General features: G+C 36.9%; 1 protein-coding gene across 1 annotated transcript; it reads left to right on the top strand.

The window, feature by feature from the left end:
• Positions 1-48,843: 48,843 nt before the first annotated feature.
• LOC127095643 (uncharacterized) lies at positions 48,844-50,769 on the top strand. Its single transcript, XM_051034306.1, has one exon. It carries the CDS (start codon positions 48,844-48,846, stop codon positions 50,767-50,769), a length of 1,926 nt encoding a protein of 641 aa, XP_050890263.1.
• Positions 50,770-72,089: the final 21,320 nt, after the last annotated feature.

Below are 72,089 nucleotides of genomic sequence, written 5' to 3'. Positions count from 1 at the left end.
GAACGAAACAGAAACAGTATCTCATATATACCGTACTTTGCATTAGGATTACTTATATCATATATAAGTTGATCGGTCTCAATTGCGTAACCTATGGACGATCGATGTATCGCTGCTTCACTATACTAATGTCGGTTCCGAAGCATAGTCAACATCAATCATCCAACTCGTACACTCATGATGCCAAATTTAATTACCCGTTTAATTAATTGATTCATTCTGTCTTTTAATCATATTAATACAGAAAATAAACAGCTATCTGATTCATGGTTTCGTAAGTGGCTCTGATACCACTGAAGGAGAATTGTGATCCAAAACGCAACGGAAATTAAGATTTTCTCCTTTAGAGATCCTTACGAATGGTCATGATCAGTGATAGAATATTTACCTCTTGTGACGATTGAAACCTTTGGTGTAGATCTCTTGTGACGATCAAAACCTTTGATGCAGATCCACGGAGCGATCACGAACATTGAACGATGACAACGTCTCTACTCATTCCACACGAACGGATTCCTTCAATCTTAGTGCTAGCTGGTATGAATGAAGGATTTGAGTGAGAGAGAGAGAGAAAGAAAACGAAAATAATGCAACCGCAATGAATGCTTCTGCACAAGGGTTCTATTTATAGAACCACTTGTGTGGGCTTCAAGCTAAAAGCCCACTTAAGTGTATTTGGTCCATATCTTATAATATGCCCAAAATCACTTAAGCCCATGGTACCTTACCATATTTCGTATTCTACTGAAGTACACCGTACCTTACGATGTTCTACAATTCACTTAAGTGCACCGTACCTTACGGTGTTCCTTAGTTACTCTATCTCTCATCAATCCGTCCTTTGTGTGTGACATTGTAGGTTTTCGCGACGTTGGCAATTATATTAAATCACTTATTTAAGATAATAAACAGTGAGCGGTATCTAGCAACACATCTCTGCTACCCAAGACACGAAAATGTCATGCGATCTGACAAAACCTTCTGTGATAATACTTATGTGCATAATTACCCTTTTGCCCTTATGTCTCTATTGAACACAAGCATAGACCGTGTCATCCTTGTCCAATTCAATATTGGGCCCATAGACATTTATCCTATTACGCAGGATGGGCAAATTCCATCTAGGTCACTCATGTCCCTCAGCATGCTTCGTGGAGTACCCATCAACTGTCTTTATGGTTATCCAGTTACGGACAATGTTTGATCAGCAATAAAGCACTTGACTCCACATCTAGGGTCCATAGTGGTTTCAGGTCGAAGGGCGGTATACACCATTATCACCATGAGAATAACTTATGACACTTTGCATAACTTTCTATATAGTATTCTCATAGCGGGTCAATCCAGTATAAATATTACTCTTAATATTCATACATATGTTTAAGACTTGATAACTCCTTATCCATGATCCATGAGATGTGATCATCAATCTATATACGTAATAGTCTTAATGCTTTAGTGTTATCCCACTTCACAATAAAGCTCGACTGCGGATACTTTAAGAATATTGTCCTTATGTTTAATGTGATCTCATGATTAAGTCATACTTGATACATTAAACGGACTAGCTATTCTAGGGACTTTATTAAACAAACATAATAAAGAAAAAGCTTTTTATTATTAATAAATTATTCGATACAAGTACCAAAAAGTATTGGCCTCTAGGGCTTACACCAACAACTCTTGTAAGAGAAAATGATAACAGGAAGAATCAGGTATATTCTGTATCCAAAGCCCTAGCTAGAGTGGAGACTCGATATTTAAAGATTGAGAAAGCGGCCCTAGCCATGGTGATGGCATCTCGAAAGCTGATAAATTATTTCTTTGCGCATCCTATAATAATTCAGACATATTTACCATTAAGGCAATTACTTTACCGATCGGACTTGGCATGAAGATTAACAATATGGAAGGTGGAGCTATCCTTATTCAAAATTTCTTTCAAAGCTAGGAAGCTCTAAAAGATCAACTATTTCCTGACTTCCTAACAGAAATGACCACGACACCAGCGACCTCAGAACACATTTAGGTGGTTTTCATAGATGGATCATCTAACTGTCATGGAAGTAGGGCATAGTCCATTCTAGAAAATAAATATGGGCTCATGATAAAGGTCTCGCCGAGATTCAAATTTATAACGCTTTAATAATCAAGTCGAGTATGACGCAGTTATTACGTGAATATTATTGGCCAAAGAAATTGGAGCAAAATGCCTTAAGTTGATGACGAATTCCCAATTGGTCGTCTCTCAAATATGTGGGGAAGCGCAAGCTAAAGACCCGTTGTTATAAAGATATCTCAAGTTGAAGACTATAATTTTATTTTGACTTATCTATATGTAATTACTCAATAGTTCTAGTAGTAAAAGTTTCAAGTAAAATGATATGAACTTGATTTGTAACTTTTTGGTACTTTTGATTTGCAAAAAAAAAGCAACTCGGCCTCAAGTGCACCTTGACACACTATGGAGCCAATGAATGAAACTTAGATCCAGGATGACCAAGAGAATCAATGTATGAAGTAACTTAGATCAAATGAGACCAGTTGCAATATGCAACTAAATATGAATGTAAGCATGCCTCTAGGCCAATCACAAGTCACCAAGGACTAGGGTTTAGCTAGGTCAAAACCCTAAGTCAAACAAAAACCAAAGCCTCAAAGCAATGGAGTAATCAACACAAGCAAATTATTAGTGTCATGAGCCAAGCTAGGGTTTCCACTTCCTCAAAGGAAACCACAAGATTCACAAACCTCAAAATCAAGAATTAGGGTTTATCATGGACTGAACACCAAGATCCAAGCTCTAAGCTTCAAGGCCTCAAGCATTTAGTAACTAGAATTTTACATCTTTGATCACCATGATGGGCTCTCCATAATAATTGTAGCATCACAACTCCTAGGGTTTGATCCTAAATCAAAACCATGGCTCCTTACTAAGTATAATCCACCCCAAACCTTTGAATATGTGATGAGATTAGTTCACTAGATGACATTGACGTTCATAAATGCAAATGAATCTTAAATCAAAAGGTTAGATCAAAGGGGAGGGAAAATTTTGGGGTATGACAACAAGTAGTTTTTAGACGATAGGCCTAGATCTAGAGAGGGGGTGAATAGATCCCAAGTTAAAAACTTATTATAAAATTTTACTTAGAAACTTTTATGGCGCGAAATCAAGTTTCAAATATTTCCCCAGATCAAAAATCATATAATCGAACCTACTATTGAAAGTACGGATATGCGTAAGAGTGTCAATGGTATGATTATAATCCATAAGTTGATTAACAAAAATTCAAACACTAAATTGAATAATCTACTATAGTAAAGGTCTATCTCCAATGATAATAACACATCAAAACTAGTTGAAACAATTTGTCAAACACTTTGTGTGCAATCAACAAAGTTTAGATATTAGTATATTGTCTGTAGTTCTTAGAAATCCAATCACTACCAAATGGCATGTGATTACTACAACAACACAAATTAACAAATAATTCAAAAGCTATTATCCAAACAATGTTGATCAAGAGATTAAAGTAATCAATAAATTGTGAACCAAAAAATAAGAGAGAGAGAGAGAGAGAGAGAGAGAGAGAGAGTATGCAAGGATTTGTTTAGGCAGTTCCCTAATTGACCTTGCTATGGATACGTCTTCCCTAAATTTGAATTTGAATTGAGATATTAATAGAATAAATCTTACTTTGCAAATGTATCTATACAAGAGATGAGAAATAAAATCCGACAAACCCTAAGTTTGTTCTTGACTCTAGCACCTCCAAAAACCTTGATCAAAGTTTAATCAAGTCGCCGACAATGCCACTTCAACTCCCCTGTTATTGCTACTTCCTTGCACGACCTCCCTGTCTCAAGGCTTTCACCTGACCCAATTAATCCAAAGCACACACTTGTTGAACCCAAGATTTGTCGACACGATCCACCGTTTCACGCTACTCCATTGACGACACACCTAGTCTCAAGGATTTCACTTGATCGAATCCGAATTGTACAATCTTGTCAAAAACATTCCAACCCTAAAGATCTTGAAGGAAAAACCCAACTCAGTTTTCTTATTTGAATCTCTCAAAGATCGCAACTCAATATTCTCGGTACAACAAACCTAATTGGATGTTATCAATCCTAATCTAGATGACACCCAATCAAAAATGTGTAGTTTGATTGTGTGTGTGCATATATTGAATTGAAGATGATGAGATACTTTGGAATCCTGGATTCATGTAGCTTTCAATCACTCTAGAAACCTTACTAGAGAATGACGCATGTATGAAGCATATATATGCATGTGAGAACAAGAGCAAAAAGGAATGCAATTAAATTTTAGAAAATATGAAAATATGCACACACAAAAATCATTGTATATGTCGACATGTACGATGCATAGGTCGACATGTTGAAGGTCACATGTCGACCTATCAATGTCATGTGTCGACCTATGAAGTCAGCACATAAAAACAGTACCTACATGCTTTAATACTGTAGTATACGTGCCGACCTGTAGCACGGATGTGTAGACCTATAGCATGGAAAATTTTACTATAGGCCAACCTGTTTATGTATGTGTCAACCTATCATATGCATGTGTCGACCTGACCAACAAAGTTTCATAAAACCTGATTTTTCATGGATGTTTAATGCATGAGACCTTTTCAAAGATGTTTCCATCGACTTGTATTCTTCCTAATGCTAAGATGTACATAAATAATAAGAGGATAACGTTCAATGTACATAAACGCTAAAGAATCCTAATTTTGACATCATACAAAACACTCATAACAGAACTTAATCGGAAGATGCACTCACATACTCCCCCTTTTTTATGATGGCAAAACTTGAGACGACGCGTTAGTAATGAATAACTCCCCCTGAATATATGCATCCTCAAGCTTTATCTTGCTTCTCCCCCTTTGACAACATCAAAAAGAAATTAAGCAACTTATGCGAAGTATCATAAAACACGCATAAACGAATATAAACCACATAGAGGCGAAATACAAAGATAAGAGAAACAATACGATAACACTCACAGAGAATGATAGTCATATTGAATAAGAATGTCTAACTTAAATAAAATCAAATAAAGAAAGAATAGAATATAATTGCTATACCAAGTGCTTAAAAAAATAAACAAAACACAAGCATGAACAATGAGGGATACAAAGTGAACACAATCATGTGACATATGCCTTTGGTACTTCCGAAATGTTGCACACGCATGTGCTCTAGAAAGGTGATAAAGATATATCACCACACAGACCAAAAACAAAGATGCTATCATAACAATGACACACAATAAGAATTTACAAACATTATAGCATGTTCGATCAAGTTTCATGCAAGAATAGATAACAAAGCAATGCACCAAGAGTATATTTCAAGCATATATAGAGAGAGAAAAACAAAGTTACTATAAGTATATAATTGACATATATTAATAGACATATTTGGAAGTAAACATTTATGAACTAATTCAAACATCAAGAATATCAACCATTTGGAACACAAGTAACATGTAAAGATAAAAGCTTACTTACAAAAATGGAAAATTAAAAAAGGAACGATAATATATTTCTTATGAAATGATTAAGGATGCATTCTATATTTCTTGACATCTACATCCTTACCATTTTCATTCTTTTCAAGTTTCAATTTGTGGCTATAGAAGTGTCAATAAATTTTGCATCTTCCATACCAAATATCTTTAGCAAGTCGTTGCAATATTTGGTTTAACACACAAATGAACCTTCATTGAGTTGTTTGATTTGAATACAAAGAAAGTAATTCAACTCCCCCATAAGGGTCATCTCAAACTCACCATTCATAAGCTTAGAAAACTCCTCTACAAGTTGCATGTCAGTGGATCCAAAAATAATATCATAGACATAAACTTGAAATCTTCAAAGCAAGCATAAGTTAGAGACAATATAACATACATGTGAAGATATTTAGATAAGGTCACTATAATCATTTTAAATGAACCACACATTGGTTATCACTTGAAATTTTCAGAAGTGCACACTCATAACATATATCATACATAAAGTAAATCATATACCTTTGAAAAATAAATAGGCAAAACAAAGAACTTCCTTAAGAAACTCTCGAACGAAAGTTGGAATAAATGCAAAACATGCCATACAACCTTTAGACAACAACAATCTTACCACTTTTCTCTTTAAAAAAGTACTTCAAAGTATGATTAATAATGTATCTAAGAAGATTATTGATTTGATGATCATTAAAGGTTCTCCAAGTTAAGGATAAATCATCCACTGCAGCTGGACTTTCAACCTTCTTCTTTTCACAATCGTTATCTTCTTCCTTCTCACGTTCCACCGCTTTAGGCTGATTAATTCCTTTTTTGGTTTCATTGAAAATGTCTTTTGAAGATATACCTATATCATGAAAAGAAACACATATCTCGACATTTCTCGGATAAAACATTAATAGTAATCAACACACTTTTAGCAATTAAATAACACTAGAAGTTGATTCCTTTTGGTCACACAACCCTTCTCCCTTGCACAAAGTCAACAAAATAGGGAGATGTAACACGTCAAATGTCTTGAGTATCCACAAACAAGATCACATACTCTCTTAATAGATCCAAGAAATTTATCATGTAAAATCAACAACTGCTAGGTACCCAATCTTCATTGGGTTCTTGTGGGTGAGTGAAAACAAGGTGCACTTGGACAACCATTATAAGGCTGATTTAGGAACTAAAAGTTTCCTAAATTTGCATTTTTCAATAGTATGACCTTTCTTGCAGCAATAGAGACAAGATAAGTTATGATGATATGTGCTTTTACCATTTGAATCCTTTTTGAAATATTTATGCTTTTTGTATGAATGTTTCAAAGACCTTTCATACTTAAAAGGATCAATAGCAAATGCACTCTTAGGTTGTAAAGCTTTTCCTAATTTGACTTGAATAACATTTATCTCCTTTTGCCAATTATGACAAGATTCACAAGCAAACTTAGAAGGTTCTTCACTTTCATTATTGTCACTTTGAATATTTATCATAGATCTTTTAATAGCTTCTAATTGCAAAAACATATTTTCATGTGAAACTATTTTCTTAAAAGCATTTAATGTTTCTCTATGAAGATTATCAAAAGCATCTTGTAATTGAGAATAAGATAAATCACTAGTAAGATCAATTTTAGAAGGACTTACTTGTTTCTTCTTCCTTCCATTAGCCATAAGACAAATCCGGGCCGATTCTACACTAGAAGTGTAACTTTCATCGCTTGAGGAATCACTTGCACTCTCATAAGCTACATAAGATCTTCTAGATTTACTAGGCTTATTGTGATGCCCTCTTTCTTTGTATTTCTTAATCATGGAACATTCCGGTCTATAGTGACCAATTTCACCATAATTATAACAAGAGCTTCTAAATTTACCTTTCCTATTCTCACCATCTTTTGAAGACTTGGACTCCATTCTAAATTTGGATAAGTTTCCTTCGAAGTGCTTGACCTTGTTCTTCCGAATATACCTTTGGTATCTCTTGAGAAATAGCCCAACATATTCATCATCGGAGATATTGTCATCCCTTTCTTCATACCCACTAGGCTCATTCTTTGAGGACTTGAAACTAGAAGTATTTAGAGCAATTGACTTCTTCTCTTCCACCTTGGTTTTACCTTTCTACTTATTTATCATCTTTTCATTTTTTTTTATGTTTTTCCAAGCAAGTGAGTTCTTGCTCATGTTCTTCCAATTTAACAAACAAAGTAGTAAGATCAAGTGCTTTAAGATCATTTTCCTCTTTGATAGTAGTGACCTTGAGTTGCCATTCCCTATTAAGACATCTTAAAACCTTGTTAGTAGAAATAACATTGGAGATAGGATTACCTAGAGCATTAAATCTATTAATAAGATGTGTGAATCTCTTTTGCATGTCGACAATGGTTTCACCAAGCTTCATATGAAAGAGTTAAAAAATTGGTTTAATGCGTTGATCCTAGCTTGTTTAACCTTATTAGTTCCCTTATGAGTAACTTCTAATGCGTCCCAGATAGCTTTGGAAGTTTCACAATGAGAGACACGATAATACTCATCAATACCTAATGCGGATATGAGGATATTTTATGCTTTCCAATCATGAGACCACGACTTTCTATCATTATCATTCCATTGATTTTCCGGTTTTGGTACGATGACGCCTTCACCATTGGTCATTGTAATTTCAATAGGACCATTAACGATGATGGCCCATACACCCTTATCAATGGAGTCGACATGGATACAGATACAAGCTTTCCAATAGCCATAATTTTCGTCGGTGAAAATAGATGCTCTATTATACGCCCCTTTAGGTTCAGTAGCCATTATCTAATAAGTAAATCTTAAAGGTCTATCTCCAGTGATAATTGTCATACCCCAAAATTCACCCTACCCTTCACAATGATCATCTAGGTCACTAACCCCTAAGCATTTGCATATCCTGATAAGCATTCATCTCATCTACATATCCATAATATCGCAGTACATTCCACTTGCATTAGAAAGCTCAAGATCATGGATTCAAGGGCCTCGATCATAGAAGACATGGAAGGAAGGTCGAGTCTCCATGCTAGGGTTCATATGATGGCCATGGTTATATTGGAGCTTTTCATCTTGTAGGTATTCATCAGGGAGCATAGTGGAAACCCTAATCTAGGGATATCGGGTGTGAGCATTATCAAGATCAATTCAAGCCCCTGAAACCCTAATTTTTGACTATGGCATCATCATATGTGGTACATACATTCAAGACTGAGGATTCATCTGGTCCATTATGGATGGTTCATTTGCTCCAAAACTATCTTCCATCAAACTAACCTAAATTTCCAACTCTAACAATTCTCCTAATTGAACAAAAAAAAAACTCTCTCAAACCAACTTCTTGAAAGGGAAACTTCCTCAATCAAATCTCCTCCCCATAACTAATTTCAACAGATATTCCCTGAACCACTCCCTCAACAGAACTCCCTCAAACCCTCCATATTTTTCTCCTACAACTAACTCCCATCATAAAAGCTCTTCAATAGGAACAACCCTGGAAATATAACTTCAGAACTGACCATAATAGAACTGAATTCCACCACTCTTTCTAACTGAATTTCAACCTTCTTAACAACTGCATAACCGAATTTGAACTTCCATAACAAACCCTTAACCAACTCTGCAACCTCCTAGTGAACCTTCAACCTTCCAACTGATAACTGAATTTCAACCTCCATTGAGAACCACTTGGAAAACCTTCTAACTGAATCTAAGCCCACACAAAACTAAGGGTGATAACAAATTTTTTAGGTAGCTTCATTCTTCAGCCAAGCCACAACAGGAACACCCTTAACTTCACCCTTAACCTTTTAACACCCTGCTTTTACCCTTCAAAGAACCCTACAATCTCCCTCTATTCGAACCTCACGGAACCAATTCCCTAAATTAAAAACAACCTCTCAACAAAATTGGGGAGATGGGCTTTTCAAAAACAGAAGTAGAAGGAACTCTATCAGAACAAAAAAAAAGAGCATAAATCAAGAAAAGCGTGGAATTTTACCTTCGTCAAGAATTCACCACCTCCATTCAATTTTCATAATCGCAGTCCAATCCAGAAATCAATGATTCACCATCTTCGCCATCAATTCAGTAACAACACACTCTTCGTCTCAGGACAACAACCTCACGAAGCAGAAAACAAACAGAAGTAGAACGAAACATAAGCGCGGTATGGAGGGGAATGATCACGAAGATCCAATTTAACACCCTTCATCACATACAATAACAACACGCACATATTGAGAAAGAAAGGATCGAAAGAGGAATACCAGAGCCACCATGTTAGACTGGTAGGTTCTTTCTCTATTCGTCTTTTCCATTTCATACGCAGGCGAGCAAGTGAATTCGACTTCGGTCTCGATTGCATTTTGTCACTGAATTTCCACGCGGTTCTTCCGTTTCGTTGGTTCTTCGATTTAGGAAAATCCTTCTTGAATCGTTTAGTTCGATTATGTGTGGTTGGCGTGGGTAGAAGACGAATTCAAAATTTTGTATCTTGTGAAACTTTCCTTGCGCGGCCATAGGAGCATTGTGGAATCACCGTCTGAACATGAGGTCGCGTTGAGTTTTGGTGTGAATCTGGATGAAGGCTGAGTTGGGCTTATTGTCTAAGAAGTCTTCAACCCAAGTAAGTCTCTCTCGCCCCAATTCACACCCCACATAATCCCATGTCCCCATGTTCATTGTTCATCTTAATCCTCCTCTGAATCCATTTCATTTTATCCTAATCTATATTAATCTTAGTTAATTTTTTTAGGATTAAATTTTCTTCTGTTTTAATCTTGTTAGAATTAGGGTAGATTTTTAATTCTTTATTTTTTGTAATTAGGGATTAATATAGTTTTTTTTATAATTATATTTATTTAGAATAGTTAGGTATAATTAGGTTTAATCACATTTAGATTAGATTAGTTTTCTTAATTTTCCAGAATTAATTCATGATTGATTGACCGTGTTGTGAGTAGTATTTTAGTCATTAGGTTTGAATATTTCTTTTATGGATTTTGTTTTGATTAATATGGTTAGTTGTAGATTTTTACCATGATTTTTCCATTAGGTTAATTTTCACTCAATTTGACTTTTGTATGATGATTTCCATATCCATGTAGATTAGAACTCAATGCATGATTACTAATTTCGCATTTGATTGATTTTGACCCTAATTCATGTTTAGGTAGATTTTAATCCTTATAATTAATGTTCACTTTAATTTCCCATTTAATTGATTCATTTGGTTTGTGATAATTTATAATAAGTTGAAAATCCCATTTCAATTTAGGTGATGAATACCTTGTATGCCTAATTTCATTTGCCATGATCACATGATTAGTATTTGATTTTTTTATCAATGATTAATCCATTGTCATTTGAATTGATTTAAACCATTGAATATGCTTACATTTGTTGCATCATTCCCATTCATTTGACTTGATCTCATACTAACCCCATTTGTTGTCTTGTTTCCACATGTGACTTGGAGATCCAGTCACACTTCTAACTAGCCATGCCTCTAGCTCATTCAATTAGCTTGTATTTTTTGAAGTATCATGCCACTTGCATGGTTTAGGCATGACACATGGTTTTTAATTTGTATAATTCTTTCCATTTCCATTTATGTTGTCTTGTGTGGATCCATCCCCCCATTGTGGGTTAAATGTCCCCAGCCCCATGAATATGTAATAGTTTAGGTTTATGCTTTAATTAATTCATCATGCATGCTAATTAAAAAGATAAAAACAAAATGATAAATAAAGCATTTCAAAAGAAACAAAAGGTACTTGATCCAACGTCAAGTTGTTTTCCAAAAAAAAGTCACACCATTGCAACACGAGTACTTGATCCAACGTCAAGTATCTCTCATCTATTCCATGATCCATGATCCATATCTCTTCTCTATTAACTTCTCAATCTCAATCTATCTCTCACCTCCATTCTCCACACACTTTTTCATAATAAACTCAAACACTTGATCCAATGTCAAGTCCCTTTTTCGAAACCTTTTCATAACAAACTGGAATGCAAAAATGGGGTATACGTGCTTGTACACAACATTCAAGTACTTAGGTTGTCGGTCGTACCTAGCTTGAAGACCTGACACCTGACTTCCCCCTTAAAACATCTAATGATTCAAACAATTTAAATCTAGGTGCCATGAGGGAGAAAAAGGGTAGTTGGGACTCCATTGTCCTCTCTACTCCCAAGTATTTTGATTGTTGGCCGTACCTAGTCAAGGGTCAGATACTTGTATCTAGCCAAGGGTCTGATGCTTGTCTCCGTACATAAAATCAACCCTAACAAATCAAATCATCTTTTTCCTCAGTGCACTCTCTTCAAAACCTTTCAAAAAGGACGTGTTACTTTCGTTCTACCGTGAACAACGCTTAAGCCTCCATGTGTGAGCAAGTAATGTTTAACTGCTATAGTGTGATCCAAGCGTATCCATTTTACCGCAAACAAGAAAATACTCCCCACTCCCACGACAGAGTATACAAGCAAGTGAACAGTAGCACACGAACGTCAATATTGTTCAGTAAAAACAACCAAACAAATGTTCCATTTGTGAGCCGAACTATAGAGCTTTGATTTCCTTATTGCACGTATGAGGTTACGTAGGCACTAGGGCCCAAATCATTAGCGAGCACACTAATTTAAAACTTATTTTCTCTCCCCATCTCATTCCCAATAGCAAGCAACATACAAATAAACAACATCCATACGCATTGATACACGCAAGTGGTTCCCATGAAGTACCATGGATGTGAGGGGTACTAATACCTCCCCCTAGCATAATCGACTTCCGAATCTGCTCTTGGTTGCGAGACCATTTCTTTCATTTGGGGTTTTATCTCTTTTTTCCCTTTCCTTTGGAATGAATAAAATCCGGTGACGACTCTGTATTTTTCGCGGCGCGACAATAGTAACACACAAAAACTAGTTAAAACAATTTGTCAAACATTTTGCGAGCAATCAACAAAGTTTGGATTTTAGTATAATGTTTGTAGTTCTTAGAAATCCAATCACTACCAAATGGTATGTGATTACTACAACAACACAAATTAACAAAGAATTAAAAAACTATTATCCAAAGAATGTTGATCAAGAGATCAAAGTAATAAAAAATTTGTGAACCGAAAAATAAAAGAGAGAGAAAGAGAGAGAGAGAGAGAGAGAGAGAGAGAGAGAGAGAGAGAGAGAGAGAGAGAGAGAGAGGGTACGCAAGGATTTGTTTAGGCAGTTCCCCAATCGACCTCGATATGGGTACACTTGCTCTTAATTCGAATTCGAATTGAGAAATTAATATAATAAATCTTAATTTGCAAATGTATGTATACAAGAGATGAGAAATCAAATTCCACAAACCCAAAGTGTGTTCTTGACTCTAGCATCTCCAAAAACCTTGATCAGAGTTTGATCAAGTCACCAACAATGTCGCTTTAATTCACCTGTTGTTGCTACTTCCTTGCACGACCTCCTTGTCTCAAGGCTTTCACCCGACTAAATTAATCCCAACCGCACACTTGTTAAACCCAAGATTTGTCAACAGGATCCACCGTTTCACACTACTCCCTTGTCGACACACCTAATCTCAAGGCCTTCACTCGCTAGATTCAAATTGCACAATCTTGTCAAAAACCTTCAAACTCTAAAAATATTGAAGGAAAACCCCAACTCAATTTTCTTATTTGAATCCTTCAAAGATCGCAACCCAATATTCTTGGTACAATAAACATAATTGGATGTTATCAATCCTAATCTAGATGGAACCCACTCAAAAAGTGATTATGTATAGTTTGATTGTGTGTATGCATAAATTGGATTTATGATTATGAGATGCTTTGAAATCCTGGATTCATATAGGTTTGACTCATTCTAGAAACCTTACTAGAGAATGATGAATGTATGAAGTATATATATGCATATATGAATGAGAGCACAAAGGAATGCAATTAACTTTGAGAAAATATGAAAATTTGCACACAAAAAAAATCATCTTATAGGTCGACCTGTACGATGCATAGGTCGACCTATTGAAGATCATGTGTCGACCTATTAATGTCATGTGCCTCCTGTAAGACCCCAATTTTGACCCTAAGATCCCTCATGCAATTTCATCATATGCATCAAAATTGGGATCACACCTTGGCATTCTCCTTACCCCTCTTTCATTGGGTTTGTTTTGGGAGAGATCACCAAGCATCATGTGATTGTATCATACTTGTATATTATCATTTTACTAACCAAAATACCAAAAATATGTCTTTGCATTTGCCTAACTCGTTTGTAGGTAGGGCATGATCATCATTGATCTATGAAGTTCATATCTAGGGTTTGGGACCCTCATGGCTAAAAGCACAATCAAAGATTGATCCATAATGTCTCAAAGCATCATATATGAGTCCCAATGATCTCTACATATTATATTGATCAAGCATTCTTCAAGAGTTTGGAAGTGATTTGCCTTGGAAGCCCTAGTTTGACTGGGAATCTTAAGTAACTTCTCCAACAAGCTATCTCATCAATTGATCAATTTTCTCAAGGGACACTTCAAAATTAATCATCTTATACATATATGATCTACCATGAGCCTAAAAAGTCAATAGAATTGAAGGTTAGCAAGTTGGTTGATGGTGGTTGGCCAGATGAATTCATCTGATCAAAACCGGGTCTCCCTAGACCTTATCTCCTACAATTTTCACCATATGAAAATTATTCCAAAAGAAAAGTTACTCTAAATGACATTCCGAACAACTTTCATGTTTAGACCTAGAGCTAGTTTTGCTTGGAAAATCATTTTCTATGTTGAAACATTATAGGTCATTTTGTCTAAACCCTAATTTGAAAGTCAACTTCCCAAGACCATAACTTGCTCAATTTTTATGAGATTAAATATTTCCAAGTTGCACAATCAAATTCAAGATGTCTAATTGAACTTTGATGTTTGGAGTGATAGCCAATTCAACGTTTATGAGCATGTGATATGAGGATACATTATAGATCATTTTTTACCCATACCATTGAACAAGTGATTTTTCCAAACTTCAAAAATGCATAACTCTATTATTCTAAATCCAAATGACATGAAATTGGTGACCATTTTGAACCTATTTGAAATAGATACAACGTTTCTGAAGACACTTTTCTCATTTGAAGCTCACATAAAAAGTTAATTAAGGTGGAATATAGAGATATATGGCTTGCAACTTAGAAAATTTTTCAACATGTTGAAATTTCCAAACTTCCACCTCCAAATTCACCATTCCCAAGTTCCAAATGAAAAAGTGTTCAACATCAAACTTGTTCCTCTTGATCTAAGCTTTCCAAAGAACACAATTTCATGCATTTTGGACAAAGTTTGCTAGGTCTGCGCATGGCTTTAACAGAGCTGCATGATTGGAAGAAATCAAATGCCAAAATCATATTTCACATTGCCTTGACATCCAAGCCTCATTTGAACTTCAGAATGATTGCAAGTGGACCAAATTGGATTGCTTCATGGGCCTGTACACGCCCATGCAAGCTTGTGCATGAAATGTCCAGATTTAGCAATTTTTTAAGTGTGCAAATATCAGTCCCAATTGCTATAAATACAGGCCCTTGGAGCTCAATTCAAACACACCTTGCGCGCCAGCTTTGCCATCCAATTGAAACCCTCACAATTCAAAGGAAAACCTGAGAATTTTCAACTTGAAAATTGAGTTTGAATCTCACTGTTTGGAGATTCAGAAACTCCAGGATCCAAAGCTTTGTACCATTGCCAAACCTCTCCTGCAAGCTTCTCAAGTGTGATCAGATCAAGGTTGAAGCAAGCAAGATCCATTTCTGCACATCATTGAAGGAAATTTTTAGAAAACTTCTTCTCTTAGATTCTCACTCAATTCTTATCAATTCTCTTGGATCTTTGGTTGTCTGAAGTCCTACTAATGTAGGCAAGAAGATTGAGTTGCTTTGAGGTCAAATCGAAGCAACTCATGTGTCACACCTCAAAATTCAACTCCTCATATCTTTTTATATATTTGGAGTTAATTGAAATTGAGGTCAGATTCGTGCTTTACGCCATTTTTTCTTTTAGATCATGTCCTCTTTTTTTATTTTGGTGATGGTTGAGGGTGGACCAGTTCAGTGAGGTCCAGCATAGAAGAAGACCGGAGCTCTGGCTCCGGCGGTGTGTTTGCACGTCTCCCAACCACAAGATCCATTCAAATTGTTTTAATCTTTGGCGTTGGTTTTGATTACCACGCGTGTGGCGCGCTGACTAGGTTTCATCATGGAACGTGCGTTTGTGTCCACTTGATCTGCCACCTCAATTAATGAGGGAGATCAAGTGGCTCACGTTTTTTTGATTTTTTGATTTTTGTTTTAATTCATTTGATTTTCATTAATTCATATTAATTTTAAAATTGATCCCAAAAATATGAGAGTTTCACCAAAAAAATTTAAATAAATTCCTCTTTCATATTTTGAATTAAAATTATTTTTTTGATCATTATTAATATTTTTAATGATTTAGTTGATTTTGTGATTATTTTTAATTGTTTAAAAATACTTTTAAGTCTTTAAAAATTCTGAATTTTTTTCTCCAAGGTCATTTGACCTTGTTTGACTTATGATAAATCTCATGGCCATTTCTTTGGTGTTTTGATGAGGTTTTAGGAATTTGACAAACCATGTTTAATTTAAATGCATTATTTTAGTATTTTTAAATTGAATAAATGCCAAATAATTGTGTTGACCTCTTGTGATGGTTTATGTAAGTTTGACTTGTGTTGTTGGGCCCTGGTCAAGGTTGATTTGACTTTGCTAGGTTAATATCATTGGATCTAGGGGATTGATGGAATGTACATTCCATCTCCCAAAATGAATGAATGATATTAATTTGGTAAAAGTCCTCCTTTGACCAATTTGAGTTATGATCCATTCCCCTCCCTTTTCATCTAATTCCTAATTCCTCCTCTATGCATCCATTTCATTTGGCTTATGATATCTCTAAATCCTAAGGCTAGTTGATTGCAAAATTGACATAAGTATGGATGAGATTAGGCCACCTCTTTTGCATATTCTTTTTGTGTGTGGTATATTTCATGAGCATAGTCCATTATACTATGCCTCTAACATGCATTAACACCAAAATTCTATTGCCCGACCTCTAATAGTTGTGACTTCTACATAAGTCCAATTACGATTGCTTAACATATCGCTAAATTTTTGACACCAAAAGGCATAGCATTCTAGTTAGTGAGATTGTAAGTCTCCCCTCTTTCATGGTATTGTGTGGAAACTTGGCTTTTTTTCCTTCCTTTGGAAGATGTCTTGGCTCAAGGATCCATGTTTGTGATAAGTGGGTTGAGTGTTCTCCAAAGAATGACTTAAAACAAAAAAGCAAAACAATACTAACTTCTAACTTATTAACAACTAACATTTAATTTTAAGTCTTTTATTCTAATGCACTTTAATTTTTAAGCTCTATTCATTTGTCATTATTCATACCATTCTAATTGTTTATGTTAAATGTCATTTTCACTTTGTCCATTTGGATCATATTGCGTGATATATCTTGCTTGTGTATATTTTGTTCGTTTGTGTGGGCTTGGGCCATTAATGTACATAATAAAAAAAAACCTAAAAAACTTTTGTGTGGACTGTTGACTTGATCTTGAACAATTGGACTTAGAATTTAGGCAACATTCCTAAGCTAAATGACTTGGCCAATGCCAACTTTCATGTAACCAAGTGCTTGCAATTTGGAATTTCATCTAATACATCATTGAAGATCCCTTTGAGTTCATCTGCAATATGATCATTATGAAGCTGTTATTTTGAACCTGTGACTTGCGGAATTCATCTGCTACATGGGCTAATTTGAAGGAGATCATGGAGTGGCCAAGATGGATGAGGTTATCTTTATTTGATTCCTTGCTCTTCAAGATAATATTGTATGCATTGTTTATGGCTTGATTCTAATATCCAAGGGAATTTGGGGTTTCTATAAGACATTCTTGTCTATTGGATTGCTACCCATTGGTCAGATCTTTTCAACTCTTAACTTTTAATTTTGTGCATAGGACTAGTCTCTTCATCTCCTCCCCATTTCTTTAATTTTAAAATCTCTCCCACTTTTTGAAAATTCTTCTTTGCTTGAACTAGTTTTGTTCTAAACTTTGACCACTTTGCAAACTAGAAACTTTGGCCTTATGCCATTGCATTTTCAAACTTCTTTTCTTAACCAAACTTGTAAATAGACTTAATTATGCTTGACCTAAACTTTCAAAAAGCCAAAAAGAACTAACTCATTCAAACCATTTTCTAGGCCTTTGTGCCTTTCAAACTTAATTTTTGATTTAAAGCAATGTATCCACTTTGAAATTTATATCACGAACTACGAGGTTTTGATCCCTCATTTTTATGTTGGTACGTAGGCACAAGTCCGAAGGTCTTGTCAAACACAAAAATATAATTAATGAATTCTTTTCTCATCCACCCATTCTATTTGTTTGTAAACATCACTTTGTACAAAATACATATGCACACAAGAAAGGGCTCCCTAGGAGTACCTAGAACACTTTGGGTGCTAACACCTTCCCTCTGTGTAACCAACTCCCTTACTTGTAATCTCTGACATTTTATTAGTTTAGATTTGAAAACTTCTTACTTTTGGGTTTTGTTAGTACTTTTATCTTTTCCCTTGGAAACAATAAAAGCGCGGTGACAACTCTTGTTATTTGATGTCTTGCTTATCCATAACTTAATGATCATGAATTTATCACTGCACCTCCTTTGTGTTGACCTGTGAAGTCAGCATATGAAAGCAATAGCTACAAGGTTTAATATTGCAGTATATGTGCCGACCTGTAGCACGGATGTATCGACCTATAGCCTGGAAAATTTTACTATAGGTCGGCCTATTTACGTATGTGTTGACCTATGATATGTATGTGTCGACCTGATTAGCAAATTAAAATAAAACTTGATTTTTTATGCATGAGACCTTTTCAAAGATGATCCCAATAACTTGTATACTTCCTAATGCTAAGATGCACATAGAGAATAAGAGAATATCATTTAATGTACATAAACGCTAAAGAATCCTAGTTTTGACATCATACAAAACACTCCAATAGAACTTAATTGGAAGATGCACTACATTAGTTAATTACAACTATTAAATAATGAGACTTTTTAGTTAATCTGTTGGTTAGTTAGCTGTAATTTATTTTGTTCGTTGGAAGTTTGCAGATTCAATACGACCTACTTTTTATAGGAAGATTTTAGTATTTATTTATTTGGGGGAAGGGGAAACTAATCAATAGGAGGATTGAACTTTATACCTCTTTCTTAGTAATTCTTTATATTCTCGGCATATAAATAGAGCACCATTGTTCTATTTTGATGATATGATTTTGATTTTGGAATTTCCTATCTCTACGGCTATGTTTCTCTTCCCTTCTTTCTCCCTATTTTGATTCATAATACTTCCACGAAATTGCACCACCGACTAGTGTAAATATCCACTCAAATGCAGATTTTTGATATTCAACACTTGATATCCAACTCACATCGGTATATCCTTCTAATATGACATGAAATCAAGCATAATGGAGACCAAGATTTTTGGTTTTCATAAGATAGTCGAAAATCCTAATGATGGCCTTCCAGTGCTCACCATTTAGATTTCTAGTAAAATCTACTCATTTTACTAATTGCAAATGCTATGTCGGGTCTAGTACATTACATGGACTTGCATATTCCGATTGAACCACAACTCTTCCATCATTATTTTGATGTTTTACACTAGGATCAAATGGAGTACTCATTTTATTGAAATAAAAGTGTTTGAACTTGTCAAGTATTTTTTCAATATAATGTGTTTGACTAAGTCCATAACCCCCACTATTTCTATTTACTTTGATCCTTAAAAGTGTGTAAACTAGTCTAAGATCATTCATCTTGAATGCTTAAGTTAGAAATCTCTTTGTTGCTAAAATTCTATTAATCTCATTGCTAATGATCAATATGTAATTAACATAGAGAAAAAAATATCACAATATTGTCACACAACTTTCTGTACAACACTTGTCACAAAAACTAGATGAAGAAGATTTTTAGATAATCATGCATGATGATGCCATAATGTTTTTAGATGAGGTGAGAGATGAAACTTAGAGAAATTTAAAGTAAAATAGTATAATTGCAATGACTACCTTAGTTATGTTATCTTGTCTCAAATGTCCATTTTGATTTCTATGTTCAACCTTCTTGATCAACTTCGTCATTGATGTGCATGGCGTTTTTAATCCCTTTCTTCTTTGATAATATTTGTTTTCATCAAAATTGAACTAAATATAAGATGCATTCTTCATAATATCCCCCTTTTGATGATGACAAGATCTTGTGTGTCTCATCTTAATTGGTGAATCTTACAATGACAGAGTCAAACTTTTGATGTCATTGTTTCGGTGCTTGTTTAAATCCATACAAGTATTTGACAAGTTTTCACACTTTTGTTCATTACCAACATGTACACAACCTTTCGGTTGCTCCATGTAAATCTCCTCATCGAGATATTTATTTAGGAATATTGTTTTAACATCCATTTGTTGAACTATAATGTAATGCAAGGAAGCTAATGCAAACGAAACTTTAATTTCGATGTGCTTGTTACTAGTGCATATGTGTCAAAATAATCAGCAATTCATGGAAAATCTTCCTCACGAGGTTTTTAATTTGTGGGAATTTTGAATTCCTTATCCTCCGTGATAAGGCTATCAAAAGTCCACATCTAGGATTCAATAATTATATTAGACTCCAAATTCAAAAGTCTATATGCTTTAATGTTAGGTGTATAGCCTATAAAAACATATTTGATCTCACGTCGTGATCTAACTTGTTCCTCTTAGTGTCTATGTTCTTATAATAAGTTACACACTCCACACTCTAAAATAACTGATATTTTACGCTCTGCCTTTCCATACCTCATAGGGAGAAAGATCATATTTTTTTCAAAATAATTCTATTCATTATATGACATAAGGACTTTGTGACACAACAAATTTTATGTCATTCTTCCATTGTTAATAAAATATTTAATAATAATAATTTTACTTTGAAGTTACATCCATATAAGTATTTATATGAATCAACAACCATGATTATAATGAATTATATTTCTTAACTTCATGTTTACCAATGTTCTATGTTATATCCATATAAGAATCACATTATAAAATAAACAATGAAGTAGAATCATTAATATTTTCTATAACTTTTTTCATAAATATTTGCCAACTTTCAGTAATAAAGAAAATGTACAAATTACTTTTAATATCAAGATCTTACTTTTAAAATCAAGATGAACAAGAAATATATTTTTCATATTAGCATGCACATAAAGTATGAAATAAGTAATTTAAAATTTATAAGTTATTGCACAAACAATAATACAATTGAAACATGTCCTTCAAATTATTATCATTAGTATTTTTATACCATTTTATGTTTCCAATACATGAACCATAACTTCACATTGATATAATTTAAAAAAAAAATATTTTATCCATAAATAAATGCATTATTCATCTTATAACATTTTAAGTATTAATTATAAGTCAATATAATTTTCTTATAGAAGGCGACACAAACAAATGTCAAAATAACAATCAAAGTCAAATGGTTAATTTATTTTAATGGTACATGAATATTTCTTTCTAATGAATATATGATCCATTTATCATCCACTTGTCTTTATTCATTTTTTAATGCATTAAACATATTGAAAACATCTCAATTTATTAAATGTCAATATCAACTTGGATAGAAAATAACTAATAACCAACAATAATTATTTACATGAAAGTGTAGTCTAATATCACATGTTAAATATGTACCTTTTATTATAATTATGAATAAACAAACACGAATATTTATTTCTCCATAAAAATTGCATCCACAAGTTAATCACAAAAAAAACATAAATCAAAATTTTATAAATTTTAAAATATTATATGAATTAATTGTGTACCTTTCACTATCATAGAGAATTGTCATAAAAATTTAAATTAGCATCCTTTAATATTAATCACAAATAAAAGATCTTCATGGTAATTAGGAGGAAGAAGATCTTGTCTTGGTTCATCACTTTGATGCTTGAACGTAATCCTTAGTTTCCGTTATATGAACTACTTATAAGATTGTTAAGAAAATTGATTGTAAATCAAATGGATCGAGGCTAGAATCGTGAATGAAATCACTTTTCTTATAAATATTTCTAGCATTCTCAAATGTTTTAGAGTTGGAATGTAGGAATACTCAGCATAATTCAATTTATATTCGAGTTTGGACAAAATCGATGAAAACTGAAATATAGGGAAGATGAAATATGAAATTTTGTGTAAAGAGGATAAACTTTTGTGTACATTTTTTCGGAATCCGGAATGTTTAATTTATAAGCCAAAATAGTGTTGTTTCATATGGTTGCGACCCTCGTTGAAACACACACTTTCAACACCACTTTTGTCAAATGTTGCATTGTTTCGTCTACAACAACACTTTAACCATATTGAAATATTAAACTTGATTTGGGTCTAATCTTATTATTTGATTTTTGGGCTTTGTTACTTGGGCTTAGTTTATTTTGGGTAATGTTTCTAGAAAAGTCTTGTAGTATTTGGAGTGTCTAGATATTTCTTAAGATTGTAATATTTTCTAGAATACTCTTTGAGTGTCTAGAGTTGAGAACTATCTAGAATTAGTGTGTATAGAGTTCTCCTTAGAGTACTACAAATAGAGATGTAAACCTACACTTTTGCATCAAACAAAAATACAAAGTTCTCTCTTTCATAAATAATTCTCCTACCTATCAAGTTTCTATTCAAGCCTAATACTCCCACACACTTTCCCTAAACACAAAAAAGGTTTATTTCCAACAAAGTGGCATCAGAGCTTCAAAGTCCTAAAAAATGGTGAATGGAGGTTTCCATTTCCAAATTCTGATGCTCACAAAGAACAACTATGACAATTGGAGTATCAAGATGAAGGCGCTACTAGGAGCTCAAGATGTGTGAGATATCATTGAGAAAGGCTTCAATGAGAAAGATGAAGCCTCTCTAAGCCAATGTGTAAAGGAGACATTGAGGGAGTCAAGAAAGAGAGACAAGAAATCTCTCTTCCTTATTTATCGATCAGTGGATGAAGATACATTTGAGAAGATCTTCAACGTAACGACGGTCAAAGAAGCACGAGACAAACTTCAAACTTACAACAAATGAGTGGAGCAGGTGAAAAAAATCCGTCTTCAAAATCTTAGAGGTGATTTTGAACGTTTATTTATGGAAGAGTTAGAGTCAATTTCTGATTACTTTTCTCGAGTATTGGTCATAGTCAATCAACTTAAAAGAAATGGCGAAGATGTTGATGAGGTGAAAGTCATGGAGAAAATACTTCGCACTTCAAATCCAAGTTTTGACTTCATTGTACCAACCTTGAAGAAAACAGGGATTTAAAGACCATGAGTATTGAGAAACTCATGAGTTCCTTACAAGCATACGAAGAAAAACAAAAGAGAAAAATCAAACAAAAGGAGGCTATGGAAAAACTACTAGAAATTAACATAAAGGAAACAAACTATGTGAATTACAAGAGTCAAAGAGGATGAGGTCGTGGCCAAGACCGTGGGCGTGGACGAGGACATGGAGGAGAAGGAAGAGGCAGTTACAACAACTACTCTAATAATGGAGAAAGAAGTTGGAATCCACAAGCAACAGGAGGTAGTGGAAGAGGAAATTCATGGTCGAGGTGTGACAAATCATAAATCAAATGCTTCAACTGCAACAAGATCGGTCATTATGACTCTGGGTGTAGATTCTCGAAGAAAGTTATGGAGAAAGCTAACTTTGTAGGAGAAAAGGCGGAGAAGAAGAAACTTTGTTGCTCGCGTTCCAAAACTAAGTTGAAGAGAAAAGAAACAAATGATACCTCGGCACCGGCGCAAGCAATCACATGTGCGGTGATCGAAGCATGTTTGTAGAGATCAATGAAACGACAACAGGCAATGTCTCATTTGGAGTTGACTCAAAGATACCGGTCAAAGGAAAAGGTAAAATTCTTATACGCTTAAAGAATGAGAGTCATCAATTCATATCCTTTGTTTATTATGTTCCTAACATGAACAATAATATTTTGAGCTTGGGACAATTATTAGAGAAAGGCTATGACATCCACTTGAAAGAACATAGTCTTTTCTTAAGAGATTGTAGACATAACTTGATTTCTAAGGTGCCTATGTCAAATAATAGAATGTTCCTCTTGAACATTCAAAATGATGTTGCAAAGTGTCTCAAGACTTGCTATACCGACTCTTCGTGGCTATGACATCTACGATTCAGACATCTCAATATCGACAGTCTAAAATGTTTTTCAAAGAAGGAAATGGTGAGAGGCTTGCCTAGTGTCACACCCCAATTTTGACCCTGAATCACCAATTTAACACATTCGTCATAGTCGTTGCATCTTTACATATCATAACATGCATTCCATACCGCATAGTGCCTATAATATCAGTCGAAATAAATTTTTCGAATCTACAGGCAAACCGGTTGAACTAATCGACGAATGTCCGTCATATCAGTGGACGAAGTTTTTTAAAATCAAGCTTCTAGACATCAGCTTTATTAATCTACGTTTCGCGTAGTTTAATCTGGTATGCTCAATTTATTTTTCAGCTAATTTTTTGACCATTTTTTGATCAGCTCGAGCTTGTTTAACCGATCAAAATTTATTTCAAAATTAAAAGAAACGCTGTATTTTTCCAATAAATTTATTTTGCACCGATCACTTTGGTGCATTCATTTTAAATTTTCGAGCATTTTTACGTCCGACCTTTATTTATTTTGAGTCCGTTTATTTTTATTTTTTTGTCAAAATATTTGAAATAAACGATTATAATTTTCTATATTTTTGTTTCGAATTAATTTTGATTATCTAGATTAATACAATTTTATTTGATTTAAATCATCTCTATGTTTTTTACACTAACAAACACGCTAAAGGGTATTTTTGGCATTTATTTAAATTTTAGTAACCCTAGTGACATGTATATAATGACTAATGGTAGAAAGAGAGAAGACATGATACCAACACATATAGCGGCGCACACACTTGATTTCAAAAAATCTCAAAAGAAAAAGTGGTGACTTTATCCCCAAAAAGAAAAGAAAATTTGGAAGAAGATTTTTACTCTTCTTATTTCTCGTTGAATCTTCACTAACCATATATCCATTCTATCAAGTCTCTCTTCCTCCGTACAAGTCCAACCCATCTTTTTCATTCATCCACAACTACAAGCTACCACACCCAAACATTATACTTTCATTCTTTTCATCTATTTCAACCAAATATCCCAAAAAGAAAAAGAAAAAAGTTTGCTGCAAATATAAGAGCTTCACAGTGAGCTCATTGATCTCCGGCGCAAGTTGTTGTGGAACCCATCCAACCACCTCCTTCACACGCGGGAAACCGTTTGTGTTAGAACCACCACGAAAGCACCGCCGTCGTGGTTGTACTATTGCTGGTAACACTTTTCTTCTTCTCTATTTTAGTTTGCTTTTAGTTTTTTCTTGCTTTATATATATATATATATATATATATATATATATATATATATATATATTGATAGTTAAGTGTTCATGTGTATATCTTTCCTTTTAGATTATCCAAAGACTTCATTTTTTATGTATAAGCACATGTGTATGTCCCAGCTTTTGATTAAAATGCTATGTACATCATTACTGTTTTCATTTTTTAAAGTGGTGTTGTATTGGTTTTATATTTATGTATATAGCTTGCTATTATGCACATTATATATATTTGTTTTTGAGTATTAATATATACCTCTACTTTTTTTTAATTATAATATATATCATTTTATTTTTTAACTTAGTTATAATATATATTATTTTTTTACTAGTTAGTATCTTTTGTTATATATACTTCCATTTACTTTTATATATATACTTTTTTTGTGTGTAGTGTCTTATTATAATACACACCTCCGTTTGTTTTTAGTTTATATAAATACTTTATTTTAGCTATAATATATAATTTTATTTTATTTTATAATATATCTGTTTTTAGTTATATAAATATATACTTCCATTTTTTTCAAGTTTATATATATATACTCTTTTCTTTTTACTATAATATATAATTCCTTTGTTTTAATTTTATAATATATACGGTCTTATATACATATATACCATTTCTGTTTTTATTTTTATATTTATTTACCTTTTTGTTCTCTTTTGAGTTTTATAAGTATATATTTACGATGTGTTAATATTGTTTTCACATTTTAATTTATTTCGATTTTATAACAATGCGCACTCATTGCGGATAATATGTGCATGTTGTGTTTAACTTTCTATTTTTTTCATTACTTTAAGTTGATAAAAAATTGTAACACTATTTAATAATATTTTGGTTGTTGCATTGACTTTATTCCGTTGCGATCTCGGAGTTAAAATTTAATTTGACTTTCGAAAATCGTTTAGACGCATAAATTTTATTGCTCGACTTCTTATAGAGTGGTTCATGCATGAATCCACTCTAAGTGAGCTTAGAGCTAAATTTGGTTGTTCTCGATTTCGGTTGGCTTTCGATCCCGTGGCTTACTCTTGGGCCTTCTTAAATGAGCTCTTAAGCAACATCAACTTAACTTTTAATAAATTCAAACCTCTATACTTTAATTATTTTAATTTATTATTCAAACCATTTTCTTAAATAAAATCTGAAGAAAAAGATTACCCTGGATGGAATATCCAGTCGTAATCCCGAATATTAGGCCCAAGTTGTAAGAGCTTGTAAGCCCTATGCATTCGTCTTCTTTTCAAAAATATTTGTAAATATTCAAACGTCTTCTCTCAATAAAATTGAAAGAAAAAGATTACTTGGGTGAAAGGTCCAGATGTAGTCCCGAGTATTAGACCCAAGTTGTAAGAGTTTGCAAGTCATAAATATTCGTCTTTCAAACTCAAAAATACATCCAACCAATCAAACTCTTTTTCGCAACCGTGAAATTGATCTTTAAAACCTTTTCATAAACGAAAGATGTTTTGTCTTAAGATGATGTAAAGCAATGCTTCGGCCATAATTGTTGAGTTGAGATAAGTGACGTTTTTCTGAATGTTGATTTGTAAATCCATTCGATGTGTGTGTCGCAACGCGAAAAACAACCGGCGAAAAAAAATAGTTTACAGAGCCGCCACCGACGCTATTCATCCTATGACGGAAAGGAAGCGCAGGACTAACCTAAGAAAGGGAAAGGAACGGTCTTACGACCAGAGATTACAAGGTACGGGAGTCGGTTACGGAAGGGGAATGTATTAGCACCCCTCACGTCCGCCGTACTCGACGGGATCCACGCTCAAAAGAATAGGAAAAGAGTAGAATAAGGTTGCTAATAAACTGCTCAAAGAAATTGCACAAATTGGAATAATAAAACAGGTGAAAGAAGACGGAGGAAGTGGACTCGGCAGGATGTCGCATCCTGGGCCTACGTAGTTTGTCAAAAACTAACAAAAAGAGACGCGGAGACGTCAAAAGAAACAAAAAGGTTGCCCGAAGAGATTTCGCTCAATCTCCTGCCTACGTATCTCATCTGGTATGAGAATCAGGGCGACGTAGTTCCCCTTAACAGGGGAAACAACAAACTAATAGGGAGTCTGGAACTCGAGCCTAATAGTTGTCAGAAACAAACAAAAAGAGACGCTGAGACGTCAAAAGAAACAAAAAGGTTGCCCGGAGAGATTTCGCTCAATCTCCTGCCTACGTATCTCATCTGGTATGAGAATCAGGGCGACGTAGTTCCCCTTAACAGGGGAAACAACAAACTAATAGGGAGTCTGGAACTCGAGCCTAATAGTTGACAGAAACAAACAAAAAGAGACGCTGAGACGTCAAAAGAAACAAAAAGGTTGCCCGGAGAGATTTCGCTCAATCTCCTGCCTACGTATCTCATCTGGTATGAGAATCAGGGCGACGTAGTTCCCCTTAACAGGGGAAATAACAAACTACTAGGGAGTCTGGAACTCGAGCCTAATAGTTGTCACACAAACAAAAAGAGACGCTGAGACGTCAAAAGAAACAAAAAGGTTGCCCGGAGAGATTTCGCTCAATCTCCTGCCTACGTATCTCATTTGGTATGAGAATCAGGGCGACGTAATTCCCCTTAACAGGGGAAGGAAACAACAAACTAATAGGGAGAATCAGACTCGAGCCTAATAGTTGTCATGCAAATAATAATCCCTAAGTTGAGGTCTCTAATCAGAACCTAACTCACACAGGAAGCAAGTCAATTCAGAGGAAAGCAAATAAACATCAACACAAGTTAACAAGCATCACACGCTATATCCACACAAGAGGCCCAAACAATGGGTAGGCTTTAGTCAAGAGGGGTCATATCAACCTCGACAAACAAGCCAAACTGTAATGGATAAACTGTAGCTCTTAACCACTAACATTGAGAGTTAGGGTGAAGCTGATCAAAGATGGTAATAAGGATGAGACCTCATGCTCTTAACCCTGGCCAGGGTGAGCTCAATGACAATGAAAGCGTGGGGATCCAGAAAGAGGGACCCTATTCCACTTGACAGACTCTGTACAAAGATCTTGGGTACATGTTCTAGAGCATCAGCACGTAGTGCGAGCATAAAGAACGACTCACTGAATAACAGGGGATTGGCTACTAATCCCTTCTATCTGTCAATTGCCTCAACTTGGAGGTCTTATCAAGTAGCACATGCCTCATCTTGGAGGTCTTTGGCACAAATGTAAACAAACACAAACAGAGCCTCTTAAGGAGGACTTGCCAGCAAAATGCCTGCCAAAAAGGTGACAGGACTTCCAGACTACATGGAGTAAGAAGGTAGCTACCTAAGTGGTGTATCAACCACAATCCAAAGCTCAAGCAAGAACTAAAAGCAAGCAACTAATGTACCTGTACAAAAGCTTAAACAGTTAATATCTCAATCAGAAAACCAACAGACAAACAGTGGAACTTTCCAATATTTACAACTCAATGAACAATGCTCAAGCACTCAAGTGAACTCATGAGCATCAATTAGAACCTACAAAACAACAAAAGTTAGTACTCAAAGGCATTTGTATCTCACAAAGTGAGAACAAATCAACCATCAATGCTAAATGTCCAAACCTGAAACACAAAGCACAATTAGCTTATGTACAAAACACTAGTACAAAGACTAGGTTCAAAACCAAACTAAATGATCAAAACAGAAGTCAATCTTTTGCATAATGCACATTTAAACATGTCACAAGATGTCCTCAAAAGGACCAGCATCAATTCACAAGGCAAATGCATCAAATGATCAATGTAAAGCAAAGGCAAGCAAGTGTACACAAAATGGACAATCAAATTAGAAAATCCAAATCAAAACATAAATGCATCCAATTGCTATGAAATTTTTTATGCAAGTTCCTTATGTTATGAATAAGCATCATGCAAAAAATCAAATCCAGAAGAGTTCAAATGATAGGTGAACAAAAATGCACAAATACAACATCCAAAATGTGACACAAATTGTCACACTACATCATCATGTGTCAAAAACAGTGATAGCATATGATAAAAATTCCAAACCAATCATCAAAAGTTCATATCACATGTGAAGATCAAGCATGCAAAAATTCAGGTCAATTGGATTAACAAGGAAGATTTCACAAGGCAATGAACATAGCATATCAATTTGGCATAAGGTTCAAACAAAAAAACACAATTAAAAATCCAGCAACAAACAAATCATGAAAATAATGCTATAAAAAACTAGACATTTAAGCAAGACTAGGAAAAAGAATTGGAGTCAATTTGGACTATTCTACTATTTTTTATGATTTTTTAAAGATGAGCAAAATATTTGAAATATTAAAATGAAATGGAGGGAAAACAATTATTCAAATTAAACCAGAATTAAACTCATCCATTGGATCAAGCGTGAAAAGTACATCAAGCGGTCAAGATTTAAAAATCAAAACGCACAACATCACTTACACAATCAGCATGCCACTCAAGCAGTCAATATACACACAGGCATGGTCAAACAAATGAGAACCAACCATTCACACGCAGGCAATACTCAGCATACAGCAAGGCATCCAACACAACACAATGAAACGATGCGTTTCATTTATGACATGGCAAGCACACATCAGATTTCAACGCACACGTAAGCATAGTCAAAGGGATCATGGCCAATGGATTGGACAAATAAGCAAGCACGTGGAATACAGATGGCATAAACCCTAGAAGTTGCAGACGGCGGAAACAACCGTCTTCCCAGGCCGTCTCCGGCGGAGCTTCAACAATATTTTTCCAGAAATTGGCAAATGATACACCGTTCGAAAGATCTTTCATCATAGAATCCAAATATCATACTCAAATCAACTAAATCTTCCTAACATGCACGGATCGAAGCAAAACATAATCAACATCAAAACTTCCAATTCACATATCAGGCTCAATACGTAACCAAAATCAATTCTAAGCATATCAGCACACTCAGCTAAGCAAGATCTACACGATCATATCAAGAAAATAGCAAAAGGAATGGATCGATTTTCAACTTACTTGAACTGCAGTGCTCTAAATTCGTGTGCTTAGGCTCTCACAATCTCCAGATTTTCTTCCTTAACCTTGCCTTGAAGCTTTAAATAAGAAGCAACACTTGAGTCCTCTTAGATCTTGCTCAATTTCAAACTTCCATCTCTATGTTCATGCACTTGAATAGCTCAAATTTGGACTGAATTCCACAAAGTAATGATTGAATCTTGATCAATGAAGGATGATGATCAAGATTATGCAAAAAAAATTGGTGTTTATGTGGAGAAATTAGCAAATTTGAAGAGAGAGAAAATATGGAGAGTTTCTTGAATTTTTGATCTGAACTTTCTGTTATGAGCAAATACAGTTAGGGTTTGCTATTTATATGGTTCACTAATCACAATGCTAATCAAATTAGGCTTTGGCTAATCATGTTTAATGAGATGTGAGGTGAATTGCAAAAATTGCAAAAGTGAGCTTATGTGGCCATGCTGCACGTGAACAGTGCCCATGCAAGCCTGAAATTCACTTAAAATCAATCAATAATCTACATGGAAATGGTATTTTGCTTGTAGCTTAGGCCAATTTTGAATTATGAAATTTCCCTCCAAAATGAACATGAATGGAATAGTGAGCATACAAGCTTCTCTCATGCATGGCAATGGTTCATTTGAAATGTACTGGTCATGAGGAGTATTTTGCAAAAAGAATGGACCAAATTGGAGCTTTGCATCAAAAGTTATGCCACTTTGAATTTCCATGCACACCTTGTGATCATTTGGTCATAACTTCTCAACCAATCATCATATGGACATGAATTAGGACTTTTTGAAAAAGGGAGACAAAGATCTACAACTTTCATGTTCACCAAAAATCCATTTGAAGCTTATTTGATGTTGGAAAATCATGTTGAATGTGAACCAGAAACTTGCCATTTTTGGAAACTTGAAATTACAGGTCATTTTCCATTTTTGGAAACTTTTGCCATGACTTCAAAATATTCAAGATAGATGTTTGAAATGACAAATGAACCTCTTTTGAACATGATTGAGGTGTCTCAACTCATTTCCCCACCTCATAGCCCTCAGTTGACTGCACAGTTGACGTTTTGGTCCTCAGATGACCTTGAAATGCCCTGATCAGCTTGAGCCTCCACCACTTGGGGAAATTGCTCAAAAATGAAACCCTAGCTCAAGTAAGCTCCTCATAACAATCATGTGATCCTCATCCCCAACAAATACCTCATCTCCTTGAGAAACCCTAGTTGGAAGAATTGCATTGATTAGGGTTGACTAGAGGTCAGAACCCTAATCCAAAGGAACTTGAGAATGAACAATGAAACCCTGGATGATGATAGAACCATAATGATGGTAATATATCCATGCAAATAAGATAATGCTCAATACCTTTGAAGGATCAGGAAACCCTAATTGAAGTGCAAACCCTCAGATGGTTGATCATCAATCGATAGAGACCCTCAGGCTTGAATCATGTAACTTCTCCATCTTTTGAAAGACTTTGGAGGATGACCTTCTCATTTTCATATGATATGCAAAATGCAATGCCTAATGTCCTCAAATATGAAATGCAATGTGTCAAACTAGCCTCAAGAATAGGAGGGCAAATTTTGAGGTGTTATAGTGTGGTAAATGTCCGCTCCTCATCTGTTTTGGGTAAAACAATGTTTTCATCGATTAATACAATATAGCTTTCGCGAAAATTGACCAACAAATAAACATTTTCTACCTAGAACTACGTAAGCCTTGAGTTCTCTATTGAGATACGTAGGAGCAGGATTGCGAAATCTTGTAAGGCTCATTAATAAAAAACTTAGGTTTAGTCCCCTTCGTTGCAAAATCCAAAAACATTCTTCTCTCTTCTATTCTTTCTTTCCCACCTAATAACTCGAGAAGCCTAACATTTCTAAGCTAACACTAACGCGCACAATTAACCTAATGGTTCCCGTTGAGTACAACGTACGTGAGGGGTGCTAATATCTTCCCCTTGCGTAATCGACTCCCGAACCCTGATTTGGTTGCGACGACCATAATCATTGTCGTTCTTTCTTGGGTTTAATCGATATTTCCCCTTTCCTTTTTAGGAATAAATAAAGTTTGGTGGTGACTCTGTTCAGTCCATCATGCGAGCGTGCGATTGGGCTTCACTAAGTTGTGTTCTCATTTTTCGAGGTGCGACAGATGGCGACTCTGCTGGGGACCCTAACTCCCTAAGTGAGTCAAGCCTAGTTAGGTTGTTTGTGTGCCTTTGTTTGTTTAGTTTTGTGGATTTTCTTTCTTGATTTTGCTATCTTTATTGTCATATTGATATAAATCTGTTGTAGTGGTTCCATTATGCTTTGGTACTTGGATACTATGATTGCAAACCTTTTGGGGAAGACTTTTTACCCGAGTCTCGAGTAAAAACATAAGATAGGATGAGGTTGAGTAGTACGGGTCCGCGAGATGAATTTCTCGTTGGGTCAGTGCGAGAACCTTACTTAGAGTAGATTCTTAAGAGGATGTTGTCGCTCGGCAAGTAAGTTGTCATAAGCTTCGATATTTTCTCTAGGATCCATGACTCTGAGAACCATTTGTAGAACCTTAATCCTTTGTCCAATTAGGAAAAATGGTTGCGTAGCATGGGTCTGCGAGTTGAATTTCTCGTTGGATCGATGCGAGAACCTCACTTAGAGTAGATTCTTTAGATGGAGTTGATGCCCGACAAGTAAGTTGCCGCAGGTAGCAAAAAGTCTAAGGGATCCATGACTCTAGGAACCTTTTTTGAAACCCTAGATCATACCCGGTGAGAACCTATTCTTGGAAAGCAATCAGATTCATCAGTACCTCAGACTTTTGAACCCGTGTGTTGAGGAAAAAAACAAATATGCATGGCTTGTATTGCACTCATTCACATTCCATTGCATCTGCATCTCATTATAATGCATGTCATTTTCCAGACAAAATACAAAAAAACTCATCCATCCTTTGTCCATGATCAACAAAGTGATTCCTGACACGCGTTTAGAACAAAGAACCATGTCTCAAGAGATGATGGACAAGCTAAGGAAAAGTCAAGAAGCATTGAAGGAGGAACTCAATATTTTGAAGAGCCAAATGGGATGGGTTAGGGAAACCCTGCAAGCCTTATTGAGAAAAGAGGGTCATCCCATACCCATTGCTGCAACGGAGGGAGCTACTGCTCCACATCCATCCGGTGTTACCCCAAGTCAGGGGCAATTCTATGTGGAAACTCCTCATCTACCGGCATATGGCCCTCCCTCAGGATGTCATCATCAACATCCTCTGGATATTCCTCCTCAAAATCACCGAAGTCAGGTTCAGAACAAAAATCAGAACAAGGGGAACAAAAATCACAACGACCCGATTCCGGTGCCATATAGCAAGCTCTACCCACAACTGATCCATAATGCTTTGGTGACCCCTCGAGCTCTCACACCTACGTCACCATACCTGCCATGGTACAATCCAAATGCAACATGTGAATTCCATAAAGGGGCAGTGGGACATGACCTAGATTCTTGCTCAGTGCTGAAAGCCTTGGTACGAGAGTTGATTAACAAAAAAGGCTTAGTCTTTGAAGAAGATCACCTGAAGGTCAAGTGTGGATACCATACTGGAACAATGGGGCACTCCATCGAGGAATGCAAGAGTTTTAAGCTCAAGCTGCAAAGATTGATTGACATAAGGTCACCAACACTCAAGGAGGAAGGCTCAGGTACATATATCTTGATTTCTGGGCCAGGTAATGAGAAAGGGAAAGGGCCCCTGAAACCCCTCAAGGTTTTGTACCATAAGGAAGAGGTCAAGGATGTGGCTAATGAGATATCATTGTTTCCTGATAAGAGCATTGAGATATCGCCTTGGATTTCCAATGTCACGACCCATACCAACGAAAGAAAAGGAGAAGTGAGTAGTGGATCCAAGAGGGTTGCATACAACAATGAGATTGAAGGAAAATAATTTGAAGATCATCGTGCCAATGTCAAAAAGCTCGTTGATCCCAACCTTCAAGTGGCTAAAAATGAGCAGTTAGCAATCCCCAAAGTGCCATACCAGCAAACACTACCTTTTGGTCTTCATTACAAACAATCTTGGTTTGCTCCTCATCCAAATCAACAAGCCCCAGGCCCGAGATATCAAAATCAACGTCAAAATCAGCTTAGGCCCCAAACTAACTTGGAAAGAAGAAATGGTCCTCGTCGTCCAATCGTCATGACATATAGCCAACTTCTGCAGCCTCTGATTCAAAACTCATTGGTGGTTCCCAAGTATCTTAAGCCGGTTCCACAACCTTACCCACCCGGGTATGACCCAAATGTGCAATGTGGATATCATGCTGAATCAGAAGAGCATTCAACCGAAGACTGTAACGCTTTCAAAGACAAAGTACAACAGTGGATTGACAACGGGTACATAGCCTTTCAAGAAGGAAGCTTGGTGGTAAACGTTAACCCATCGACCAAATAAGTGTGGAGATCTCAAGGGGTGTCCCCCTAAGTTAATGGATCAAGTTTAAAGAAGACATTCCCAAGCTGGCAATCATTTGGTTGTTTCAGCATTTCTTTTGTAGTGTCCTCGCATGTTGATTGTTAATTGCTTTTAAGCATTGTTGTTTTCTTTGAATTGGTAAGATTAATGAAATATTTATGCATATTTTGAATTAATCCATTCGTATTCACTCGTTTTTCATTTATGTTAAAAACAAAAATACTCCTCTCATTCACTTTTGTTTATCAAACCGTTGTGTTAACTAAGATTGGAAGGAGGATGATGAAAACGAAACACCTGAAATTGTTGTGGTATACTTTTGAATAAAACCTTGCCGGTGATGTAAGACATTGTTTCAAATCCCCAAACACTGAAGAGATAAGGAGTTAATCCCTAGTCAACCACTTTGAGCCTAGAAGTTGGTGTTTATTTCGGATATAAAACCCTTAATCTTAACCTGGGGTAGGGTAGTTATGTTCAGATAGTTTGACCGTGCATTCGATCTTTCAAAAAAACCCGTCCATATGCACACCCTCCAATTAGGTTCAACCACATGTTATCCTTCGCACACATGTTGAAGTGTCGAAGAAGCTGAGAAAAGCTAAAATTAGTGTTGGTTGATCCTCATTCACCAATAATGTGGCAGTCAACACCTTTAAAAAAATAGAAAAAGCCCGCTAAGTCAAATACCACAAAATGACTTAGGCAAAAGTTAGGGCATCCCGGTGGACCGAAAGCTTCAAAGAAGTGGTCCGGGAAAAATTAGGGATAAAGAAAATCAATCAAAAGAGGTCACCAAAATCCTCAACAAAAACAAAATAAGGTGACTTCTATTTCAAGAAAATCCCATCTTGAATCCTCATTTTCACTTTTGCACCTTCAAAGTCGAATGCGTGTATTAATTTTATTGAACGTAGGAACTGGAGATCATCAAGAAGAAGGGGTGGGTAAAAATTAAATTTTGAGCCTTATATCCTTTTTGTTTAAAAAACTGTGAACCAGGCCACATTACAACCCTTAAAAGACCTAATTGAGGCAAAGCTTATTCTGAAAGCATACTACAACAAGGTTGTGTTAACCTGACTCTAAACAATTTTTGTTAATCATTTGATTGCACCAACTTGCACATTGTTTATTACTAGATCATCATTGTGTTCTTATCAGTGACTCGTTCATTGTATTTCACCTGTTCATATCAATAAATTTTGATTTCAATTTTTTGCATAAGAACTGGATTAAAATTACCATTTTTTGAATGAACAATCTTATTTGCAAGTCATCACTTAGCATCAAAGAAATTCCAATAATATACAACTGAGAAACTTAATAAAGTGAAAGAAGTCAAGCTGGGGGAAATCACTTTGAGTATCAGTCAATCCGAGCCAATCACCCCAAGGTTCAGTTAACCAAGAGTAATTTGCTTCAAGATTCAGACTGGGGCAAGCCACCTCAAAAGCTCATTAACTAGATAAGGACAGTCAATCAGAAGTCTACCATTCCAGGTTTTGGTTAATCAGGGTCAGATCACTGCGGTATTCAAACATTAGGGCAAGCCATCTCGAGATCGTCTCATGTCAAGCTGTTTCAAACTCACTTTCAAGGTGAACATTTTCCAAAGACCCAACTTACTGGGGCAAGATGAGCCACATAGGGGCAAAACCTCTTTCTTCATGCTTTCGAACCGCTCAAACAAATTATGCCATACGTCAACAACTATTGAGTTTGAGATGAGGGCCCAAAAATCATGCTAGCACGGTTCATAATCCTCCAAAAGGATCCCCTTAGCTAGTTGTAACTGTCAAGCTCAATAGAATTCTCCTTTGACAATCATTTATCACAACATACTTGGTCGAGATTATTAGTGTTAAGGGATCATGACCTCCATAAAAAGCCTTTACAAACTCATAGTCCACTCAAGTGTTATCATTTGCATATCATGATCATTCATATATCATGCATAGAAGCAAGTTTAAATCATGCATAGCCGAAATGAATTTCGCGCTCATTTTGCATTGACCCAGGTCTTGTTGTTGATCCTATATCCTTTGACCTCTAATTCCCGTTTGTCTTTGGTGCCCTTAAACCATCGTCCAGTTTTTGCAATCATTTTCAAGTCCGACTCAGTTGGCACCTATCAAAACATTTTTGTCCATGAGGCTCAATTCCCTTTTGGATTATCCGATGAATTTCCATATTACTCATTTGTCTCTCTGATGTATTCATAGATTGAGCCATGTTATCTGATGTATTTCTAGACATTTCCCTACCTATCTGATGTATTTCCAGATTGAGTCTTGTATTCTGAAGTATTTCCAGAACTTCCCCGATGTATTATCGGATGTATTTGTCTCCATGATGTATTCGTAGATTGATCCGTGTTATCTGATGTATTTCCAGATGTTCCCCTACCTATCTGATGTATTCTCTGATATGTCTGTCTTGTATTCTGATGTATTTCCATAATTTCTCTGATGTATTACTTGATGTGTCTGTATTCTGATGTATTTCCAGAATTTCACTTGTAGTTCTGATGCATTTCCAGAATTCATTTCTTTTACTCTCCAATGAATTCTAGAACATGTCTTTGTTGTTTCTGGCGCACTTCCAGAACCCATATGCCACTCCCTAGCATTATTCCAAGCTCAGTTGTTACTAGAACTCATTTTAAACCCAATTTTCGTTGGCATCACTATCACTCCGTTTGTAAATACAATCATAATTGGTATCTGAAGTTTGGTTTTCGCCAACATCATTTCAAGTCCAGTTGTTGCTGGAAAACTCCGTAGTAGCTGGTAATTATTTTTCTAATGCCTTCAGTCAAAGTCCAATTGTTATTGGGAAAATCCATTAAAAGCTGGTTGTAATCCATTGCTTACAGTCAAAGTCCAATTGTTGTTGGCACATATCCGTTAACAGCTGGTTGTAATTCGTTGCTTATGGTCAAAGTCCAATTGTTGTTGGCACCTATCCGTTAAAAGCTGGTTGTAATCCATTCTTTACGGTCAAAGTCCAATTGTTGTTGCCACGTGCAGAGAGTTTGATTACCCTGTATTTCTTGATGGTTCCGTGAAAGTCATGTATGACTCATCATCTTGAGGAATTCCCAGAAGCTTGGAGATTTTTCGTGTTAGAAAACTCCAATGATGTTTGTTCTGTTTGATTTCTTTGTAAAGAATCATTGTAGCCTTTTGCGTGGATGATCTACTTATAAGAAGACTCTCGTTTATCTTTGTTTTGCATAAATTCCCTATTAGGAATTTCCAAAATCTTTGATCGGATAAATTTCTTGTGAGAAATCTCTAGAACTGTCAGATGTATTCTAAAGTGCCAGGTCACGTATGAACCTGTTGATGAAACTTGCTTGGTATGTTTTCCAATATTGTTAGGTCATGTATGAACCTGTTGCTGAAGTTTTCTTTGGGTTTTCAAGTGTTGTTAGGTCACGTCTGAACTTGTTGTTAAAATCTCTTTGAAATCTCCAAGAATTGGTAGGTCAAGCATGAACCTGTGGATATGCTTTCTTTGAATTTTCCAGTGTCATCGGGTCATGTATGAACCTGTTGATAAAACTCCCTTTGATTTTTCCAAGTATTGTTAGGTCATGTATGAACCTATGGATGAAACTTACCTTGAATATCCTAATGTTGAGGTCATGTATGAACCTATTGATTTAACTTTCCTTGATTTTCTAGCATTATAAGGTCATGTATGAACCTCTTGTTGAAACACTTTGAATTTTCCAATGTTGTCAGGTCCTGTATGAGCCTGTTGATAAAGCTTTCTTTGTATTTTTTTCGGTATTGTCAGGTCATGTTTGGACCTGTTGATGGAACCTTTTGATATCCCATAGCATTATCAGGTCATGTTTGAATCTATTATTGAAACTCATTGAAAATTCCAATGGTCATTTCATGTATGAACATACTGATGGAATTATTTGATTTTTTTTCCGATGTTGTCAGGTCATGTATGAACTTATTGACTAAACTTTCCTAGATGTCCAAGCTGTCATTAGGTCATGTGTGAACTTGTCGTTCAAATCTTCTTTGTATGTTCCATAATGCTGCTAGTTCATGTTTGAAACTGTTAATTGAGCACTCTTTGAATATTTCAGTGTTGTTAGGTCACGTCTGAACCTGTTGTTAAAATCTCTTTGATATCTCCAGAATTGGTAGGTCATGCATGAACCTGTGGATATACTTTCTTCGAATTTTCCAGTGTCGTCAGGTCATGTATGAACTTGTTGATAAAACTCCCTTTGATTTTTTCCCAAGTGTTGTCAGGTCATGTCTGAACCTGCAAGTGAAACTTTCTTTGAATATCCTAATGTTGAGGTCATGTATGAACCTATTGATTAAAATTTCCTTGGTTTTCTAGTATTGTCGGGTCATGTCTGAATCTGCTGTTGAAACACTTTGAATTTTCCAATGCTGGCAGGTCATGTGAGCCTGTTGATGAAAATTTCTTTGTATATTTTCTAGTATTCCAGGTATGTTTGGACCTGTTGATGGAACCTTTTGATATCCCTCAGCATTGTCAGGTCATGTTTGAACTTGTTATTGAAACTCTTTGAATATTCCAATGGTCAGGTCATGTATGAACCTATTGATGGAATTCTTTGATTTTTCTAATATTGTCAAGTCATGTATGAACCTGTTGACTAAACTTTCCTTGATGTTCAAGCTCTCATTAGGTCATGTTTGAACTTGTTGTTCAAGCATTCTTTATATGTTCCCTAATGCTATCAGGTCATGTTTGAACATGTTAATTAAGCCCTCTTTGAATAGTCAAGTGTTGTCAGGTCTTGTTTGAACCTGTTGTTGAAAATTCCTTGAATATTCTGGTGTTGCCAGGTCATGTATGAACCTGTTGTTAAAATTTCTTTGCATATTCCTCATTTTTCTTTCCTCAAGTAGGACTGTTATCCCCAATGAATTTCTACCCTCATTTTTTGTTTTTCGTGGGCCATCTTTACCCTATATTTCCATCATTTTCCACAAGTCTGTCTATCATCCATCATAATTTTTTTGCTAGAGTTCATCATATCTATAGCAAATTAAAATCATCATAAAAAAGAGAGTCTCGTACCCATGCATAACATATCATATCATGCCATGTGCATGCATGGTCAAAATCCGGGTCTTCTTAGTATTTAATTATCGTCCACTATGATCATATGAAGAGTTTCCTGCTTCATATTCTCTAGTTGAAGATACTTAAATAGAGACAACTGTCACACCCCAATTTTGACCCTGAATCACCAATTTAACACATTCGTCATAGTCGTTGCATCTTTACATATCATAACATGCATTCCATACCGCATAGTGCCTATAATATCAGTCGAAATAATTTTTTCGGATCTACAGGCAAATCGGTTGAACTAATCGACGGATGTCCGTTAAATCAGTGGACGAATTTTTTTTAAAATCAAGCTTCCAGACATCAGCTTTATTAATCTACGTTTCGCGTAGTTTAATCTGGTATGCTCGATTTATTTTTCAGCTAATTTTTCGGCCACTTTTTGAACAGCTCGAGCCTGTTTAACCGATCAAAATTTATTTCAAAATTAAAAGAAACTTTATATTTTTTCAATAAGTTTATTTCGCACAGATCATTTTGGTGCATTCATTTTAATTTTTCGAGCATTTTTACGCTCGACATTTATTTATTTTGAGTCCGTTTATTTTTATTTTTGTCAAAATATTTAAAATAAACGATTATAATTTTCTATATTTTTGTTTCGAATTAATTTTGATTATTTAGATTAATACAATTTTATTTGATTTAAATTATCTCTATTTTTTTTACACTAACAAACACGCTAAAGTGTATTTTTGGCATTTATTTAAATTCTAGTAACCCTAGTGACATGTATATAATGACTAATGGTAGAAAGAGAGAAGACATGATACCAACACACATAGCGGCACACACACTTGATTTCAAAAAATCTCAAAAGAAAAAGTGGTGACTTTATCCCCAAAAAGAAAAGAAAACTTGGAAGAAGATTTTTACTCTTCTTCTTTCTCGTTGAATCTCCACTAACCATATATCCATTCTATCAAGTCTCTCTTCCTCCATACAAATCCAACCCATCTTTTTCATTCATCCACAACTACAAGCTACCACACCCAAACATTATACTTTCATTCTTTTCATCTATTTCAACTAAATATCCCAAAAAGAAAAAGAAAAAAGTTTGCTACAAATATAAGAGCTCCAGAGTGAGCTCATTCATCTCCGGTGTAAGTTGTTATGGAACCCATCCAACCACCTCCTTCACACGTGGGAAACCATTTGTGTTAGAACCACCACGAAAGCACCGCCGTCGTGGTTGTACTATTGTTGGTAACACTTTTCTTCTTCTCTATTTTAGTTTGCTTTCAGTTTTTTCTTCTTGCTTTTAGTTATTTTGTTTTATCTTTGTTGACAGGAGAGAGTTTTCACATGCATATTATATATATATATATATATATATATATATATATATATATATATATATATATATATATATATATAGTTAAGTGTTCATGTGTTAATTTATATACATATATACCATTTCTGTTTTTTTTAATATTTATATACCTTTTTGTTCTCTTTTGAGTTTTATAAGTATATATTTATGATGTGTTAATATTTTTTTCACATTTTAATTTATTTCGATTTTAAAACAATGCGCACTCATTGCGGATAATGTGTGCATGTTGTGTTTAACTTTCTATTTTTTTCATTACATTAAGTTGATAAAAAATTGTAACACTATTTAATAATATTTTGGTTATTGCATTGACTTTATTTCGTTGCGATCTCGGAGTTAAAATTTAATTTGACTTTCGAAAATCGTTTAGACGCATAAATTTTGTTGCTCGACTTCTTATAGAGTGATTCATGAATGAATCCATTTTAAGTGAGCTTAGAGCTAAATTTGGTTGTTCTCGATTTTGGTTGGCTTTCGATCCCGTGGCTTACTCTTGGGCCATCTTACAATGAGCTCTTAAGCAACATCAACTTAACTTTTAATAAATTCAAACCTCTGTACCTTAATTATTTTAATTTATTATTCAAACCATTTTCTTAAGTAAAATCTGAAGAAAAAGATTACCCTGGATGGAATATCCTGTCGTAATTCCGAATATTAGGCCTAAGTTGTAAGAGCTTGTAAGCCCTATGTATTCGTCTTCTTTTCAAAAATATTTGTAAATATTCAAACGTCTTCTCTCAATAAAATTGAAAGAAAAAGATTACCTGGGTGAAAGGTCCATACATAGTCCCGAGTATTAGACCCAAGTTGTAAGAGCTTGCAAGTCATAAATATATGTCTTTCAAACCCAAAAATACATGCAACCAATCAAAATCTTTTTCTCCGCCGTGCGATTGATCTTTAAAACCTTTCTATAAAGGAAAGATGTTTTGTCTTAAGATGATGTAAAACAATGCTTCGGCTGTTGGTGTAAGCCCTAGAGGCAAATACTTTTGGTACTTGTATCGAATTATTTATTAATAATAAAAGGCTTTTTCTTTATTATGTTTGTCTAATAAAGTCCCTAGAATAGATAGTCCGTTTAATGTATCAAGTGTGACTTAATCATGAGATCACATTAAACACAAGGACACTATTCTTAAAGTATCCATAGTCGAGCTTTATTGTGAAGTGGGATAATATTAAAGCATTAAGACTATTATATATATAGACTGATTATCACATCTCATGGATCATGGATAAGGAGTTATCAAGTCTTAAACATAGGTATGAATATTAACAATAATATTTATACTGGATTGACCCGCTATGAGAATACTATATAGAATGTTATGCAAAGTGTCATAAGTTATTCTCATGGTGATAATGGTGTATACCACCCTTCGACCTGAAACCGTTATGGACCCTAGATGTAGAGTCGAGTGCCTTATTGCTGATCAAACATTGTCCGTAACTGGATGACTATAAAGACAGTTGATGGGTACTCCACGAAGCATGCTAAGGGACATGAGTGATAAAGATGGAATTTGCCCATCCTGCGTAATAGGATAAATGTCTATGGGCCCAATATTGGACTGGACAAGGATGACACGGTCTATGCCTTGTGTTCAATATAGACATAAGGGCAAAAGGGTAATTGTACATATAAGTATTATCACAAAAGGATTTGTCAAATCACATGACATTTTCGTGTCTTGGGTAGAAGTGATGTGTTGCTAGATATCGATCACTGTTTATTATGTTAAGTACGTGATTTAATATAATTGCCAATGCCGCGAAAACCTACAGGGTCACACACAAAAGGACGGATTGATGAGAGATAAAGTAACTAAGGAATACCGTAATGTACGGTGCCCTTAAGTGAATTGTAGAACATCGTAAGGTACGATGTACTTAAGTAGAATACGAAATATGGTAAGGTACCACATGCTTTAGTGATTTTGGCATATTATAAGATATGGGCCACATACACTTGAGTGGGCTTTTTAGCTTGCAGCCTGTCGCACCCCAAAATTTGACTTTGGCTTTGTTGACCACATCTTGATTAATCTCGTTGTCTCGTATTCATCTCAATTTCTTAAACTTCGCGTGACAACTGGTTTGATTAGGTTTTGTGTGTTTTCGTTGCTTACCGTGTTGTATTTCGTTGTTTTAGCAAAACCTGGCCGATATCGTTGCCTCGTATTTATCTCGCTTATCTCTGTTGTGCGTGGCATCGCTTCGATTAGGTTTTGTGCGTTTTTATCTATTTAATTGTTTGTTTGTCGGTATTTTGACTGTATTTCGAATATATTAGAGTTTTCGTATTGTCCGATTATTTGTGATTGTGTTTGTCAGCGTTTTCGTGATGTCGTGTTGATTTTATTATTGCCTAGGGTTGTTTATTTAATTACGTGTTGTGCCGTGTGATTTAATCGAGTCTGTTTGAGTCGTGTTGTTGATTTTACTGGTTTACCGGTTTACTGGTTTATTGGTTTTATCAATTTGTCTGTTTTGCTGTGCAAATTGTCATCGTTTTTATTGCTTTCGTGTCGCTCGATTTTATCGTATTTTAATCGTGTGCCGTTTAATATTATTTGTGCTTAATATTAATTGTGTTTAGTTGTTAATTAGTTTATTTTATTAGGATTAATATTATATTAGTTATATTATTATTATTATTATTATAAATATATAAATTATATTATTAATTTATGTTAGATATTTTTAGGTTTCTTATTGTTTATGTAATCTAAATATATATTATAATTATTTTATGTTAGATATTTTTAGGTTTCTTATTGTTTAAGTAATCTAAATATATATTATTAATTTATGTTAGATATTTTTTAGGTTTCTTATTGTTTAAGTAATCTAAATATATATTATTAATTATGTTAGATATTTTTTAGGTTTCTTATTGTTTAAGTAATCTAAATATATATATTAATTTATGTTAGAATTTTTTAGGTTTCTTATGTTAAGTATAATCTAAATATAAGTATTATATATTAATATATATAATATATATATATTATATAATATATATATATATATATATATATATATATTAATATATATATAATGTGGTTAGTAAGAAAAAAAGAAAAAAAAAGGTGGATCAGTAAGGAAAAACGTGTGGTGAGAGAAACAGAGAATTGAAAAGAAATATTTTTCCAAAAGCATTACCGTATTTCACTTGTTCTTCATTTTCGGTAACCCAAAATCGTCCCGATTATTCACCGAAACACAAAAACCGATTTCATATCTTTGAAGTTCGTTGAGTCCAGGTCACAAATATCCAAGGTTCATTTCATTCCGGCGTCGTTTCACCGATCAAAAGTGACGTTGAAGTCAGGTACTCACGAAGGCAGCCAGCACTGCGTCGGTGACGGTTTCCAGCTTTCGGTCGATCATTTGGATGATCAGAAGTTCATCCTCTTCACACAAGTTTCAGCTCGATTAACTCCACTAACTATTCGTAATACTAACTATTCATAGCTAACTGTGTTGTAATAATTTACTTTCTCGCATTTTTTATGTTCTGTATTGTGTGTTTAATCGTATTGTTCACGTTTTATGTTAAAAAATCGAAAAATCCAAAAAGAGAAACCCGATGCGATTCCAACGGTCGCCGTTTAAGAAACCCTTTTCACACACTCACAAGCTTACTCTTGGGCTTCCTTATAATGAGCCCATTTATTTATTGTTTCAGGGTTTAGGCTCATTCAAATCCTTTGCCAGCTTTGGCTTTTCAGTTTAAAAACATTTTCAAAAGGACGTGTCAGTCTCGAAGCCTCCCGCCTAGGTCGAGCAAGAGATGGCAAGACACGCCAATCTAAAATCAACAAAACAGACTTTCCCCTTTTCTTTTGGGAGAACTACGTGGATTCTGATTTCTCCATTGCGCCTTGGAGATACGTAGGCATGAAGTCTACGACTTTATCGAGTCCAAAAGCAATAAAATCAAGTTCTTTTCTCATCTCCCCAATCAAACGATCAAAGTGAAAAAAGCAAAGCATTCACATAAACATAAGCAAAAAGGTTCCTGTGGAGTACCACAGATGTAGAGGGTGCTAATACCTTCCCTTTGCATAACCAACCCCCGAACCCGTAACTCTAAAGGGATTTATCGTTATTTTTCCCTTCCTCTTTTTGGATAAAATAAAAGACGGTGGCGACTCTTGCATTTAAAATATTTTTCAAACGGGTTAAGTTCAATCAATACTTAATCTCGTGAAAAATCCCGCCGCGACAGAATGGCGACTCTGCTGGGGACATAGATGCTTAAACTTATTTGAGGGTTTAGCCTATCTTTGCTTGTTTATATGTTTGCTTTGTGAATATTTGCTAAATTGTATTGTTTGTAATGTTTGTTATTTTGGGTTTTGGGGGATACTTGTGATAAATCCTATACCCGGATTTGGGGCACATTTGAGATAGGATGGATGATAATTCAGGTTGACTTGATAGGAGACAATCCTTACCGAGTTGACTTGAGCCTTTGTCCGCTTGGTGGAGGCCTCTTTGAGGGTGATAGTGCTAAACAAGTCATTTGTGAGGCATTGTTGCTTTCGACGGGCCCGTGAAGCCAAGGACCTTAGTTTACCTTTACCCCATCTTGGCCTTACTTAGGATGTGATGCGGTGACCACTTCGGACCAAAAGTCTGGTTTGGTTGATACGTGATATCACACTCAAGCGAGATTCTTTTGAGAATAATATTGGAAAGCGAGCAATTGCTTAACCCGGTATTATTCGAAGAAGGATCCATAACCTTGGGAACTTTTAGAACCCGTTTGGCAGGTGAACCTTAGAACTTATCTTGGGGCTTTGTCCTAAACTCCATGCTGGTGATGAACTTTGAGCCTTGTATTGTTTGACCATGTTTGTGTTTGTTGCATTCATGCATGACATGCATTCATTCCCATCATTTCAACCTTTTTCCAAGGAACTTAAAGTGAGGATTGCAAATATTGCAGGAAACATGGATTTTGGACGGAGAAGTGTGAAAAAGTACAATCTCATCAATCCAAAGATAGATGAACTAAAGAAACTGGTTTCTTCGATCGCAGATCCTATTGGTTTCAGAGACAGATATGGGGCACTTATATCTTTATTGACACTTAGGATGGAAGAAGGGTTATTGCAGACATTAGTACAGTTCTATGATCCAGTCTATCACTGTTTCACATTCCCAGACTATCAACTCATGCCTACATTGGAAGAGTATGCCCAGTTGCTTCACATCCCAGTTGCTGATACAGTACCTTTCTCTGGTTCAGAAAAGTTACCCGAGCACAGTTCTCTTGCAAAAGTGTTGTACATGAAGAAGTCAGAATTCAAGAATAACTTCACCACCAAAGGAGGACTTCCAGGTTTCACTGCCAAGTTCTTAATGGGGAAGGTTTCTTATTTTGCCAGTCAAGGTTGTGATATTATTGTGGAGCATCTATTCGCCTTGTTGATCTACGGTTTGTTACTATTTCCTAATATTGAAGGTTTTGTGGATTCATATGCTATACGCATCTTCCTAAGTGGTAATCCTGTTCCAACTTTGCTCGGAGACACCTATCATTCCATCCATTACCGTACTTTGAAAGGAGGAGGAACCATAGTCTGCTGTATACCGTTACTCTACAAATGGTTTGTCTCTCATCTTCCTAAGTCAGCTACCTTTTGGGATCGCAAGTTAGGACTTCAGTGGTCACAGAGGATTATGTCTCTTACCCAGTCAGATATTGCATGGTATAGTAGAGTTTTAGACGATGTGAAGATCATTGATAGTTGCGGGGAGTTCCCCAATGTGCCCCTCATGGGCACAAAGGGAATCATTTCTTATAATCCAGTACTTGCTAGGAGACAACTCGGTTACCCTATGAAGGACAAGCCTCCTAACATTCTTTTAGAAGGTATTTTCTTGAGGGATAACGAGGAGGACCCTACCATGAAAGAGAGAGTAGTAAGAGCTTGGCATCGTGTTTGTCGCAAAGGGAGACTTGAATTGGGTAAGAAAGATTGTACCTCCTATGAGCCGTACCTCCAGTGGATCAGAGCCAGAGCTATACAGTTGAAAATGCCATACCCACATCATGATCCTATCAAACCCGCTCCGTTGAAGACCCCCTACCTTCCGCTAGATGACAAAGAAGAACTCCAAGCCACCTTGGAGAGGGTCAAGAAAGAGAGAGACGCTTGGAAGGATAAGGCCCAGGTGCTCGAAATGGAAAATGAAGAACTTCAGAGACAGTTAAAGGAGCAGAGTGGAGAAGATCGTGCAGGTAAACGTCCAAGGGTGCAAGAGGATTTATTTTCCTCAGGCACAACAGATTACTCCCAGATTCCACAGTCCTCAGGTGCATGGAAAGGTCTTGTAGACAGTTTGGTGAAGGAGAAAGCTTTTATGCAGAAGGCCTATGAAGAAAGAATTGAGAGACTTGAAGGACAACTCCTACTTGTTTATGCTCGTCCTGATGACACATGTCCTTAAATGGTTTTCTTGGTTGTATTTTGGGTTGATAATTTTGTATATTTTGATAAAAATGCTTAAAATGAAAAATTTTGTTTTGTTATCAAAAATGTTTGCAATTCTATCTTTTCCTTCACTTAGAGTTCCTTGGAAAATCATTCATTTTGCATATCCATGCATCACGTGCATACAGGTTGTCTGTCTTGGTCCAGTCTTCTAACAGTTGCTTCCCGCCAGCAGATCCATTTCAAGCTGACGCATAATTACAACACAAGAGCCAACTACAAAAGAAGAATGGAGATAACAGATAACGAGAACCGAGAATTGAAAGCTCAGGTTGACCGCCTTTCTGCTATGGTCGAGACATTGATAGCAAACCAAGCAGCCCAAGCTGCTCAACTTCAAACAGCACAAGCTCAGGTTGCCGAAGCACAAGATGCACAGATCCAGGCGCAAGCACAGGCAGCAGAGATGCGCAACCAAATGTTAACCGCCCGTCTACAAGCAGAGGAAGCCCAGGCTAGGGCTCAAGTTCATAATTCAGGACAGACTTCGGCACAGAATCAACCTCAAATTCAGAATCAGACAACAGCAGCACCCATCACTACAGTCATCGCTTCAGAAATCCACGCTCAGTCACTTCTGTTACCATCACAGCATCCCGTCCTTGGGAAATACCCAGGGATCTTAATCAAGATAGATATCAACAAGAGTTCGTTCCACCAAATGCTCCTGTCTTCACTAATGTGCCTCCCGTTGTTCACTATACTACTCACCTAGGAGAACCTGCCTATCACGGCCCTACCCCAAGTGAGGATCCTGGTCTCAATGATAGAATGGATGAATTCCAGGATCAGTTTGCGGAATTACAAAAAGAGATAAAAGCTCTTCGTGGGAAAGAACTGTTTGGCAGAGATGTAAATGATATGTGTTTGGTTCCAGACGTAAGGATGCCAGCAAAATTTAAACTACCAGAATTTGAAAAGTACAAAGGAAGTTCTTGTCCACAGACCCATTTGGTTATGTACGTGCGAAAGATGTCAATGTACACCAACGACCAAAGGATGCTCATTCATTGTTTTCAAGACAGCCTTACCGGTGCAGCTTTACGCTGGTATATGGGATTAGACAGTTCTCAGATCAAGACTTTCAACGATTTAGGCGAGGCCTTTATCAAACATTACAAATACAACCTTGATAATGTGCCAGACCGAGATCAGTTGAGGTCCATGCAACAAAGAGAAAAGGAGACATTCCGTGAATACGCGCAAAGGTGGCGCGAAATTGCAGCACAGGTTGTTCCACCTATGGAAGAAAAGGAGATGACGAAAGTGTTCTTAAAGACTCTTGATACTTTTTATTACGAGAGGATGATTGCAAGCGCTCCTACAGACTTTACTGACATGGTAAACATGGGAGTCCGTTTAGAGGAAGCAGTTCGAGAAGGGCGTCTAGTCAGAGAAGGAAGTTCATCTTCAAGCGGGGCAAAGAGGTACGGCGGTTTTATGAAAAAGAAGGAACAAGAAACTAATGCTGTGTCCTATAATCATCCAAGAAGGATCAATTATCCTTACCATTCCCAACACCAACATATAGCAGCCGTGACTCCAGTAATCACTTCCGCTCCAGTTCAAGTCCAATACCCTCAGCAGCGTACCAACCGCTTCCAACAGAATACTCAGTATCAGCAACAACATCAACCTCAACAACATCAACATCAGTTACAACAACGTCCACCACAGCAGCAAAGAAGAACCAATTTTGATCCAATTCCAATGTCATATGCAGAATTGTATCCAGCTTTGATCACTAAAAACCTTGTGCAACCACGACCACGACCTCTTGTACCAGAAGTGCTACCTTGGTGGTACAAGCCAGAGGTATCTTGTCCCTTTCATCAGAATGCTCCAGGTCATGACTTAGACAACTGTTTTGCTTTAAAGTTGGAAGTACAGAAGTTGACAAGAGCAGGTATCCTGACCTTCAAGAACATGGGTCCCAATGTGAAGGACAATCCAATGCCAAGTCATGGTCCTTCATCAGTGAACAATATAGAAGTTTGTCTCAATGAACAACGTGTTACGAAGATAGAGGAGATTCGGCGGTCTTTGGTTGAAATTCATTCTGTTTTATGTGCTCATGGTCTATTCCAACATGACCACCAGATCTGTGGTACATGTTCAGTCAATTCAAGAGGTTGTAGAAAGATTCAAGATGATTTGCAAGGCGTCCTTGATCAGGGTTTGATTCAGATTTCTAGACAAGTGAGTTCTCCAGAATCACAAGAACAAGAGGTGAATGTCATCATTCCTTGCTTCAACATTCCAGAGAAAGTAGAGATAGCTTATCATCCGAGGGAGCCAGTGGTGATTTGCCCTCCGGGCCCAATGCCTTACACTTCAGATAAAGCGGTCCCCTACCGCTATGCAGCAACTATTATTGAGAACGGTAAAGAGGTCGAGATTAAAACCTTAGCCTCAGTTACCAATATCGCAGCAAATAGCCGAATGACGCGCAGTGGCCGCGTGTTCGCTCCGCCGGTTATCCCAAGTAGAAATGTTGAGAAAGATCCAGTAGTCGTGGTACCAGTGACAAGAGAAGCAGAAGGGCAAACAAGCAATTCAACCCTTGATAAAGAAACAGATGAACTACTTAGAATTATCAAGCTCAGTGACTACAAAGTGGTAGATCAGTTGCTACAGACACCGTCAAAAATCTCGATCCTGTCCTTATTATTGAATTCAGCTGTCCACAGAGAAGCACTACTGAAGGTGCTTGATCAAGCCTTTGTAGAACAGGATATAACAGCAGAGCAGTTCAACAATGTTGTAGGCAGCATCACTTCGTGCAATGGCTTAGGCTTTTGTGATGAAGAACTGCCAGAAGAAGGAAAGAATCACAACTTCGCTCTCCATATCTCAGCCAATTGTCAAGGGGATTCTTTGTCTAATATCCTAATTGACACCGGTTCATCTCTGAATGTCATGCCCAAGTCTACCTTGGTGAAGCTAAAGTACAAAGGGGGGCAAATGCGGCACAGTGGAATTATTGTGAAAGCGTTCGATGGATCAAGAAAACAGTCATTGGAGAAGTTGATTTGCCTATTGGTATTGGACCACATGTATTCCAGATCACTTTCCAGGTTATGGATATAGTGCCAGCTTATAGCTGTCTGCTCGGACGCCCATGGATTCATGAGGCGGGTGCCATTACATCCACGTTACACCAGAAGTTAAAATTTTTCAAGAATGGGCAAATAGTGACGGTTAATGGGGAGCAGGCTATGCTGATTAGCCACCTTTCATCGTTTAGTGTGATAGAAGCAGACGAAACGGCTGTTCAAACTCCATTTCAGGCCCTGACCATCGATGATTACAAGAAAAGTGAAGGTTCAATCGCGTCATTCAAAGACGCCCAGCAGATTGTCAAGACAGGTCCTACAGAAATGTGGGGCAAGGTGATAGAGTTGCCAGAAAACGTTAACCATGCAGGATTAGGCTTTGTTGATGGAAAACAAGTGCAGACTTCAGTGGTGCGACCTTTCAAAGATATCTTTCACAGCGGTGGGTTTATCAACATGGTAGCAGTTGAGGAGGATACTTTTGAGGGAAAGACAGAAGACGAAGGCCCCAGATTTGTGACACCAGGAGTAGTTATGAAGAACTGGACCGCAGTTGACATCCCACATTGTGTCCACATATCAAAGTAATTAAGCTTTTCAGTTTTCAAAAATCTTCCGCTTTAGCCCAAAGCGCGAAGCATTAATTTTGTAAAATGGGCACTTTTGTCAAAAACGTACTATCCATGAAAAAGATCTTTTGTGTTCCTATACACTTGTGTCCTTTTATCTTTTCAGCTTTTTCGGAAAATGGTAACACAAAAAAAAAACCTTAAAAAGAACACATTTTTGCATGTCATGGTCAGTCCTCTAAAAACAATTGTTTGTACAGGTTACTTAAACCCGTTGAACACAATGACATCATGCCCTCTCCCAACTTTGAACATTCTGTATTCGAAGCTGAAGAGGAAGAGTGGGATGAGATTCCAGAAGAGGTCGCCCGCCAGTTGAAAATGAAGAAGACACTATTCAGCCATACAAGGAGCCTTTGGAAACAGTCAACTTGGGTTCGGAAGAAAATGTGAAAGAAGTCAAAATTGGAGCATTGTTATCCCCACAGGTCAAGGAGCAATTGATCAGCCTGTTGAAAGAGTATGTAGATGTGTTTGCTTGGTCTTATCAAGATATGCCTGGTCTCGACACTGACATCGTAGAGCACAAGCTACCTTTGAAGCCAGAATGTCCACCGGTCAAACAGAAATTAAGAAGAACACATCCAGATATGGCCGTCAAAATTAAAGAAGAAGTTCTGAAGCAAATAGATGCTGGTTTTCTTGCCACTTCAGTGTATCCAGAGTGGATAGCAAATATTGTGCCAGTTCCTAAGAAGGACGGGAAGGTACGAATGTGTGTCGACTATCGTGACTTAAATAGAGCAAGCCCAAAGGATGATTCCCCCTGCCTCACATTGACATGTTGGTAGACAATACAACAAAGTTTGACATATTCTCCTTCATGGACGGATTCTCCGGGTATAACCAGATCAAAATGGCTCCCGAAGACATGGAAAAAACTACATTCATAACACCATGGGGAACATTCTGTTATCAAGTGATGCCGTTTGGGTTGAAGAACGCAGGTGCTACTTACCAGCGAGCCATGACAACGCTCTTTCACGACATGATGCACAAAGAGATTGAGGTTTATGTGGATGACATGATCGCGAAGTCTCGTTCAGAAGAAGGTCACTTAGTGGATCTATTGAAGCTGTTTCAACGATTGAGGAAGTTCCGTCTTCGCCTCAATCCGAACAAATGCACATTTGGCGTCAGGTCAGGTAAACTCTTGGGCTTCATTGTCAGCCAAAAAGGCATTGAAGTTGATCCAGATAAAGTAAAAGCTATCCAAGAGATGCCCGCACCAAAAACAGAAAGGCAAGTGAGAGGTTTTCTAGGACGATTGAATTACATATCCCGGTTTATTTCTCACATGACTGCCACTTGTGAACCTATCTTCAAATTGCTGAGAAAGAGTCAGAATTGTGTTTGGACAGAGGATTGTCAGAAAGCATTTGACAGTATCAAAGAGTACCTCATGGAGCCTCCTATCTTGTTACCACCTGTTGCTGGAAGACCGTTGGTTATGTATTTGACAGTGCTTGAGAATTCTATGGGCTGTATTCTGGGTCAACAAGACGAAACTGGAAAGAAAGAGCATGCCATTTACTACTTAAGCAAGAAATTTACTGACTGTGAATCACGATACTCCTTACTCGAGAAGACATGTTGTGCATTGGCTTGGGCTGCTAAGAGATTGAGGCAGTATATGTTAAGTCACACCACTTGGTTGATATCCAAAATGGATCCAATCAAGTACATTTTTGAGAAGCCTGCACTCACTGGTAAGATTGCAAGATGGCAGATGCTGTTATCAGAATACGACATTGAGTATCATACCCAGAAAGCTATCAAGAGCAGTGTGTTGGCTGAGTACCTTGCTCACCAACCCGTTGAAGATCACGATGATAATGAGGATGAGTTTCCTGATGAAGATGTCATGTTCCTAAAATCCAGAGATTGTAAAGAGCCACTTCCTGAAGAAGGGCCTGAACCAGATTCTCAATGGGGTTTAGTATTTGATGGAGCTTCCAACGTTTATGGACATGGAGTAGGTGCAGTCATTATCACTCCAGAAGGTTCTCATATTCCTTTCACGGCAAGAATTTGCTTTGAATGTACAAACAACATTGCTGAATATGAAGCCTGTATCATGGGTCTTGAAGAAGCCATTGACCTCCGCATCAAAAATCTTACTGTTTATGGTGACTCAGCGTTAGTTATCAATCAGATCAAAGGAGAATGGGAAACACGCCACCCTGGCTTGATCCCATACAAAGACTATGCAAGAAGATTGTTGACTTTCTTCACCAAGGTTGAATTGCATCACATTCCTCGGGATGAGAATCATATGGCGGATGCTCTAGCTACGTTGTCTTCAATGTATCAAGTGGGTTTTCCAAACGAAGTACCCAGAATTGTGATCAAGCGACTTGATAGACCAGCACATGTGTTTACAGCTGAGGCCAGTTTTGATGATAAACCATGGTACCACGATATCAAGCATTTCCTTCAGACTCAGGAGTATCCTCTTGGAGCAACAGAAAAAGATAAAAAGACTTTGAGAAGATTGTCAGGCAGTTTCTTCCTTAATCAGAATGTGCTCTATAAGAGGAATTATGACATGGTCTTACTCAGATGTGTTGACAAAAAGGAAGCAGAAATGTTGATGAAAGAAGTTCACGAAGGGTCCTTTGGTACTCATGCAAATGGCCACTCTATGTCAAGAAAGATGTTGAGAGCTGGTTACTACTGGTTGACCATGGAATCAGATTGCTACAAATTTGTAAAGAAGTGTCACAAATGTCAGATCTACGCTGATAAGGTTCATGTACCACCAACCTTTTTGAATGTGATTTCTGCTCCTTGGCCATTCTCAATGTGGGGCATTGACATGATCGGTATGATTGAACCCAAAGCTTCCAACGGACACCGTTTCATTCTCGTGGCAATTGATTACTTCACCAAATGGGTGGAAGCAGCTTCGTATGCAAAGGTGACAAAGCAAGTGGTGGTCAGATTCATCAAAAATAATCTCATTTGCCGATATGGCATTCCAAACAAGATCATCACTGACAATGGCTCCAATCTGAACAACAAAATGATGGATGAATTATGTGAAAGTTTCAAGATCGAGCATCACAACTCTTCTCCTTACCGTCCCAAGATGAACGGGGCAGTTGAAGCTGCAAATAAGAATATCGAGAAGATCATTCAAAAGATGGTTGTTACCTACAAAGATTGGCATGAAATGCTGCCTTTTGCACTACACGGATATAGAACATCAGTCCGTACTTCAACTGGGGCAACCCCATTTTCACTTGTATACGGTATGGAAGCCGTGTTACCGATAGAGGTTGAAATTCCATCAATGAGGATACTAATGGAAACTCAGTTGTCAGAGGCTGAATGGTGTCAAAGCAGATACGATCAGTTGAATTTGATTGAAGAAAAAAGAATGACTGCCTTGTGCCATGGACAGTTATATCAAAAGAGAATGAAGCAGGCATTTGATAGGAAGGTTAAGCCGAGAGAATTCAAAGAGGGTGACCTTGTACTCAAGAAGATGATACTATTTCACAATGATTCTAGGGGCAAGTGGACTCCTAACTATGAAGGACCCTATGTTGTCAAGAAAGCCTTCTCAGGCGGTGCTTTAATTCTTACAAACATGGATGGTGAAGAGCTTCCACGTCCCGTGAATACAGATGCAGTCAAGAAATACTTCGCCTAAAAAATGAAAAGAACAGCTCGCTAAGTTGAAAACCCGAAAGGGCGGCTTAGGCAAAAATGAGCGTCTCGGTGGACTGAAAACCTGAAAGGGCGGTCCAGGCAAAAATTAGAGACATAAAAAACAAAGAAAATATTATCCCGGTAGATTGAAAACCCGAAAGGGCAATCTAGGCAAAAGTTAGGGATTTCAGGCAAGTAACTGCATAACGGAGACAAGATCATTGAAGTATCAGAATATTTTCAATAGTTCTCCAACTTTCTTAAGGCTGCAATACAGGTTTCAAAAGTGGAAGAGAGAATGATGTCATTGTAGTTCAACGTACCCTTTTTCCACGAAATTACCATTTTCCAATTTGTAAAGATATATGGAATCATGTTGTTGGCTGATTACCATCCTATCAAATCAATTTGAGCCTTTCTATATTTCTTGGCACTCTTAATTTTCATTTCAATTTACGAAAGTTCTTTTACTTTGACAGATATGTTTTGAAACAAAAGTTTTGAATTAAAAACAGTTTTTGAAAACTATAAAGATTATTTACTTTGATTTGTGGACATCAATAAAAGGATTGAGACATGCGGTCCCAGTAATTCTAAAATCATGTGATTCCAACTAGACATGTTCATGTTACTATCCTCATATGTATATGATGAAAAGATCTCCACAGGTGTCTTGGCAGTAATATTTCTCCAGCAGAGGTTGTGATTCTGGATATCCCCAGTTTTGCTTCCTAGTTTTCCTCAAGAGATCATGCAAGAAATATTTCAAGAAGATTGTTCCCTTCACTTGGGGCATGAAGACTCCCCGGTTAATTGATCATGAAGACTTTGATCCAGGTTTTAAGTTACAGATTTGGCCTATGGGATTACTACAGGTATTTCCCCAGTAATTTATTAAGGAGGGATCAGCAATGTCCCCAGCAGAGGATGAGAAGGAAGATTTGATTTCCCTGAGCAGGAGTAATACAGAGGTCTCCATCCCTCAGCGAGTGAAGAAAGTTGATATTCATAAACTACAGGGAATCTCCTGTTTGTTCTCTGTCCATTCAATAGAAGGATATGTCTCCTCCTCAGTAATGTTTTGTAGTAAAAGAAGAGTGTGTTATGCATTTTAAGCAAATTCAAGAATTGCAGGATTTCTCCTGAATTCTCATTTATATTCAAAGGTCAGACATCACTGTTCCCCGGCAGAGTCTCCTAGAGGAAAGATCTCGTAACCAGATATCAGACACCATAATCCCCTGCAGAGTCTTCAGATACAGAAAGTCTCCATGATAATTAAAGCAAAAAAATCAAGGATAGATTTCCCCTATATTCTTATTCCCTGGAAAGATACCACCTATCCCCAGCGGACTTTATCCCCAGTGGAGTCTTCCAGAAGAATAATCTCTTCTGCATTATCAGCAAATTCAAGAATTGCAGGACTTCTCTTACAATATCATCTTATTTCCAGAGGATAACACCTTGTATCCCCAGCGGAGTCCTCAGAAAGGTCCAATCCTCATATACCTCACAAATTCAAGAACCACAGGGAATCTCCTGCATTTTTGAAGTAGAAGGCATCTCCATTCTTCTACGGAATCCTCAGCAGAGACAGACTTTTAAAGAAACCTGGATATGGTGCTCTTGTACCAATTCCCCAGCAAGTCTTTGTACTACTCCCCAGCGAGTCTCAGTGCAAATCTCCAGCAAGTCCTTATGCAGCTGTTAACATTTTTAGTTATTCCTAGTTTTGTCTGTCCATCATGCATTCATTACTAAATATTCACGCATATCTATGACATATCATGCTTGCATTCATATGCACATTGTTTCTTGTTTATATTGTGGGTTGAGTCAATCTCTCCATATAGAGTATCCTCATAAGCAGCAAAATACCTTTTATTGGTCATGTTCCCCACAGAGATCTATGCCTCGTGGAAGATGGTTGTTTCAGTTGTAAATCCTGATGAGTTCATTCCTCTTCAGTTGAAGTCTTGTTTGACCGTTTCATTCTAGTTCTATCCTAGTTTGAACCTCGTGTCTCCAGATAAAGCTCAGAAATTGCCAGTAAAAGAAGGCAACAATATAGTCTTTGTGACTCTCATTCAGTAAAACAGACATGACAGATATTGTGTCCAAGTCCTTTATGCCTTCATCTTTGAGTTGGTACCCGTTAAAAACTTGAGTTACCTACATCCATGAGTGGTAACCTTTGTTATCCCTCGGATAAATTAATTACTATCTCCATCTATGAGTTGATAACATCCTCACAGAAAGTTCCATGGTTCTACCTGCAACTTTGAGCTGGTAGCGTGCTTTCGTCTTTGAGTTAGCAAGATTTCTTTTGATTCCACCTTCGTCTTTGAGTTGGTGAAGTACCGTCATCTATGAGCTGGTAGTGTGCATTCATCTTTGAGCTTGCACAGGTTTCTTTTGATTCCATCTTCGTCTTTGAGTTGATGGAATGCCTTCATCTATGAGTTAGGTACACTTTATCCTGTTACCTTCATCTTTGAGCTGGTAACGTGCTTTCGTCTTTGAGTCAGCACAATTTTCTTATGTTTCCATCTCCGTCTTTGAGTTGATGGAGTACCTTCATCTATGATTTAGGTACATAGTGAGCCCTCATCTATGAGCTGGTAGTATGCATTCATCTTTGAGTTCGCACATTTTCCTGTGATTCCATCTTCGTCTTTGAGTTGATGGAGTACCTTCATCTATGAGTAGGGTATATTTGATCCTTGTTGAACTGATAGTGTGCTTTCATCTTTGAGTCTGCACAGATAACTTCTGATTCCATCTTCGTCTTTGAGTTGATGGAGTACCTTCATCTATGAGTTAGGTACATTTTGTCCTTCCACCGTCATCTTTGAGTCAGTAATGATAAACATCTCCAGGAGAATATGTTCTAAATTCTTTTAAACACCTTTGTCAATGAATCGGTGGTTGCCTTCAACTTTGAGTCGGCATTTCTCTGTCTACCTCATCAATGAGTTGGTAGTGTGCATTCAACTGTAAGTCTGCACAATGATCCTTAGATCTGATTCTTCATCTACACCATCATTAATGAGTTGGAATTTGATTTCCCTAGCAGTGTTATTATCAATCTTTTGAAGCTTGCCTTCAACTTTGAGTTGGCATGTCCTGTTTACCTCATCGATGAATGGGTAGTGAGCTGTCAACCATGAGTTAACGCAGTTCGATTCTTATTATGCCCTTGTTATACCTTCATCCTCGAGTTGGTATTCATCTTTTCTGTTACCTCCATCTTTGAGTTGGTAATGTACTGTCACATCAGTACTCTTGTTATATTGATCTTTTCCCACTTTCATCTATGAGATAGTGATGTATCGTCAACATTGAGTCGATATCTCTTTTCCTCCTATTTTCCATCTATGAATAGGTAGTGAATCTTCCCCAGCTGAGTATTCTCAGTGTTTACCTTCATGCATTGAGTCGGTGTATGTCCTTCCCCAGTAGAGTTTGCACTCCTGTGTCTCTGTGTCTGTCTGTCTTTTGCATCATGCATACATGCATTTGCGGTCAAATTTTGTGGCGTTTGTCATATTTAATTACCTTACGCCATTCGATAGCCTCCGGCTATCTGGCCTAAGTTAATTAAATAGGGGCATCTGTCGCACCCCAAAATTTGACTTTGGCTTTGTTGACCACATCTTGATTAATCTCGTTGTCTCGTATTCATCTCAATTTCTTAAACTTCGCGTGACAACTGGTTTGATTAGGTTTTGTGTGTTTTCGTTGCTTACCGTGTTGTATTTCGTTGTTTTAGCAAAACCTGGCCGATATCGTTGCCTCGTATTTATCTCGCTTATCTCTGTTGTGCGTGGCATCGCTTCGATTAGGTTTTGTGCGTTTTTATCTATTTAATTGTTTGTTTGTCGGTATTTTGACTGTATTTCGAATATATTAGAGTTTTCGTATTGTCCGATTATTTGTGATTGTGTTTGTCAGCGTTTTCGTGATGTCGTGTTGATTTTATTATTGCCTAGGGTTGTTTATTTAATTACGTGTTGTGCCGTGTGATTTAATCGAGTCTATTTGAGTCGTGTTGTTGATTTTACTGGTTTACCGGTTTACTGGTTTATTGGTTTTATCAATTTGTCTGTTTTGCTGTACAAATTGTCATCGTTTTTATCGCGTTCGTGTCGCTCGATTTTATCGTATTTTAATCGTGTGCCGTTTAATATTATTTGTGCTTAATATTAATTGTGTTTAGTTGTTAATTAGTATATTTAATTAGGATTAATATTATATTAGTTTATTATTATTATTATATAATATATAAATTATATTATTAATTTATGTTAGATATTTTTTAGGTTTCTTATTGTTTAAGTAATCTAAATATATATTATTAATTTATGTTAGATATTTTTTAGGTTTCTTATTGTTTAAGTAATCTAAATATATATTATTAATTTATGTTAGATATTTTTTAGGTTTCTTATTGTTTAAGTAATCTAAATATATATTATTAATTTATGTTAGATATTTTTTAGGTTTCTTATTGTTTAAGTAATCTAAATATATATATATAGATGTGGTTAGTAAGAAAAAAAGAAAAAAAAAAGGGTGGATCAGTAAGGAAAAACGTGTGGTGAGAGAAACAGAGAATTGAAAAGAAATATTTTTCCAAAAGCATTACCGTATTTCACTTGTTCTTCATTTTCGGTAACCCAAAATCGTCTCGATTATTCACCGAAACACAAAAACCGATTTCATATCTTTGAAGTTCGTTGAGTCCAGGTCACAAATATCCAAGGTTCATTTCATTTCGGCGTCGTTTCACCGATCAAAAGCAACGTTGAAGTCAGGTACTCACGAAGGCAGCCAGCACTGCGTCGGTGACGGTTTCCAGCTTTCGGTCGATCATTTGGACAATCAGAAGTTCATCCTCTTCACATAAGTTTCAGCTCGATTAACTCCACTAACTATTCGTAATACTAACTATTCATAGCTAACTGTGTTGTAATAATTTACTTTCTCGCATTTTTTATGTTCTGTATTGTGTGTTTAATCGTATTGTTCACGTTTTATGTTAAAAAATCGAAAAATCCAAAAAAGAGAAACCCGATGCGATTCCAACGGTCGCCGTTTAAGAAACCCTTTTCACACACTCACAAGCTTACTCTTGGGCTTCCTTATAATGAGCCCATTTATTTATTGTTTCAGGGTTTAGGCTCATTCAAATCCTTTGCCAGCTTTGGCTTTTCAGTTTAAAAACATTTTCAAAAGGACGTGTCAGTCTCGAAGCCTCCCGCCTAGGTCGAGCAAGAGATGGCAAGACACGTCAATCTAAAATCAACAAAACAGACTTTCCCCTTTTCTTTTGGGAGAACTACGTGGATTCTGATTTCTCCATTGCGCCTTGGAGATACGTAGGCATGAAGTCTACGACTTTATCGAGTCCAAAAGCAATAAAATCAAGTTCTTTTCTCATCTCCCCAATCAAACGATCAAAGTGAAAAAATCAAAGCATTCACATAAACATAAGCAAAAAGGTTCCTGTGGAGTACCACAGATGTAGAGGGTGCTAATACCTTCCCTTTGCATAACCAACCCCCGAACCCGTAACTCTAAAGGGATTTATCGTTATTTTTCCCTTCCTCTTTTTGGATAAAATAAAAGACGGTGGCGACTCTTGCATTTAAAATATTTTTCAAACGGGTTAAGTTCAATCAATACTTAATCTCGTGAAAAATCCCGCCGCGACACAGCCCACACAAGTGGTTCTATAAATAGAACCCTTGTGTAGAAGCATTTGTGCAGTTGCAATTTCGCTTCTCTCTCTCTCTCTCTCTCTCACTCAAAGCCTTCATTCGTAGCAGTTAGCACTGAGATTAAAGGAATTCGTTCTTGTGGACTGAGTAGAGGCATTGTCATCGTTCAATGTTCGTGATCGCTCCGTAGATCTGCATCAAAGGTTACAATCACCATAAGAGGTAACAATTCTATCACTGATCATGCCCATTCGTAAGGATCACTAAAGGAGAAATTTTTAATTCGGTTGCGTTTTGCATCGCCCTTCTCCTTTTTAGTGGTATCAGAGCCACTTACGAAACCATGTATCTGATAGCTATTTATTTTCTGTATTTTTTGTATTAATACGATTAAAAGAAAGAATGAATCAAAGAATAAACGAGTAATTAAATTTGGCATCATGTGTGTATGATTTGGATGATTGATGATGACTACGCTTCTATCCGACATTAGTATGGTGAAGCAACGATACATCGATCGTCCATAGGTTATGCAATTGAGATCGACCAAGTTATATATATGATATAAGTAATCCTGATGCAAAATACGGTATATATGATATATTGTTTCTGTTTCGTTCATTCAAACACTTAATGATTGTTTTCCTTTGAGCGATCAATGGTCGTTTGCTTCTTGATCCGACATTAGTATGGTGAAGCAATGACGTGTTGATCAATCATACTGAATCAACAATCGAGATGTGTTTGACGGTCTGAAATTGGTGCATTAGGGTTAATGACGGCACAAGGGTTGTGACTGCACAAGAGTTGTGCCTTAAAGTATCAAGTGTTGATGCGAAAAACGACGTCGATTTCAAATGAATTGTTCATTAAAATTTTCGGTTGACCGGGCAGCGGAACCCCCGTTCCTGCTGACCGGGCAGCGGACCCCCGACTAACTCTGCGTAGTGTGATTGGTTGCCGAAATTTAATTTGGTTTTAATTAATTAAAAGAATTAAAATTAATAATAATAATGTGTTTATTATTATTGTCTTGTGGTGATCGGTTATGACATTTGTTTTCCTTTATTTTGTTTTGGGTTTTTAAAATACGACCTGCGTGACGTGCCTCTCTTTTAATCTCTTAATGTAACTTCTTTTCTCATCTCAGTCCCTCGTATGTAAAACGAGTTTCTTTTATGTAATGTAATGTTATGAAGAAAGAGAAGAATTCAATATCAAAGGAGGACAACCTTGAAGATCTTGCCTGGAGAAGCTTAGATCGTTATTAGGTTAGCTTAGGTTCTCTCATTGGCTTGGGAGAACAATTGCGCTAGGGGCCACAACTGTTTCATTATGTATGTTGATGCATGTGAGAGACGATTTATATGATAAATAAGCTGGTGAGATCAAAATAATTGCAAATTCCCTCAAATTAAATATTAAGTTTATGCTTTCCAAGTTTTAGCACTCATCAAGACTAGTATCGAATAATGTCGGTTTCGCCTACGCGAGGTGCATGTTCTATATTAGTAAGGTGCGATGGGATAATTGTAATATCCAATTGCTAAAACAATGGGTCAAACTTAACTAAACAAATTATAATAAGATTATATATGTTTAGAAGCAAGAGTTGGAAATGATCCATGTGATGGATTGGAATAAGGAGTTATTCACCCAACTAAAATATTCGAGAGTTGTATTAGATACAATTGGAAGGAGTTCCTACCTAAATAACCTAGTTTTGTGTAATCCGCCTACGCGGACTTAAAACAAAGTGAAATGTGGATCTCGACCCACTAGAAAATCTTCCAACGGGATTTTCCGAATCAAATGGTGAGGGTCATTTGTTTTGAGTAAAATAGTGGGAGCATATTTAATTAAAGGCCTAATTAAATATGTTATTGATACTTATATTTTATTTATTTTCATGTAGGTTACCATGACAACAAACACCTCTAACAACATTTTGCGATCAATCCTTGACAAGGAAAAATTGTCTGGGACAAATTTTCTGGATTGGCACCGAAATCTGAGGGTTATCCTCAAATATGATAGAAAGCTGTATGTCTTGGAGAAACCTGTTCCTGAAGAGGAACCTCCTAGTTCTGCACCTAAGGCAGAAAGAAATGCTTATAAGAAGCATGTCGATGATGCCAATGAAACTGCTTGTCTCATGCTAGCTACCATGAACTCAAAGTTGCAAAAGCAACATGAGAACATGGCAGTGTTTGATATGATCGAACAGCTGAAGATGCTCTATCAAGAGCAAACAAGGAATGAAAGGTTTGAAGTTTCAAAAGTCCTTTTTCAAGGCAAGTTAGCTGAGGGAGCCCCTGTAGGTCCCTATGTGTTCAAGATGATTGGGTATGTGGAGAACCTTGAGAGGTTGGGTTTTCCCCTCGGAAAGGAACTTGCGATTGATTTGATCTTGCAATCGTTGCCAGATAGATTCAGTCAATTTGTCCTAAATTTCAATATGAATGATATGGACAAATCTCTTCCTGAACTGCTAGCCATGTTAAGAACTGCTGAGCAGAATCTGAAGTCAAAAGGGAAGTCCATTCTGATGATCGGAAATGGAAAAAGACAAAACAAAAGACCCACCAAGCAGGGTGATAAAGGGAAAGGAAAGGAAGTTGCCAAACCCAGACCCACTGTTGCTGCTTTGAAGCCTAGTGGAGGCATAACAAAGGAAGGCACCTGCTTCCATTGCGGTAAGACCGGACACTGGAAGAGAAACTGCCCAAAGTACCTGGAAGATAAGAAGAATGGAGTAGAGACTTCAACTTCAGGTATTTTTGTTATTGAAATTAATTTATCTACTTCTGCATCATGGGTATTAGATACTGGATGTGGTTCTCACATTTGTACCAATGTGCAGGGGCTAAAAAGGAGTAGAGATTTGGCAAAAGGTGAAGTTGACCTACGAGTTGGCAATGGAGCAAAGGTTGCTGCTTTAGCCGTAGGAACTTATGTATTGACTTTACCTAGTGGTTTAATAATTCAGTTAGAGAACTGTTTTTATGTACTTGCAATTAGCAGGAATATTATTCCCGTTTCTTGTTTAGACAAGTTTGGTTTTTCATTTATAATAAAGAACAATTGTTGCTCAATTTATTTGAATGATATATTCTATGCTATTGCACAAATGAACAATGGACTATATATCCTTGATCTTGAAATGCCTATTTATAACATTAATACTAAAAGGATGAAACCTAATGAGTTAAATCCAACTTACCTTTGGCATTGTCGATTAGGCCACATAAATGAGAAACGCATTTCCAAACTCCATAAAGATGGACTCTTTGACTCTTTTGATTATGAATCATATGAGACATGTAGATCTTGTTTAATTGGAAAGATGACAAAGTCTCCATTCATAGGAAAAGGTGAAAGAGCTAATGATCTTTTAGCCCTCATACATACTGATGTATGTGGACCATTGAACATACCAGCCAGAGGAGGTTTTCAGTACTTCATCACATTTACTAATGATTTCAGTAGATATGGTTATGTGTATTTAATGAAACACAAATCAGAGTCCCTTTAAAAGTTCAAGGAATTCAAGAATGAAGTACAAAACCAACTAGGTAAGAATATTAAAACTCTTCGATCAGATCGAGGTGGTGAATATTTAAGCCTAGAGTTTGATGACCATCTCAAAGAGTGTGGGATCCTATCCCAACTTACTCCTCCTGGAACACCCCAATGGAATGGTGTATCTGAGAGAAGAAATCGAACCCTGTTAGACATGGTCCGATCCATGATGAGTCACGCCGATCTTCCAAAATCCTTTTGGGGACATGCACTATTGACAACAGCTTACACACTTAACCGTGTTCCATCCAAAAAGGTTGAGAAGACATCATATGAGATATGGAGTGGTAAGAAACCACATATGTCTTACATGAAGATTTGGGGTTGCGAAGTTTATGTGAAACGACAAATTTTAACTAAGCTTGAGCCCAAATATGACAAATGCTTATTTGTGGGGTATCCTAAAGAAACAAGAGGGTTGTTACTTCTACAATCCTTCCGAGGGCAAAGTGTTTGTCGCTCGAACTGGAGTTTTCCTAGAAAAGGATTTTATTTCCAAAGGAATCAGTGGGAGGAATGTAGAGCTTGAAGAAATTCAAGAAACAGAAAGCATCGATACATCTATGGAGGAATTATAGCAGGAAACACAAGTAGTTGTGGAAGAGCAACCTGCTCAAGTAGAACAAGACTAGCGTAGGTCAAGCAGGATACGTCACCAACCTGAGAGATATGGATATCTCATAACTGATCAAGGTGATGTATTACTCATGGATCAAGATGAGCCTGTGACCTACCAAGAGGCCATAACTGGTCCCGAGTCTGAGAAGTGGCTAGAAGCCATGAAATCTGAAATGGATTCCATGTACACAAACCAAGTTTGGACCTTGGTAGAGCCTCCTGTAGGAGTTAACCCTATAGGATGCAAGTAGGTCTTCAAAAAGAAGACTGACATGGATGGTAAGGTACATACCTATAAGGCATGACTGGTTGCAAAAGGATATAAACAAATTCATAGGGTTGACTATGATGAAACTTTTTCACCAGTTGCAATGCTTAAATCTGTTCGGATTTTACTTGCTATTGCTGCATATCATGATTATGAAATATGGCAGACGGATGTCAAAATTACTTTCCTTAATGGGAATCTTCTTGAGGATGTGTACATGACACAACCTGAAGGATTTGACATACCAGAAGAAGCCTAAAATATATGCAAGTTACAAAGATCAATCTATGGATTGAAGCAAGCTTCCAGAAGCTGGAACCTTCGTTTTGATGAAACAGTAAAACAATATGGATTCATCAAGAACGAAGATGAGCCTTGTGTCTACAAGAAGGTTAGTGGGAGCATGATCGTTTTCCTGGTATTATATGTAGATGACATATTACTCATTGGAAACGACGTCCCTACCCTACAACAAGTAAAGTCTTGGTTGGGGAAATGCTTTTCTATGAAGGACCTAGGTGAAGCAGCCTATATATTAGGAATTAGAATCTATAGAGATAGATCACAAAAACTGCTTGGCCTAAGTCAGATTACGTACATAGACAAAGTGCGGAGACGCTTTAATATGCATGATTCCAAGAAAGGATTCATACCTATGCAACATGACCTGTGTCTATCAAAAACACAATCCTCTTCAACTAAGGAAGAAAGGGATCACATGAATAAGATTCCATATGCATCTACAATAGGATCTATCATGTATGCCATGTTATGTACTTGATCAGATGTCTCGTATGCTTTAAGTGCAACGAGTAGGTACCAATTTGATCCTGGTGATGCTCATTGGGTAGCTGTCAAGAATATCCTTAAGTATTTGAGAAGAACTAAGGACTCATTCTTGATATATGGAGGTCAGGAAGAACTGGCTGTAATTGGATACACTGATGCTAGTTTCCAGATAGATAAGGATAAATTTAGATCGCAATCTGGTTATGTATTTTGCTTAAACGGTGGCGCTGTGAGCTGGAAAAGTTCAAAGCAAGACACAGTTGCTGATTCTACAACCGAGTCCGAGTATATTGCTGCCTCAAGTGCAGCAAAGGAAGCTGTTTGGATCAAAAAGTTCATTAGTGAACTTGGCATAGTTCCTAGCATTATGGATCCCATTGGTCTCTATTGTGATAACAATGGTGCCATCGCACAAGCTAAGGAGCCTAGATCTCACCAACAATCCAAACATATACTTAGGCGTTATCACCTCATTCGAGAGATAATGGATAGAGGAGATGTGAAAATATGCAGAGTCGCCAGCTGTCGCATCGCGCGAAAAACCGGCGGGAAAACAAGAACAACAGAGCCGCCACCGTGCGTTATTTATCCCAAAAGAGGGAAAGGAAACGCTCAGAGTAAACCTGGGAAAGAACATGGTCTCGCGACCAAAGAGAATGGGTTCGGGAGTCGGTTATGCGAAGGGAAGGTATTAGCACCCCTACGCATCCGTCGTACTCGACGGGATCCACGCACAATAGAAAGGAAAATGGTTGCTAAACACTGCTCAAACACACACACACTGGCTGAAAGAGACACAAGAAACTGACTGAAACTGACTCGGCAGGATGTCGCATCCTGGGCCTACTTAGTCTATCAGGCATAGACATCAGAGTCGAAGTAGTTCGGACTGGGGAAACGACACATGCTCGCTAGGATATCGCATCCTATGCATACGTATCTCCTCGGACGAGAGAAGAATCAGAGCATTCGTAGCTCGGCTGACACGCACACAAACAAACACAGGCAAAGGCAAACATGGAGCCTGAATGCCAATCACTGGACTTACATCAGCATCCGAACCAAAACACACTCAAGAAGGCAAACATGGAGCCTGAATGCCAATTGCTGGACTTACATCAGCATCCGAACCAAACACACGCACACTGGAACCTAACTGCCACTCGATGGACTTACATCAGCTTCCAAGCACACAATAACGCAACAAGTTAATAGGGAGTCGGGGACTCGAGCCTATAACTGTCAAGCACACACTCAAACAGACAGACAACAAATTGCTAAGGAGTCAGGCACTCGAGCCTAGCAACTGTCAAACAACACACACAAAAAAGAAAAGGGCGCCCGGAGAGATCAGCTCAATCTCCTGCCTACATACTTCATCTGGTATGAAGATCAGGGCGATGTAGTTCCCCTACGGAGGGATAAAGGACTAGCCTAACCAGATAACAGAGGGAGACACAACTAGGGAGACTACGACTCGAGCCTAGATGTTATCATGCAAAATCATCCCTAAGTTAAGGTTTCTAGCTAACTTGCACAGGAAGCAAGCCTATCCTAAACATGACTTGCACAGGAAGCAAGCCACACACACACCTAACTTGCACAGGAAGCAAGCCAAACAATCCTAACTTGCACAGGAAGCAAGTCAAACAATCCTAACTTGCACAGGAAGCAAGTCAAACAATCCTAACTTGCACAGGAAGCAAGTCAAACAAACCTAACTTGCACAGGAAGCAAGTCAAACCATCCTACAAGCACAGATAGCACACACTATACACAAGCAAGGGGCTCAAACAAGGCTAGGTTTTAGTCGAGGGGTCATATCAACCTCAACAAACAAACCTCTGGAACTGGGTGAATGTGCTCTTAACCTTGCCATTGAGGGGCTAAGGTGAAGCAGATGAAAGGTGAGTGAAGATAAGACTTCACAGCTCTTATCCCTGGCCTGGGAGAGCTTAAGACAGGAATGTGTGGGTTCAGAAAGCGGGAACCCTTCTACACATTTAAAACTGACTCAATTGTACAGTAGTACAAGATCTTGGGTTTGTATCTGCAATGCATCAACACAGTGGTGTGAGCAAAGCAGATGACACACTGAATAGCAGGGGATAGGTTGCATATCCCTTGGGTTCTGCCAATTGCCTCTTCACTTAGGAGGTCTTTGACTCTATGCAAGGACAAAATTAAACATACACAAACATGGCCTCTTAAGGAGGACTTCAGACAGTTGCCTGGCCAAGTAACAGGCCAGGTCTTCCAGACTACATGAAGATTAGAAGTATACCTCAATGCAAATTGCTTATACAAGCAAGGCAAAGCAAGTTCAAAGAACTAAGCAACTAAAGGTACCTGAAATTGTCAAACAGATCAGTATACAAGTCAAAGTTAAATCAGAATGAAACAAAGGCTAACAGTCAGCACAAGCAGATAGATGTGCAATGCACAAGGTTCAAGGCATGTGAGCCAAGCAACCTATAAAACAAGCATGTTAGTCATGATAAACAAGCACACTCAATCAATTTGTATTGGTCTCATTGAAGTATTTGTGGCTTAACCTGAAAACATGAGCTCAAAGGTGAGTAACAGGACCACTAGGGCAAGCCTAGGGTCAAAAGAGAATGAGAAAGTCAAAACAGCAAATGACAAGTGTCCAAAATCAAGTTCAAACATTTAAGACACAAACCCAATTGGTCTCACATTCATATCAATCATCATCATCATTTCATGAACAATTTAGGTCAAAGTATAACAAACAGAAGCTCATAGGAGTCAACAGCAAGACTTGCATCAAAAGCAAACTTAAGCATTTCCAAAAATCACCAAATAAATCATGATCAATCACAACCCAAAGCATGGTAAGCATGTCAAATTTCATCTCATTTGGACAAGTGGAAGGCAGTCAATGAAAATCAGAAAGTCAAAGCAATTTTGAACATGCTCAAAGAAGTCAACCAAACATGCATCAACTTAGAAAATTCATAAATCAGAGATGGTGTATGATAAATGAATGGGATCAAAACCATGGCAAAGACGAGGATGTCTAGTTATCTCATGTAAAATTTCATGTCCATCTAATAAAGTATGAGAATTTCACAAATGAAATGGGAACAAGTGTCACAAAAAGTCAACCTATGACCAAGACAGGGGGGAAAATCTCAAACAATTAGGAAATGCCATAAATAATTCCAAGAAAATTCACATGTAAACTAGACATACAAGAGTAGGTTCATGCAAAAAATCAGATCAATTGGAGGTCAAGAAGCATGGTATCAAAAATCATCAAGTTGGACATCAATGGTGTGACACAAATTGTCACACCCTAATTCAAAAAATCATAACTCACAAACCACAAATGATAAATTCACAAACTCTACACCAAAATCACCATGAGTGTGTCTAGTTTAAGCACAAAAATTTTGGGAGCCATTGGATAAAGTATCATCATTTCACAAATGTTTTGGCAAAGTGTACAAAATGTGCATACATGTCACAAACCCTCATACAAATTAAAAACCAACCATCCAAAAATTCTGGAAAAAATGTGATAAAAAAGTAGAGATCATGATGAACACAACACAAAAAATCCCATTAAATTTGGATTAAAAATGAACAAGTTACGATTTTTCAAAGTTTGAGTAATTAAATGAAATAAATATTGCCAAATAAAATGAAAAAAAAGAATTAATTTAGATTTTAAAGGACCGGTGGCAGAACTGTAATTAAATGAAGAAACTGGGGGCCAAAACAAGTCCAATCCGCTTGCTGATGTGGCGACCACTTAAGTGGTCTTGTCCCGCGTGGCCTGGTCAACCATGGTACCGCCAATAGCGCGCCCGCGTGATGCTCCGCTGGACCGAAGATACGCCAGCATGGACGAAGCGCTGGGCCAATCAGCGTGTTTCTTCAAGAAACAACACGCTGCACTGTAGCGAAACCAGAATGGCAGCGGCAGAAGAAAAACAGCAACAGTAACACGCGTCCCTCATGTAATCTCCAGCAGAAAAATAAATTTGCAACCAAAATCAAAAAAAATATATCAAAACGTTCATCTCTTAATGCTCATCAATATTCCAAGATCAATTTACCCTAATACGAACTAACGAGGATGAACCGAGCCAAAACAAATTCACACATCAAACTTCAATCCAACATAACTTTCAAAATAAACAACCATTTTCAATCATTCAAAGTGCAGTGTGATCAGGGAAAGGTGATCTACCAAGTGTGCATCATGGTTTTGCGAATGAAGAAGTTCGAAATTTTACCAAATTGGAGAGCAGATGTCGATTCGGTGGTTGTTTGGTCTTTTGGGCCTGAAACAGATGCTCCTTAGGTCTTCCAATGATGAATGATGATTGATGTTTGGTTCAGCAACCCTCGAAATGGCCCAGAACTTGAACTGCCATTGATGAGTGCTTTGTGAAAACAGTCGTGTGCTGTGGTTCCAGTTGGAGAATGGTGGTAAAAACAGTTTCACAATGATGCTTGGATGGTGAAACAATGTTAGCCAGGCTTGGTTCTTTGGAGTTTTCTGACTGGTTTTGGAAAAGTGTGAAAAAATGAAGTTTTTTTAGAATGAGTGATTTTTGTGTTGCAATGTGTTTGATGGCTGCTAGTTGTGTTTACAATGGCAGAAAATCATGTTTTGATATGCTGTTTGATGTTGCTTTAGGCAAGGCCATGTCAAACTCTTTGGAAGTTTTGGACAACTTTTGAGAAAATGGCCAAAATGTGATTTTGAGAGAATGAGTGAGCCAAGGTTTTTTTGCTGTCAAAATGTGGCTGCTACTAGGGTTTGTTCTTGCAGAAAATCATCTCCAAAATCTCTGTTTGATAGTACCAAGTATGGTCCATGAAATGGTGGGATAGAGTTGTTGCAAAATTGTACTTTTTTCCAAGTTTCAAGCAAGTTGGCATGGGCTACATGTACTGCATAATTTGACTTTGTAACATGACCAAAACCATATTTCTGAACATATTTGGTTAGTAAGAATGGTGGGAAATGATTAATTTGAAAAGTCAAAATTCCACTCACTTGAATTTAATTCATGCAAGTCAAAAAATGCCATTTTGATTGGTGAAGTTTTGGTACATGAAAGTTACATTTTTGGAAAGAGGGGATCAAATGTGACTTGTAGGAAAAAACCCCACCCAAATTGGCCAAATGGTTTGAGAGATATGGCCTTTTGAAGTTCAAGAATTTCTGAAATCGATTCGATCATAACTTGCCAACCACACATGGGAATTGAGAGTTCTTGGACTTTTTGGAAATGGGAGAACAAGATCTTCAACTTTCATGTTGGGCAAAAATTCATTTGAAGCTTGTATCATGATGTAAGTTTGAGGATCAAGACTTTCCATTTTTGGTAAGTTTCAGTTACAGGTCCAGTTTCCATTTTTGGAAATTTCTGATCTGGCTTCAAATTCTTCCATGATGGTGTTTGACATGATATATGAGGACTATTTGGACATGAATGAGACCTCTCAAACCAATTTCCATCATCAAATCACTGATTAAATGGACAGTTGACCAACAGTTGACTTTTTAGGGTTTCTGACTGATTGTGCATTGACTGATGACCTCTGAACATCCAATCCTTGACCAAAACACTTCAAATGGATCCCCAAGTCATGTGAACATGTTGGACCAACCCTAGGGCCTTGGCTCCTTGAGAATTGTGCTTGCTTGCTTGACTGACTGATCTCCTGACCAGTTTGACCTAATTCTCTGATTGGCTTGCACTTGAGGCAACTGGGACAATGCAATGCTATGCAGTGGACCATGATATGCTATGACATAATATGAGAATGTATGTACAATGATAGGTGCAAATTTGAGGTGCTACAGCTGCCCCTATTCAATCAGCTGGGAACCCGAACGGATGATAGTAACGGCTGTCAGACTTTCAGGGTAAACAGGGATTGAATACCAAAGAACCGTAGGATTTGCACAATAAAGGGATCCACCAATGGAGACGTCCACTGGGATTTGATATTTATTACTGGGTATATATATTTTGGTTTTGTTTTCAAAGGGTACGGCCACATCCAGACATCGCAACGACGATGAATGGGAAAAGAAATCACA

The sequence above is a fragment of the Lathyrus oleraceus genome, chromosome 6, assembly GCF_024323335.1.
Source record: "Lathyrus oleraceus cultivar Zhongwan6 chromosome 6, CAAS_Psat_ZW6_1.0, whole genome shotgun sequence".
NCBI classification, from domain to species: domain Eukaryota; kingdom Viridiplantae; phylum Streptophyta; class Magnoliopsida; order Fabales; family Fabaceae; genus Lathyrus; species Lathyrus oleraceus.
The sequence above is the reverse complement of the archived record's forward strand: the minus strand, read 5'-3'. Positions and strand labels throughout refer to the sequence as shown.

Excerpts from the sequence above, each read along its gene's own strand:
- LOC127095643 (XM_051034306.1), top strand. The coding sequence starts at position 48,844 with ATGCAACAAAGAGAAAAGGAGACATTCCGTGAATACGCGCAAAGGTGG.